Source organism: Salmo salar, chromosome 19, assembly GCF_965601325.2.
Source record: "Salmo salar chromosome 19, fSalSal1, whole genome shotgun sequence".
Lineage (NCBI taxonomy): Eukaryota > Metazoa > Chordata > Actinopteri > Salmoniformes > Salmonidae > Salmo > Salmo salar.
The window spans coordinates 27,522,640-27,594,728 of record NC_138309.1 but is presented as its reverse complement, the minus strand read 5'-3'; the positions used below and the strand labels follow the sequence as shown (position 1 = coordinate 27,594,728).

General features: G+C 42.8%; 1 protein-coding gene across 1 annotated transcript; it reads left to right on the top strand.

Moving 5' to 3' along the window:
- The first annotated feature begins 16,372 nt into the window (after positions 1-16,372).
- On the top strand, positions 16,373-30,628 carry LOC106578632 (5-hydroxytryptamine receptor 5A-like). The gene is made up of 2 exons (XM_014157642.1): positions 16,373-17,132; positions 29,907-30,628. Exons 1-2 carry the CDS (start codon positions 16,407-16,409, stop codon positions 30,234-30,236), a joined length of 1,056 nt encoding a protein of 351 aa, XP_014013117.1. The 5' UTR covers positions 16,373-16,406; the 3' UTR covers positions 30,237-30,628.
- The last annotated feature ends 41,461 nt before the right edge of the window (positions 30,629-72,089 follow it).

The window sequence follows — 72,089 nt, the reverse complement described above, 5'->3', positions numbered from 1 at the left end:
TATTCCGACCGGGAATCTCCTTTTCGGCAAACAGAGGAAAAAATCACAAAGACGGGGGCGGTCAGGTCACGCGCCTAAGCCCAGAGTACCTTGATCGGCCACTTGAGAAAGGCGATAATGTGTTTCAGCCTGGGGCTGGGATGACGACATTCAGGTTTTTCCCGGGCTCTGAGCGCCTATGGACGACGTAGGAAGTGTCACGTTAGAGCAGAGATCCTTAGTAAAAGAGAGATGGCAAAGAAGTTCCAGAAATGGTCAGACAGGCCACTTCCTGTAAAGGAATCTCTCAGGTTTTGACCTGCCATTTGAGTTCTGTTATACTCACAGACACCATTCAAACAGTTTTAGAAACTTTAGGGTGTTTTCTATCCATATATAATAAGTATATGCATATTCCAGTTACTGGGTAGGATTAGTAACCAGATTAAATCGGGTACGTTTTTTATCCAGCCGTGAAAATACTGCCCCCTAGCCATAAGAGGTTAACTCAGAACTGGAAGTCATCATCGGATACGATAGACTACCGTAACATATTGTTTATAAAAGTGATGCCTGTAAAAATGTCAAAATAATCATTTCTATATCCCCATATCACACACTCACAAACTGAAAACATAATGTATGTACAATTAATTGTTTAGAAATACAGTATGTCTCAAATATCCCTTTCATTTGGGATGCCGTTAACCTGTTAGGGCTAGGGGGCAGTATTGACACAGCCGGATAAAAAACGTACCCGGTTTAATCTGGTTACTACTCCTGCCCAGTAACTAGAATATGCATATAATTATTGGCTTTGGATAGAAAACACCCTAAAGTTTCTAAAACTGTTTGAATGGTGTCTGTGAGTATAACAGAACTCATATGGCAGGCCAAAACCTGAGAAGATTTCAAGCAGGAAGTGGCCTGTCTGAGAAGTAGTGTTTCATCTTGGCTCTTTTTATTGAAGACTCAGGATCTGTGCAATAACGTGACACTTCCTACGGCTTCCATAGGCTCTCAGAGCCCGGGAAAAAGTTGAACGATATCGAGGCAGCCTCTGGCTGAAACACATTATCGCGTTTGGCAAGTGGCCACTCAGAGTACTATGGGCTTAGGCGTGTGCCCGCATCGACCGAATGCTTTCTTTTCCTTTGTCTGTTTACCTAAACGCAGATTCCCGGTCGGAATATTATCGCGTTTTTATGAGAAAAATTGCATAAAAATTGATTTTAAACAGCGGTTGACATGCTTCGAGGTACGGTAATGGAATATTTAGAATTTTTTTGTCACGAATTGCGCCATGCTCGCCACCCTTATTTACCCTTTAGGATAGTGTCTTGAACGCACGAACAAAACGCCGCTGTTTGGATATAACGATGGATTATTTTGGACCAAACCAACATTTGTTATTGAAGTAGAAGTCCTGGGAATGCATTCTGACGAAGACAACAAAGGTAATACAATTTTTCTTATAGTAAATCTGACTTTGATGAGTGCTAAACTTGCTGGGTGTCTAAATAGCTAGCCCTGTGATGCCGGGCTATCTACTGAGAATATTGCAAAATGTGCTTTCACCGAAAAGCTATTTTAAAATCGGACATATCGAGTGCATAGAGGAGTTCTGTATCTATAATTCTTAAAATAATTGTTATGCATTTTGTGAACGTTTATCGTGAGTAATTTAGTAAATTCACCGGCAGTGTTCGGTAGGAATGCTAGTCACATGCTAGTCACATGCTAATGTAAAAAGCTGGTTTTTGATATAAATATGAACTTGATTGAACAAAACATGCATGTATTGTATAACATAATGTCCTAGGGTTGTCATCTGATGAAGATCATCAAAGGTTAGTGCTACATTTAGCTGTGGTTTGGGTTTATGTGACATTATATGCTAGCTTGAAAAATGGGTGTCTGATTATTTCTGGCTGGGTACTCTGCTGACATAATCTAATGTTTTGCTTTCGTTGTAAAGCCTTTTTGAAATCGGCCAGTGTGGTTAGATTAACGAGAGTCTTATCTTTAAAATGGTGTAAAATAGTCATATTTTTGAAAAATTGAAGTAATAGCATTTCTAAGGTATTTGAATAACGCGCCACAGGATTCAACTGGCTGTTGAGTAGGTGGGACGCAAGCGTCCCACCTAGCCCATAGAGGTTAATATCAGAAGTGACTTTTCGTAGCAGGTTAGGATAACTTTCACAGCAGGTGAAGATAATGAATATAGCAGGTTAGGAGAATTAGGTTAAGGTTAGGAAAATGATTAGCTAAAATCCAAAAATTCTCTTCAACTCGAATATGCAAGTTTTGACGTCACTTTGACATTAGCGGCATCCCTTCTAGACATGACCCATTTAGAATCGCTGTCACGTCCTGACCAGTATAAGGGGTTATTTGTTATTGTAGTTTGGTCAGGACGTGGCAGGGGGTATTTGTTCAGAGTGTTTCGGGGTTTGTTGGGCTATGTGTTTATGTAGAGTGGTGTTTGTTTAGAGTGTTCCGGGGTTTTTGGTTATTGTTCTGGTTTTGTATTTCTATGATTTTCTAGGTTGTGTATTTCTTTGTTGGCCGGGTATGGCTCTCAATCAGGAACATCTGTACATCGTTGTTGCTGATTGGGAGTCATACTTAGGTAGCCCTTTTTTCACCTGTGGTTTGTGGGCAGTTGTTTTTGCACTGCTGTGTGTGTAGCCTGCATTCCTGTGCGTTCGTTCGTTTTCTTGTTTTGTTTCGTTAAGTGTTTAATAAAAGTTAAAATGTCACGTCCTGACCAGCAGAGGGAGTAATTGTATTAGTTTTGGTCAGGGCGTGGCAGAGGTTTTTGTGTTTTGGTATGTGTGTCTACGTTCTGTCTAGCTTTGGTTTTCTATGTATAGTTAATTGGGGTGGGACTCCCAATTGAAGGCAGGTGTGTTGAGTTGCCTTTGATTGGGAGTCCTATATTTGTAGGGTGTGTTTGTCTGTGTGTTTGTGGGTAATTGTTTGTGAGCACTGCGTTTGTTAGCCTGCTACACTGTTGCCGTCGTGAGTAATGTTTATTGTTTTTTCCCTGTGGATGCTTTTCTCGTGTTTGATTAAAAAGATGAGTATCCACATTCCCGCTGCGCCTTGGTCTTCTCTCCACTACGACACATGTGACAGAATTACCCACCACCAAAGGACCAAGCAGCAGAGGAACGAGGAAGAAGGATGGACGTGGGCGGAGATGAGGATGAGCATTTCCAGGGCTATGGAGGAGTTAAGTGAGCTCGAGAGGCAGCCCCAATAATTTTTTTGGGGGGGGGGCACAAGGGCTGTTTGGCGGGGTGAGAACGGAGCCCCAGGCCAGCTCCCCACACTAGCCCTGAGGTGCGTCAGCCCAGTCTCACTCGGCCTGTTCCCGCTATACGCACTAGCATTGAGGTGCGTGTCTCCAGGCTGGCACGTCCAGTACCAGCCCCACGCATCAGGCGTCTAGTGCGTCAGCCCAGCCTCGCCAGTCAGGAGCTGCCAGAGCTGCCCGCCAGTCAAGAGTCGCCAGAGCTGCCCGCCAGTCAAGAGTCGCCAGAGCTGCCCGCCAGTCAAGAGTCGCCAGAGCTGCCCGCCAGTCAGGAGTCGCCAGAGCTGCCCGCCAGTCAGGAGTCGCCAGAGCTGCCCGCCAGTCAGGAGTCGCCAGAGCTGCCCGCCAGTCAGCAGCCGCCAGAGCTGCCCGCCAGTCAGGAGCCGCCAGAACGGCACGTCTGCCCGGAGATGCCAGAACGGCCCGTCTGCCCGGAGATGCCAGAGCGGCCCGACTTCCCGGAGCTGCCAGAGCGGCCCGACTTCCCGGAGCTGCCAGAGCGGCCCGACTTCCCGGAGCTGCCAGAGCGGCCCGACTGCCCGGAGCTGCCAGAGTGGCCCGACTGCCCGGAGCTGCCAGAGTGGCCCGACTGCCCGGAGCTGCCAGAGTGGCCCGACTGCCCGGGTCTGCCAGAGTGGCCCGACTGCCCGGGTCTGCCAGAGTGGCCCGACTGCACAGCCCAGCCCGAGTGGCCCGCCTGCCCTCCGGCCCAGCCCGAGTGGCCCGCCTGCCCTCCGGCCCAGCCCGAGTGGCCCGCCTGTCCTCCGGCCCAGCCCGAGCGGCCCGCCTGTCCTCCGGCCCAGCCAGAGTGGTCCGTCTGCCAGGGTCAGCCCAAGTGGCCCGTCTGCCCAGCGCAGCTATCGGCGCCACCGAAGTGGGCGACGCCGACAGTGGAGCGAGGTCCACGTCCCGCACCTGAGCCACCTCCAGGATAGGTGGGTTGGGGAGGGAGGGTGTAGCACAGTGCCGTCGTTGACGGCAGCCACCCTCCCTTCCCTCCCTTATTGTTTAGGGGGTATTGTTTATTGGTTTTGTTGGGGTATTGGGGATTTTTTGTGTTTTATTTTTTAAGGTGCATTCCGGGGTCTGCACCTTTAGGGTGGGGGGTACTGTCACGTCCTGACCAGCAGAGGGAGTAATTGTATTAGTTTTGGTCAGGGCGTGGCAGAGGTTTTTGTGTTTTGGTATGTGTGTCTACGTTCTGTCTAGCTTTGGTTTTCTATGTATAGTTAATTGGGGTGGGACTCCCAATTGAAGGCAGGTGTGTTGAGTTGCCTTTGATTGGGAGTCCTATATTAGTAGGGTGTGTTTGTCTGTGTGTTTGTGGGTAATTGTTTGTGAGCACTGCGTTTGTTAGCCTGCTACACTGTTGCCGTCGTGAGTAATGTTTATTGTTTTTTTCCCTGTGGATGCTTTTCTCGTGTTTGATTAAAAAGATGAGTATCCACATTCCCGCTGCGCCTTGGCCTTCTCTCCACTACGACACATGTGACATAAAATGAGCACTCAACCTGCTGCGCGTTGGTCCACTATATAAGACGACCGTTACAATCGCGGCAAAGTTGCTTCCTTTTTCAGTCACGTCTTTTGCCATGTTGGTGTGGGTCAAACAAAAACACCCTAATGATTGGTTAAAAAAATTGTACCTCCCACAATGCAGGTGATAGCTGCGTGGTGCAGTTGGTGAGAAGCAACTGCACCGACTTGAAGGCGACCAAGCATAGGTTATTCAAATTTGAGAATACAATTTACGTAAGCCTAGTATTTTTTATTTAAGTGTGATGTGTGAAGGCCTATACTCATTGAAGCGAATTACAACAATGTTGACTGGCAACACTTATTGAGCATACACGGGATGTTTTTTTTACTGTCGCTTTCTCTCGTTACTGTAGCCTATGCTATTTATTAAACTGTAGTATCAATCCACAATGAACTAGGATGAGAATATTCCATGCCGCCAGCCAAACTGGAGTTGATGACAACAGTAAAGACTGTCAATAACCTACAGAATTTGAGATGGGCACCATCCGAGCCAACTGGGGCAAGGAAACCTCTCAAGCCAGCTAGGTCGTGGAAGCCCGACGAACTGGCTAGGCACCCCCGGTTCCATCAGCGGCAGCTCAGAGCTGATGTCACCACCAACCGGAACGCCAGTACTCCCCGACGCTTGGTATGTAGGCTGCTGCATTCTGTCACATGGATGACGCTGGAGAGACGAAGCAGGTACGGGGAGTAAAACATTTAATATAGAACGGACATGGAACGAGACAGTAACAGCGTCAGCAAACAAGTAACACAGACAAAAAACAATCAATGCAGCAGCGGGGAACAGAGCAAGGGAACTGACAAATATAGGGGAGGTAATTAACAGGTGATGACTGAGTCCAGGAGAGTCCAATATCGCTGTTGACAAGGGAAGGCAGGAGTGCGTGATGCAGGGCAGCCTGGCGTCCTCAAACTCGAGGCAAAGAAGGGATAAGAACGTTGCCAGCCATTATGGCAATGGAACATTTAGAACGAACGACTGGGTCGCGTTCATAGATACAGACCAAAAAGACTGAACGACTGGGTCGCGTTTCCAGCAACCCTAGACCAGCAAGCTTGGGTTGCACCCTAGATTTGTGTCGGGACTTTATCTTGTGGAAGGATGAAATAGAATGAATAAATTCATCAAAATAACATTTTAAATGAAAATATGTCAATCATTATTTGAATATGTCTGTAAGCAATTCGATTCAGAATGTACAGTGGCTTGCGAAACTATTCACCCTTTGGCATTTTTCCTGATTTGTTGCCTAACAACCTGAAATTAAAAATTGATTTTTGATGGGTTTGTATCATTTGATTTACACAACATGCCGACCACTTTGAAGATTATTGTGAAACAGCAAAAAATAAGACAAAAAAACTGAAAACTTGAGCGTGCATACAATGAGGGGGAAAAAGTATTTGATCCCCTGCTGATTTTGTACGTTTGCCCACTGACAAAAAAATGATCAGTCTATAATTTTAATGGTAGGTTTATAAAGCACAGTGAGAGACAGAATAACAACAAAAAAATACAGAAAAACGCATGTCAAAAATGTTATAAATTGATTAGCATTTTAATGAGGGAAATAAGTATTTGACCTCTCTGCAAAACATGACTTAGTACTTGGTGGCAAAACCCTTGTTGGCAATCACAGTGGTCAGACGTTTCTTGTAGTTGGCCACCAGGTTTGCACACATCTCAGGATGGATTTTGTCCCACTCCTCTTTGCAAATCTTCTCCAAGTCATTAAGGTTTCGAGGCTGACGTTTGGCATCTCGAACCTTCAGCTCCCTCCACAGATTTTCTATGGGATTAAGGTCTGGAGACTGGCTAGGCCACTCCAGGACCTTAAATGTGCTTCTTCTTGAGCCACTCCTTTGTTGCCTTGGCCGTGTGTTTTGGGTCATTGTCATGCTGGAATACCCATCCACGACCCATTTTCAGTGCCCTGGCTGAGGGAAGGAGGTTCTCACCCAAGATTTGACGGTACATGGCCCCGTCCATCGTCCCTTTGATGTGGTGAAGTTGTCCTGTCCCCTTCGCAGAAAAACACCCCCAAAGCATAATGTTTCCACCTCCATGTTTGACGGTGGTGATGGTGTTCTTGGGGTCATAGGCAGCATTCCTCCTCCTCCAAACACGGCGAGTTGAGTTGAGCTCCATTTTGGTCTCATCTGACCACAATACTTTCACCCAGTTGTCCTCTGAATCATTCAGATGTTCATTGGCAAACTTCAGACGGGCATGTATATGTGCTTTCTTGAGCAGGGGGACCTTGCAGGCACTGCAGGATATCAGTCCTTCACGGCGTAGTGTGTTACCAATTGTTTTCTTGGTGACTATGGTCCCAGCTGCCTTGAGAACATTGACAAGATCCTCCCATGTAGTTCTGGCCTGATTCCTCACCGTTCTCATGATCATTGCAACTCCACGAGGTGAGATCTTGCATGGAGCCCCAGGCCGACGGAGATTGACAGTTCTTTTGTGTTTCTTCCATTTGCAAATAATCGCACCAACTGTTGTCACCTTCTCACCAAGCTGCTTGGCGATGGTCTTGTAGCCCATTTCAGCCTTGTGTAGGTCTACAATCTTGTCCCTGACATCCTTGGAGAGCTCTTTGGTCTTGGCCACGGTGGAGAGTCTGGAATCTGAATGATTGATTGCTTCTGTGGACAGGTCTTTTATACAGGTAACAAACTGAGATTAGGAGCACTCCCTTTAAGAGTGTGCTCCTAATCTCAGCTAGTTACCTGTATAAAAGACACCTGGGAGCCAGAAATCTTTCTGTTTGAGAGGGGGTCAAATACTTATTTCCCTCATTAAAATGCAAATAAATGTATAACATTTTTGACATGCGTTTTTCAGGATTTCTTTGTTGTTATTCTTTCTTTCACTGTTCAAATAAACCTACCATTAAAATTATAGACTGATAATGTCTTTGTCAGTGGGCAAACGTAGAAAATCAGCAGGGGATCAAATACTTTTTTCCCTAACTGTAACTATCTCCCCCCCCCCATGTTTCTATAAGCTTGGCACATCTAGCCACTGGGATTTTTGCCCATTCAAGGCAAAACTGCTCCAGCTCCTTCAAGTTGGATGGGTTCCGCTGGTGTACAGTAATCTTTAAATCATAACACAGATTCTCAATTGGATTGATTTAATGAGCCTAAGACCAAAAAAAATAAGAAACGATTGTGCGGTTATCCAATACATAAATACCAAAACCTGCCTGTTAGCCTACCTGGATATGACCATTGCTTGCCTCTGACCACGATTCCTGCCTTCTGTGAAGGTGAAATAAACACCTGCCGCTCTCTGCACGTGAATCTACACCTTTTTCTCCCTGAGCATTCATTACACAATTTGCACCACTTCTGTAGAATCACCCATATAGTATTACTCCCAAAGCAACTCTTAAATTATGGAACAGTAGCTAGGTTTCCACCCAATTGGAGACATATTTTAATGTGAATATTCAGTAATCCACATAATAACAATAAGTGCATTTTCCCACCATAAATTGTACTTTTCTTTGTTTTTAGAAGATGCCACATAAAACAGCACAGAGGACACAGACTTAGAAACAAAATAAAAAATGATCCTATACGATACCAGGAACATCTGCAAAAAGACAGGGAGAGATACAGGAAGAAAAAAATAGAAGGGAGAAGTGAAATCTATCTCTGAGCTTACAAGCGAGAACAAAGAAGCAAGTGAAGGCAATGGAAATGCAACCAATGGAATAGAAGGCAGACTTTAAAGAGAACAGTTGCAATTGCGACCGACCTATCAGGTAGACACTAGATGACTTGTAGCCAGAACATGAGGCCATCATACCTGCCCCTAACTTACCTGCTCCTGATGCACGCTCTGATACCCCTTCCCCATCATCTGCAACAGTAATGAGAAGTTGAATACTTGCTGTAAGGGAAAAGGTTGGAAGAGGTCGCTGAAATACATAGAGATCTTTGCATGACAAATGTCAAAGTTGATCAAGCGTATCGGAAAACTGAGAAATACAAAAAAAGGTAGGATCAACTGATGAAGAAAATGGAGAGACAATATTCCCCAAAGACAAAATAGAAAAGGAAGGGAACTCCGAAGAACTTGAGAAGGATTTTATTGTTTCGAAATGCCATCATTACAGAGTTAAAGCAAAAGTATCGAAAAATGCACGGTGTCAAGGATTTTCAGCGAAAGCAATGAGGGCAAATGAAAACAGGCCAACAAGTATTCAATACTCCAGGAAAAAGCAGTGTAATATAACTAGCACAGCCACAGAAGAGAAAATCACTAGATTCTATGAGCGTGATGTCAACAGTAGAGCAACAACAGGGAAAAAGGACACACGAAAAAAAAAGCAGAAGCACTTCTTGAATGGCACAATTCAAAACCTTTATCAGAATTTTAAGAGGGAATATTCAGAGATTAAAATGTCCTACTATGAATTCTGCAAAATATGTATTTTTTGGGTTATCAAGCCAACAGTCCAGAATAGGGATACATGCCTCTGCAAAACCCACACCAACCTCCAGTTCATGGCAGACAAACTACAGTATCAAAGTGATCAGCTGCTGCAACAATGAGAACCTAATTAAGTCTTTGTGCTGTGAGAACCTGAAGAAAGAGTGCATGAACACAGTGTTCCCTTTGCCAAGCAAAAGAGCTTAAAACATCTGACTTTGATGCTGGTGAGCAGACATGGTGGTTTGAGTGGAAAAACAAAGCTGAAGAGAGAGAAAAGGAAAAACAAAGGGGGAAACATGGATAAGTTCACTGTACATTTGACAGTTAAAGAAAAGGTGTGTGGCACATTGAGAGAATTAAATGAGAATCTGCGGAAAGAGATCATCGTGCAAATTGACCCCCCCACATTCTGAAATTGCATTTTTGTCCCCCCCAGTTTTATCATTGGAATGTGGTACAAAACGAGGCAACGGTGGGGTTTAGGACCATGCAGATGGGTAGGCTGTTTGGAGTGTTTATCCTACTGGATAAAACAAATTCTAATAATTATTTCCCCCTCACTTCTAAAACCAAAGTTGAGCCCCTGAGATAACTACCTGTGTAAATACACCAGTGAAATCCAGGCAGTTCACTTTGGTGATTTTCACAAGCAGGTGACCCTCCACACCTGTGTTGGGTATACCACAAATTATACAGTTTCACTTTGCTCACTGAGCTCTTCTATGCGGATGACCCCTCTGCAATCTGGGCTCATCTCTCAAAAACACTGGCCTACTTCCTTGAGCTCTGCCCATTGGCTAGTTTTGGAATCTTACTTTGTCTTAAATTAATGAAATGTTTAACAATGGTTGTTGTTCAAAATGTTTGCAAGAAAATATTGTTTTCATCCGTTTTTTGTTTTTTACATAGATGTCAATTCCACCACACCTTGTCATTTCCACCCCACCCATATCTTTTGAGGTAAATTAGTATATTATGTATAATTATATTAGGGAAATCATATGGTGGTTATCATAATCTCACAAAAAGGTTGGGTGGTATAATAAATACAGGTTTTCAGCTGTCACAAAGGCAAGTTTATACATTCAGGCGTAGTGTTGAATTATTAATTTCAGGAACACTTTAAAAAGCACTTAAATAAAAAAAAGTAACTAGGCAATTCAGTTAAGAACTTCTTATTTACAATGACGGCCTAGGAACAGTGGGTTAACTGCCTTGTTCAGGGGCAGAAAGAGAGATTTTATCTTGTCAGCTTGGGGATTTGATCTAGCAACCTTTCGGTTACTGGCCTAACACTCTAACCACTAGACTACCCGCCACCCCAGGAAATAGCATTCAATGCAAGTTAATGTACAAAGGTATAAAAAGTTTGATATAAATGAATTGTATGATATTTCATTTTCAACTAAAATTGATGTTTAATGACGTGATGTATATGATTTGAGGAACTCATACTCCTGCATAAGCCTTGTTAAAGCTTCAAAAGTTACAAACACTAAACTTTGTGTTCCATGTCGATCTTTTCATATGTCATGCATTTTTTGTGAGAAAGAATGTTGGCGTTTGTGCGTTGGAACTGAATACTTTTGTTCTTAGTCAGAATCACAGATGTAGTGCAGTACCTCAGCTGCTTATTAACTGGATATCACAATCAAGTATGAAAGTTGTAGGCAGATTACTTGTCAGTATAAATGAGCCTCTCGGCCAGCTTTCTACTGCTGTGAGCAAATTACCAAACAGCGTCTTTTATGACACACCAGAATAAAGTAGTGCTTTCACAGGGAATGTGCAAATCCAGTGAACAAAATCGGAACAATGATCTGAATTAAAGTATTCTCCTTCAATGCCCTTCACAGTTTCCTTTGCTTGTAGCTTCAACGCTTCAATTGATATGGTTGTGACCATTGTCACCATTGCGTTGGCGGTAGGGTTGCACATTTTGGGGAATATTCAGAGGTGGGAACTTTCCGTGGGAATTAACGGGAATATATGGGAATTAATGGGAATATTTGGGAATTAACGGAAATATATGCAAATTAATATTAATACCATTTAAATGTAGATGTTTTTTGCATTGGATATACTGTATTTACCATATCATATGGAGACAGAAACATAAACCTTTTACCTTATCATAAGTAATGATAATTGCAAATGATTAAAACCTTCCAACAGAAAAAAATAACAATTTGTTCTGAATTGAACAGAAACGGAATATTGAATGATCCCCAATGATCCATCGCATCAACCAAAAACGTTTTCAACATACATCCGTATAATGATTGTCGAGAAACTAAAGCTTTGGTTGTCTTCCTCTCAGGCGTCCATGACTTCTCCCTGGACCTCCTCAATGTACACTTTTTGAACATCAGACTCTGAGGCCTCATCTTCACTGTCACTTTCCAACCTTGTTGAGGATGGCTTGTTGTCAGGCTCAAAAGGCCTCAAATTTGCCAGGATGGCCTCCAGTTTTTCAACCCTTGTATTGGTCAGCCTGTTGTGTGCTTTGGTGTGTGTTCCCAAACAAGAACCAGTTGCGCTCTGAGGCGGCTGATGTTGGTGGGATTTGGATGATGATGGAGGCAACAGGGGAAAGAGCCTCAGATCCACAAAGTCCCTTCCACCAGGTGGCTGATGAGATGTTGGCACGACTGCCATATTGCAACTCCATCCCAAAGCCCTTGCTTGGAAGTGTACTTTGCCAGACTGCCAAGAACCTTGCCCTCATCCAGGCCAAGGTGATGAGACATGGTAGTGATGACACAATAGGCCTTGTTGATCTCTGTACCAGACAGGATGATCTTGCCAGCATACTTGTGGTCCAACATGTACGCTGCGGCATGTATGGTCTTCAGGTAGAAGTCTTCACGCTTTTTGATGTATTTCAGAACTGCAGTTTCCTCTGCTTGGAGCAACAGTGAAGTGGGCAGGTCAGTACGGATTTCTTCTCTTACATCTGCAAGCAGAGTCTGAACATCAGACAGGATGGCATTGTCTCCCTCAATCCGTGCAATGGCTACTGCTATAGGTTTCAGGAGTTTCAGACTGCTTACCGTCTCTCCCAAAATACATCATCCAGGAGGATCCTCTTGATGGGGCTGTCCATATCAGCAGACTGTGATATGGCCATTTCTTGGAGAGACTCTTTCCCCTCCGGGAGACTGTCAAACATCAATCAATCAATCAAATGTATTTTTATATAGCCCTTCGTACATCAGCTGATATCTCAAAGTGCTGTACAGAAACCCAGCCTAAAACCCCAAACAGCAAGCAAAGCATGTGAAAGAAGCACGGTGGCTAGGAAAAACTCCCTAGGAAAAACTCCCTAGAAAGGCCAAAAACCTAGGAAGAAACCTAGAAAGGAACCAGGCTATGAGGGGTGGCCAGTCCTCTTCTGGCTGTGCACGGTGGATATTATAACAGAACATGATCAAGATGTTAAAATGTTAAAATGTTCATAAATGACCAGCATGGTCAAATAATAATAATCATAGTAGTTGTCGAGGGTGCAACAAGCACGTCCGGTGAACAGGTCAGGGTTCCATAGCCGCAGGCAGAACAGTTGAAACTGGAGCAGCAGCACGGCCAGGTGGACTGGGGACAGCAAGGAGTCATCATACCAGGTAGTCCTGAGGCATGGTCCTAGGGCTCAGGTCCTCCGAGAGAAAGACAGAAAGAGAGAAAGAGAGAATTAGAGAGAGCATATTTAAATTCACACAGGACACCGGATAAGACAAGAGAAATACTCCAGATGTAACAGACTGACCCTAGCCCCCCGACACATAAACTACTGCAGCATAAATACTGGAGGCTGAGACAGGAGGGATCAGAAGACACTGTGACCCCATCCGATGATACCCCCGGACAGGGCCAAACAGGCAGGATATAACCCCACCCACTTTGCCAAAGCACAGCCCCCACACCACTAGAGGGATGTCTCCAACCACCAACTTACCGTCCTAAGACAAGGCCGAGTATAGCCCACAACGATCTCCGCCATGGCACAACCCAAGGGGGGGCGCCAACCCAGACAGGAAGACCACGTCAGTGACTCAACCCACTCAAGTGACGCACCCCTCCCATGGACGGCATGGAAGAACACCAGTAAGCCAGTGACTCAGCCCCTGTAAAAGGGTTAGAGGAAGAGAATCCCAGTGGAAAGAGGGGAACCGGCAAGGCAGAGACAGCAAGGGCGGTTCGTTGCTCCAGCCTTTCCGTTCACCTTCACACTCCTGGGCCAGACTATACTTAATCATAGGACCTACTGAAGAGATAAGTCTTCAGTAAAGACTTAAAGGTTGAGACTGAGTCTGCGTCTCTCACATTAGTAGGCAGACCATGCCATAAAAATTTAGCTCTATAGGAGAAAGCCCTACCTCCAGCCGTTTGCTTAGAAATTCTAGGGACAATTAGGAGGCCTGCGTCTTGTGACCGTAGCGTACGTGTAGGTATGTACACGTACGCTGAAGTTTATTTAGTGCTTTAGCCGGAAAGTATAGCATTGCAGTAGTCCAGCCTAGAAGTAACAAAAGCATGGATTAATTTTTCTGCGTCATTTTTGGACAGAAAGTTTCTGATTTTTTCAATGTTACGTAAATGGAAAAAAGCTGTCCTTCAAACAGTCTTGATATGTTCTTCAAAAGAGAGATCAGGGTCCAGAGTAACGCCGAGGTCCTTCACAGTTTTATTTGAGACGACTGTACAACCATCCAGATAAATTGTCAGATTCAACAGAAGATCTCTTTGTTTCTTGGGACCTAGAACAAGCATCTCTGTTTTGTCCGAGTTTAAAAGTAGAAAGTTTGCAGCCATCCACTTCTTTATGTCTGAAACACAGGCTTCTAGCGAGGGCAATTTTGGGGCTTCACCATGTTTCATTGAAATGTACAGCTGTGTGTCGTCCGCATAGCAGTGAAATTTAACATTATGTTTTCGAATGACATCCCCAAGAGGTAAAATATATAGTGAAAACAATAGTGGTCCTAAAACGGAACCTTGAGGAACACCGAAATTTACAATTGATTTGTCAGAGGACAAACCATTCACAGAGACAAACTGATATCTTTCCGACAGATAAGATCTAAACCAGGCCAGAACTTGTCCATGTAGACCAATTTGGGTTTCCAATCTCTCCAAAAGAATGTGGTGATCGATGGTATCAAAAGCGGCACTAAGATCTAGGAGCACGAGTGGGTGCTCCTAGATCTTGATGATGACAACACTAGCCCAACGGGTGTTGCTGGGCAGCTTCAATGTGGTGCTCTTATTCTTCTCACTTTGCTTGGTGAGGTAGATTGCTGCTATAACTTGATGAATCTTCACATACCTTCACATACCTACCTTTCTTGGCTCTCTTGTAGAGCGTATCCATTGTTTTCAGTGCCATGATGTCCTTGTGGAGCAGATTCAATGCATGAGCAGCACAACCAATGGGTGTGATGTGAGGGTAGGTCTCCTCCACTTTAGACCAAGCAGCCTTCATGTTCGCAGCATTGTCTGTCACCAGTGCAAATACCTTCTGTGGTCCAAGGTCATCTGCAATGTAGAGACCGGTGTGTCTGTTGTCCCTTGTGTCTGTGCTCTTGTAGAATACTGGTTGAGGGGTGGAGATGATGTAGTTAATTATTTCTTACTCATGAACATTCGACCACCCATCAGAGATGATCTGAATACAGTATACTTCCTCTATGATTTGCTTGACCTTCACTTGAACTCTGTTAAACTCTGCATCCAGCTAATGAGTAGATAAAGCATGTCTGGTTGGAGGGGTGTATGCTGGGCGAAGAACATTCAGAAATCTCTTCCAATACACATTGCCTGTGAGCATCAGAGGTGAACCAGTTGCATACACAACTCGAGCAAGACATTCATCAGCAGTTCTCTGACTACGTTCCTCCATTTAGTAAAAAAAAACTCTGATACCAGAAGGACCATGAGCTGCTGCTATCGATAAGTTGTCTGATTCATCATTTTCACCTAAATAGAAGTAGAGGGACTTTTGTCTGAGGTTGCTTGTTGTGAGCGCTGAGGGAACTTAATGCACTTGGCCAGATGATTCTGTATCTTTGTTGCATTCTTCACATATGATTTGGCACAGTATTTGCAAATTTACACAGCTTTTCCTTCTACATTAGCTGCAGTGAAATGTCTCCACACATCATAAAGCGCCCGTGATATTTTCCTGTAAAGATTAGATTTTTGGGGTAAAAAAACCCAAATACAATTCCATGTACAGATAAATAGTTAAGCAGTTAAACAACTCCTTTGTAAGATAAATGTTTTAAAATTAAACATGTTTGGAAACAGGTGAATTAACACTCCTCAGTTAGCAGGCTCAAGCAAGCTAAAACCCACATGGTAGCAAAAACGAACTAGCAGAAATTCTTAACAAGTTAGAAATGATTTAAACACACTTTCTGTAGGGTACTATTTACTAGTTAACAAAAAATGTATATCATATAAAATATATTCACCCCACCCGGTATTGTAATAAAAATGTACCAGAAAGCATGTAGTCCTTGGCTCAGACAGTGTAGTAGTGTGGGCTCAATACCATCTCATTAGTGTGCAAGATCTTGAGAATCAGCTGTACATGTGATGGAAGAGTGCACTGCACATATGATGGAAGAATGCACTGTGCATGCAGAGGATTGCAATTCCGTTGAATTGGGGATAATTTAACCAAGATATGCCACAAGACCTAGAATTGCCTTATGTGTATCCCACAAAAAAAGGTTCACTGTTATAAGCTAACTTTTTTTATGAATTTAAGCAAAATTCCCCAAATTCCCGGGCTTAACTTCCCATGGAAAATTTCCCCAAAAATTCTGGGAATTTCCCGGAAAGTTTCTGACCCTTTGTAACCCTAGTTGGCGTAGACTGCATTCACAGTAAACGCTGCATATGTCGGTTCAATCTGAAATTACCTTCAGATTTCTATCACGCAATTTGTAACTCTTCAGCGATACAGATTGAATAGAGTCCCTAATAAGCTTCTTCTTCTATCTCTCTCTACACTGCAGGATATCAGAAGCCTTCCCTGTGACAGACCTGTCTGACCATATTCAGCCAGCTGGGCTGTGTGACCACTGCTGAACACTGTTGAACATGACTGAGCCCAACATGAGCCTAGTGACCGCCAACATCAGCGGGGCCGGTAGCGACAACCTGGGGTATGGAGCAGGGAACTTCTACCGTCCGTTTTCGGTGTTCAGCGTGCTAACCCTCACCCTGCTTGCCATGCTGGTGGTGGCCACCTTTGTTTGGAACCTCCTGGTTCTCCTCACCATCCTGAGGGTGCGGACCTTCCACCGTGTGCCCCACAACCTGGTGGCTTCCATGGCCATTTCGGACGTGATGGTGGCTGCCCTGGTCATGCCGCTGAGCCTGGTACACGAGCTCAACGGGCGGCTGTGGAAGCTGGGCCGCGTGCTCTGCCAAGTGTGGATCTCCTTTGACGTGCTCTGCTGCACGGCCAGCATCTGGAACGTGACCGCCATCGCCCTGGACCGCTACTGGTCCATCACCAGACACTTGGAGTACACACTCAAGACTCGCAAGAGGATCTCCAATGTGATGATCGTACTCACCTGGCTGCTGTCCTCAGTCATCTCCCTGTCGCCACTGTTCGGCTGGGGGGAGACCTACTCAGAGGAGGGCATGGAGTGCCAGGTGAGCCAGGAACCCTCCTACACCATCTTCTCCACCTTCGGAGCATTCTACCTGCCGCTGTGCGTGGTGCTCTTCGTCTACTGGAAGATCTACAAGGCGGCCAAGTTCCGCATCGGCTCGCGCAAGACCAACACCATCACGCCTATGGCTGAGGTGATTGAGGTACTTTTGTTACCATAGTCTTACCCCGTGCCAGGGGGGTAAAACTGGTTAGAATTACATTTAAAAAAAAATCCAACCAGTTTTTGATTGTAATTATTTATTTTTCAACTAGTTTTGCCTGCTGGATGGTTGGTTGTTTCATGTGGGATCCACATGATGAACTACCACTAGGCTAGCATGGCATTAATAATCAGATGATTCCATTACCTTATTATTACTTTGACACACTCGTAAAGCTCCTCTGGCATTTTTGACAGACATTATCAACCCTGATCAGTGTTCAGATAAGGGTTGCACATTCAAACACGATCTGAATAATTATCTGAATATACCTCAGTTATATCAGTGTCATTATAGCTTTCTCATATCTGCTCCTGAGGTGCATATCACATTGTTATCGACTGATGAGGATATGCTGTTGCTCTCATATCGGTTGCTGGGCAATTAGTAGAAAACCATGTCATCACCACAATACATTATGAGCTGTGTTCTGATGGTGTTGTGATGGTGCTGCAGGATGTGTATCGTTCTCTAAAGCTTGTGTGTACTGTATCTCATACTCAACAGACCAATTCACATGGAGGCATGTACACATGCATGTTTGTACATAGGCCCACACACATGCACATCCACACACACAAATACGCACACGCACACACACACACACACACACACACACACACACACACACACACACACACACACACACACACACACACACACACACACACACACACACACAAATACACACACACACAGAGGGTGGGAGATAATGTGTTCCCCACACAGACAGACATTTAATCCATGGCGTTTAATCCAGGGAAGAAACAAGAAGCAGTGGCAAGTGAAGATGCGGCTGTTATTAATGGCAGTAGGCACAGTGGCCTATAAATACCCAGCATGTTCAACAAGGCTAGGGGTCACTGTACCGTCCTCACCACAGCGGCTCTCTCTAATCAGCAAGGCCCCTGGCATAGACCAGACACCCAGGTTGCGTCACAAATGGCACCATATCCTTATGAAGTGCATTACTTTTAACCAGGGCCCTATAGCCTCTGGTCAAAAGTAGTGACCTAAATAGGGAATGGGGTGCCATTTGGGATGCAGACCCACTCATCACACCCAAGCTTGTTCAAATGGAGCTGCCTCCATGTTGCCTCCACAAGGGTTGGGCTCAATTCAACATTTTTTTTTTATTCTAAATTCTGGAATTCAAGCATGAAGTGGAGAATTTACTTGGAATTTAATTGGAATTGCAGCAATCTGTAAAAATACATATCATTGGAATTGAATTGAAATGTAGACTGTCTGAATTGGAATTACATTTAAACTGTAAAAAAAATTGAATGGAATGGAATTGGAATATAATTAGAATTTAGACTGTTTGTATTGGAATTGAATTTGAATTGTAAAATAAAAACATCCTTGGATTGGAATTGGAATTTAGAATTGTAAAACTTCAATTGTATTATAATTGTGCAAGTTCCAGTTACTGGAGTTTATGTATTTAGCATTGAAATTGAATGCACATGTCGTTTTAAATCATTTCAACACACTATTGTGAACACATAATGTTTGATCAAATAATTATAACTATATACAGTACTGTATATGCATTACATTAAAATGTTTACTAATGAGGATGTGCAATATGTTTCCAATGTATTTATTTTGGTCCAATTAAAGGGATAGTTCACCCAAATTACATATTGGTTTCCTTACCCTTAAGCAGTCTATGAACTACAACATTGTAATTTTGTAATTTGGGTGGACTATCCCTTAAGGATGTAATTCTTTTTTGCTTCCATTTTAGCTTTGGAAAAATACATTTGAAATGGTTTCAGGGGGCTGATTAACACTTTCCAGCATGCTGTTTAGCAATTACATTTTTTAAATTATTCATTTGCAAAAAATGTTATCTACTCTGATCTGTTAGTAGTTGGATTTATTGCACCCGTGATTGAGATGATGGAGCCAGTTCATATAGCTTAGGTTGTCCTATCAATTTCATGCTCACTATCTTCTATAATCAGTCTGAATGGAAAAGGTGGGTGATGAATTATTCCAAATCTGGTAAATGTGCCATTTGGCTTGATATCAATTAAGCAATAATACATGAGAGGCCATGTGTTATGACATTTTTATCATGGCTGTGATGTGGTCATAGCCATGAGGTGAAACCGACTCAACTGTATTACAGCTTTTATACAACGGGTTACCAGCATTAAAATCAAGATTATATCCCAAACCATCCATTTTTTCAACAAGAAATGATGCTACATTCACTGAGACAGGATGTCAAGTGACATTTTAGGCATTCTCTGGTCGTTAGTTGTATTCGTATTGACTGCCATGTAAAGCAAAACTACCCAAGCGCTGGTTGATAGTTCCAGAACCTTGGTTTCTAGGGAGGCTGTACATGGTTCTGAAAACAGCGCATGTCTGGTCAACGCGTAGGAAAATTTAATAACGGATCAAAATATTGTATAGGGGCGCTGTCAATGGATCTGAAAACAGCACTGAAACATTGTTACAAAGACATTGATACAACAGATAAGAATAGAAACCACAATGACAATTATTTTCATATAGTCACAGCATCAACAGCTGTTTATGTATGATACTGAATTGCACATTTCCACGAGGCAGAGCTCATTCTTCTAGGTTTGTCACAACGTCGACTGAAGGTGGCGCCTCTCCTCGTTCGGGCGGCGCTCGGCGGTCGTCGTCGCCGGCCTACTAGCTGCCACCGATCCTCTTCTCATTTTCTTTTGGTGTGGTCTGGTTTATGTGTGCACCTGTATTGTGTTAGGTCATTAGTGGGGGGATTATTTAGTCTCTCTGTTTAGGTTTGGGGATTGGGCGGGAGTGTTTTTGTCTGGTTTGGTTAGGTTGGGGTTTTAGGCATTCCCTCTGCATTTTGTGTATTAAGGCTACGAGTTTTTCTGGGCTGCGCCCCTACTCGGTTTTTGGGCTCTTACTGTATTTGTATTTTTTGCTCTGCCTTACATGTTGTTGGCAGTTTGGACTGTTGCCTATTAAAACGTGTGTTCACGGACCTTGGTCTCCTGCGCCTGACTTCACCCCTCCTGCTGCTTTGAGTTCCTGACAGAATCCCGCACCACAATATGGAGTCAGCAGGAGTTGAAGCGCCAACCCCGTCCATGGAGGAACGGGTTGCCCAACACTCCACCATCCTCCATCGCCTGGGCACCGCCATGGACCAGGTGTTGGCGCGTTTGGAGAGCTGGGAGAGAAGCGCTCCCTCCTCCACTAATGCGGCTGCTCAACAGCCTGCGCCCCTACCAGCGCCGACGAAACCCAGCCCCAGTGGGGTTAAACTCGCGCCCCCGAGGGAGTACGATGGGATGGCCGCTGGGTGTAAGGGGTTCGTACTCCAGCTGGAGCTGTACCTAGCGACAGTTCGCCCCCCTCCCTCGGGAGAGGAGAGCGTCAGCGTCCTCGTCTCGTGTCTCACGGGTAGAGCCCTGGAATGGGCCAACGCCGTTTGGGACGGTCCGGACTCGGCTTCTTCACAAAACTGGATCTCAGGAGCGCGTACAATTTGGTGTGTATCCGAGAGGGGGATAAGTGGAAAACCGCATTTAGTACCACATCTGGTCATTATGAGTACCTCGTCATGCCGTATGGGTTGAAGAATGCTCCAGCCGTCTTCCAATCCTTTGTGGACGAGATTCTCCGGGACCTGCTCGGTCAGGGTGTGGTGGTGTACATCGATGACATTCTGATCTACTCCGCCACACGCGCCGCGCATGTGTCTCTAGTGCGCAAATTGCTTGGGCGAATGTTGGAGCGTGACCTGTACGTCAAGGCCGAGAAATGTGAGTTCTCCAAACAAGCCGTCTCTTTTCTGGGGTATCGCATTTCCACATCCGAGGTGGTGATGGAATGTGACCGGATTTCGGCCGTGCGTAATTGGTCGACTCCCACCACAGGGAAGGAGGTGCAGCGGTTCTTGGGGTTTGCCCATTACTACTGGAGGTTTATCCGGGGCTTTGGGCAGGTGGCGGCTCCCATTACCTCACTGATGAAGGGGGGGCCGGTGCGGTTGCGGTGGTCGGCGGAGGTGGACAGGGCTTTTAGTCGGCTGAAGGCTTTGTTTACCGATGCTCCAGTGCTGGCGCATCCAGATCCCTCTTTGCCATTCATAGTGGAGGTGGACCCGTCCGAGGCTGGGGTGGGAGCCATGCTGTCACAGCGCTCGGGCGCCCCCGAAGCTTCGCCCCTGTGCTTTCTTTTCTAAGAAGCTGAGTCCGGCGGGGCGTAACTATGATGTGGGGGACAGGGAGTTGCTGGCTGTGGTAAGGGCCCTGAAGGTGTGAAGACATTGGCTTGAGGGGGCGTGACACCCTTTTCTCATCTGGACTGATCACCGTATTCTGGAGTACATCTGGGCGGCGAGGAGACTGAACCCTCGTCAAGCCAGGTGGGCGATGTTCTTTACGAGATTCCAGTTCACGATCTCGTACATACCAGGTTCCCGGAACACTAAGGCTGACGCACTGTCTCGTCTCCACGACACCGAGGAACGGTCCACCGATCCCACTCCCATACTTCCAGCCTCCTACCTGGTGGGACCGGTGGTCTGGGAGGTGGATGTGGACATCGAGCGGGTGCTGCAGTCCGAACCTACTCCCCCTCAATGTCCCATGGGTCGGAAGTACGTCCCGCTCGTGGTGTCCACGATCGGTTGATTCGGTGGGCGCGCACGCTACCCTCCTCGGGTCATCCAGGGATTGAGCGGATGGTGTGGGGTCTTAGTGGGAAGGATTGGTGGCCCACATTGGTGAAGGACGTGAGGCTCTATGTCTCTTCCTGTTCGGTGTGCGCCTAGTGTAAGGCTCCTAGACACCTGCCTAGAGGGTAATTACAGCCCCTCCCCGTTCCACAGCGACCATGGTCCCCCCTGTCGGTGGATTTTCTCACCGACCTCCCTCCGTCTCAGGGGAACACCACGATCCTGGTCGTTGTGGATCGGTTCTCTAAGTCCTGCCGTCTGCTCCCTTTACCCGGTCTTCCTACGGCCCTACAGACCGCGGAGGCCCTGTTTACCCACGTCTTCTGGCACTACAGGGTGCCTGAGGACATCGTCTCTGAACGAGGCCCCCAGTTCACGTCCCGGGTGTGGCGGGCATTTATGGAGCGCCTGGGGGTTTCGGTCAGTTTGACCTCAGGTTTTCACCCCGAGAGTAAAGGGCAGGTAGAGAGAATTAACCAGGATGTAGGCAGGTTTCTGCTGTCCTATTGCCAGGACCGTCCAGGGGAGTGGGCGAGGTTCGTGCCATGGGCCTAGATGGCACAGAACGCTCTCCGCCACTCCTCTACTAACCTGTCGCCTTTTCAGTGTGTGTTGGGTTACCTGGTGCCCTGGCATCAGAGCCAGACTGAGGCCCCTGCGGTGGAGGACTGGGTCCAGCGCTCTAAGGAGAACTGGAATGCCGTTCAGGAATCCCTTGAACGGGGCAGGGGACGACAAAAGGAGAGCGCTGACCGCCGCCGCAGTGAGGCCCCCGTGTTCACCCCGGGGGAGAGAGTCTGGCTCTCAACCTGGAACCTGCCACTCCACCTGCCCTGCCGGAAGTTGGGTCCGCGGTTTGTGGGGCCATTTAAAGTCCTGAGGAGAATAAACGAGGTGTGTTACAGGTTACAGCTTCCTTCTTATTATCGTATTAACCCCTCGTTTCATGTGTCTCTCATCAAGCCGGTGGTAGCTGGTCCACTGCAGGATGCTGAGGTACAGGAGGTCCCTCCGCCCCCCCTGGACATCGGGGGGGGGGGCCCCGGCGTACACAGTCCGGTCCATCTTGGACTCCAGGCGCCGGGTAGGGGGCTTGCAGTACCTCGTGAACTGGGAGGGGTACGGTCCGGAGGAGAGGTGCTGGGTACCGGTGGAGGACATCTTGGACCCATCACTGATGCGGGAGTTCCACAGCCTCCATCCGGATCGCCCTGCGCCTTGCCCTCCGGGTCGTCCTCGAGGCCGGCGTCGGCGCGCGGCTTCCACGACTGAAGGTGGCGCCTCTCCTCGTTCGGGCGGTCTCGGCGGTCGTCGTCGCCGGCCTACTAGCTGCCACCGATTCTCTTTTCATTTTCTTTTGGTGAGGTCTGGTTTATGTGTGCACCTGTATTGTGTTAGATCGTTAGTGGGGGGGTTATTTAGTCTCTCTGTTTAGGTTTGGGGATTGGGCGGGAGTGTTTTTGTCTGGTTTGGTTAGGTTGGGGTTTTAGGCATTCCCTCTGCATTTTGTGTATTAAGGCTACGAGTTTTTCTGGGCTGCGCCCCTACTCGGTTTTCGGGCTCTTACTGTATTTGTATTTTTTGCCCTGCCTTACATGTTGTTGGCAGTTTGGACTGTTGCCTATTAAAACGTGTGTTCACGGACCTTGGTCTCCTGCGCCTGACTTCACCCCCCCTGCTGCTTTGAGTTCCTGACAAGGTTCTCATAAATGCAGCCACAACGATTCTTTCCGTCTCTTTCTATTGGATTTTTGTGGTTCTTGGTTTCTTCATTTTTGTCTTTTATCACGAATGAGTCTGGCTTCAGTTTGTGATTTCCTTCATTGCGTCTTTGGCAAAAGTGCAACTGCAAATCAAACCACACCTTATTCAGTAGGTGGCGTATAAACTCCAGAGAATATTATCATTCTCCTGTTTTGAAACAGTTACCAGATAAATTTTTATACCCTTTTCTGACAGCCATTCCAGAAAGCACTTCACTGCCCAGTTGGTTTTTCTTGATGTAGCTAGCTTGTTCACTTTGCTCCTTTTCTATGTTGTCTAGCCTTCCCTGTAGCTCAGTTGGTAGAGCATGGTGTTTGCAACGCCAGGGTTGTGGGTTCGATTCCCCGGGGGGCCAGCAAAAAAAAATGTATGAATTGTATGAAATGTATGCATTCACTACTGTAAGTCGCTCTGGATAAGAGCATCTGCTAATGACTAAAATGTAAATGTAAAAAATGTCTATACCAGTGCTAACATTACTGAGTTCTGCATGTCTAACGTTAAAGCTAGGCTCAGGTTGCTGGTCAACTAGTTCTTCTTCTTGTTTAATTTCTTTAATATCCTCCTCCTCTTCTTGTTGGCACCATTCATTAAACATTAGTGGATAAAACAAATCAAGAGTAACTTTAAAATCATCCATGACGAGTTACAGGTGCTAAGACTAGTAGTTGTAAAAGTAGTTGCGGTAGTGAACGTGGCCAAGTGTATGTTGTCTCATTTATCATGGGCAGGAGAGGCTCTAACAATGGGAATTCTAAACCACCCGTTGTGTAATTGGAATTAAACATCAGCCTGAAGGTCATCATAATTTCATAAAATGGCCTGATGTGGTGTGCAAATAAAATGATTTCTTATTGCTGTGGTATGGATATAACAGATAATCAAAGAGACCTGCTGGTATTTCAACACACTTATGAACACATCATTTTATGGAACCCTAGATAAAAGCTGAAAAAAGTGAATCCAATGACCTAGTCTTTCTCACTAATAAACACAATCATGGGTGAAAATTCTAACATCTGTCCAAATACACGCAAATATTTGCATATATCCCAGTGTGCCTTCAGAGTGAACTTCATAATTACCACTGTGTTTGCTTGTGATAGACATGATTGTTTCACTCAATTCCCCTTCACTAAGTGAGTGCCTAAGTTAACATTTCATCCATGAAATCAAACCCTTTATGACAATACATTACATATCATATTAGGCTGTACCTCAACAGCCTAGTTTTACCATAACACACTGGTCTGAAAGTCTAGGTTTGTAGGCCACATTGGGCAAGTCACATTATGCTGGTTTGCAAAGTGATATGTAATTCCCATTACACCTTCTCATAATGTGCCAAACCATTCAGAGACATTATTTTTAACAGCTTTAGCTTATTAATGATATTCAATAAGTGGATGAGTTTTTGGGGATAATGTTTTACATCTTTATGATTGTATGTTTTAATATGAAAACCATCTTATTGTCTTATTTTATATATTTAACATTTTAAGATAATTCCCTTAATTCCTGAGAGTTTTCAGAATTCAGAAGACATTTTGAGGTTTAACAGGAATCCCTCTTAGTTCGTTATTAGGTAAAGTTGGTCTTTGGAATCTGCCAGGAATTAAGGTAGTAGGGTTCAGTTTGGATTGAGTTGAAAGAAGGGAAGGAATTTAATTATGTGAATTGTTGTGGCAGAATATTGAATTAGGAATTGTATTTTTTTCTTGACTTAGTATTGATGGAATGTATAGGGAGAGGGAATTGAATTTAAATGTAATTTGTGGAAATGACCCAAACCCTGGCCTCTACTCTCTCTGGCTATATTCAATAAGCAAACAGCAGCATACACTTTTAAGTTCAGCAGGTTTGTTAAGAGAATTGTCTGCTACAAAACAGCTAGAATGTATTACGGCTATTTCACTGATTTGGAGATGGTTGAAAGTAGACTTCTTATAGACTAGTAGGTCATTGGAAAATGTCCATTAGCTTTCGTATGTTTTATTAAATTATACCGCATTCAAACAATATGAACTAATTGGCACCTAGCATGAATATGTATCACCATATACACCCTCAGTAAACACCCCCTCTAGTTTTCACTTAAATTAATTTGACAATCAACTATCACCCTCTAGAACTGTGGTATTTCAGCTGAATTAGTTTAGTCAATTCATTTTCTATGGAGAAATGTTAGGGTGTTTTATCTGTGGTATGATAGTTTGTATACATGGGTGTTTGGATCGAGGTCAGACCAGTTAACAGCGTGTACAAAAGGAGTCGTGAATATTAGGCGTGGAAACATCTGAACACAAGGAAGCACGCAGACCGCGATAGGAGCCCTAGTGGAAATTTCACACAGCATTAACACATTCTAACATGTTCCATGGCATAACTTGATAACCTGTTTCCAATACATTTGAAATGTATTTAGGAAGAACAAATGCTAGCTTTTCAGGGGTTTGTGAATACAAAGGCAGGTTGAATACTTTTGTACGTGGTACAATGAAATTTGTTACTGTGTAATTACTTGCAACACGTTTTTAACATGACCGTTTCCGGTAGGGTATCTCTGAGTGCACTTCAGGCGGGCTTACTTTCAACCCATGTTCAAACGCAATCCCCAACCCCCTAGTAGGCTCAGTGGAACCACTGTGTTCTAATAGGAAATTATATTGATATTTAGACTATTGCTAATTGGTATACAAAACGAATCATCTATGTTTAATCCAGTTGAGACTATCAGACAACATCGAACAGGGTTGTTATTGCTTATGTCTTGTGTATTACTTTCGTTTGCATGTCTTAAAGAGATTCTCCTGTACTTTTGGTTACTTTATAGCCAGTAGTTCTGAAAGTAGCACTCACAAGCTAAAAGTGGTCCCCAAAAATGGCATAATATGTCACATACAGTGCATTCGGAAAGTATTCAGACCCCTTGACTTTCTCAACATTTTGTTACGCTACAGCTTTATTCTAGAATTGTAAAAAATAAAAATAAATCCTAATCTACACATAATACGCCATAATGACAAAGCAAAAACAGGTTTTTAGAAGTACTAGCAAATGTATTAAAAAATCTAAACTGAAATATCACATTGACATAAGTATTCAGACCCTTTACTCAGTACTTTGTTGAAGCACATTGCAGCAATTACAGCCTTGTGTCTTCTTAGGTATGACGCTACAAGCTTGGCACACCTGTATTTGGGTGTTTCTCTCATTCTTCTTTTCAGATCCTCTCAAGCTCTGTCAGGTTGGGTGAGGTGCATTGCTGCACAGCTATTTTCAGGTCTCTCCAGAAATGTTCGATGTTCGATTCGGTTTGTTGATTTGTGCAATGGTTTTTAGAGCATTGAGCACTGTTTTCCCACAATGTACAAAACCATATGAGAAGAAGGAAAAATTAAACAGCTTTAGCTTATCAATGATATTCAATAATTGGATGAGTTTCTTGGGATAATGTTTTACATCTTTATGATTGTATGTTTTAATATGACAAGCATCTTATTGTATTTTTTTATATATTTAAAATTTTAAGCTAATTCCTGAGAGTTTTCAAAATTCAGGAGACATTTCGAGGTTTACCAGGAACATTCCCTCTTAGTTCATTAATAGGTAAAGTTGGTCTTTAGATTGGGTGTTCCGGGCTCTGGCTGGGACACACAAGGACATTCAGAGACTTGTCCCGAAGCCACTCCTGCGTTGTCTTGGCTGTGTACTTAGGGTCGTTGTCCTGTTGGAATGTTAACCTTCACCCCAGCCTGAGGTCCTGAACACACTGGAGCAGGTTTTCCTCAAGGATCGCTCTGTACTTTGCTCCGTTCATCTTTCCCTCGATCCTGACTAGTCTCCCAGTCCCTGCCACTGAAAAACATCCCCACAGCATGATGCCGCCACAACCATGCTTCACCGCAGGGATGGTACCAGGTTTCCTCCAGATGTGACACTTGGGATTCAGAGAATCTTGTTTCTCATGGTCTGAGAGTCTTTAGGTGCCTTTTGGCAAACTCCATGAAGGCTGTCGTGTGCCTTTAATTGAGGAGTGGCTTCTGTCTGGCCACTACCATAAAGGCATGATTGGTGGATGCTACAAAGTCTCATAGTACAGGGTCTGAATACTTATGTAAATAAGGTATTTCTGTTTTTTTTATATACATTTGCTAAATATCTAAAAACCATTATGGGGTATTGTGTGTAGACTGCTGAGGATTTTTTTTTAAATTTCATCCATTTCAGAATAAGACTGTAACGTAACAAAATGTGAAAAAAGTAAAGGGGTCTGAATACTTTCCGAAGGCACTGTATGTGCAGATATGTGCACCACGTTATTGCTCTCTCTTTCTCGCTCTTCTGTGTCCACTGAATTATTGGGCCCGCCCTGCAACCTCATTGGATAATGCTGGGCCGCTTGATAGCTGTCACTCAAATTTGAGGGACTGAAGCTCATTGGCTATAACTCAAATTACTCGGAGACTGGCCCACATGGGGGGAAATGTAGGGAAAATGTTGTGGCACATCTTCAAGAAAACAATTGCTTTCAAAACTAGGGATTTCGTGGGTAACTGAGGTAAAACAGTAATTCTCCTCATTCTCCAGCCCAATGTAGGATGTTTCAAAAATATTTTCTTTGTCGCCAAAGTACCCGAGCATGTCTTTAAATTCCACAAAAAATGTAGTTAAGTCACTTAGGGTCTGATAGTTAGCTACCTTTTTGTCTGAAAATTACATTTCACATTTCACCACTAAGAAAACCTTAATCTAATGACAGGAGTCAGGCTTTCATATATCACAGTCCCAGATATCTGTACTTAAAGTATTACATCCATATACACTGTCAAAGAGGCAATCTTGGATTCAAACAACAACAAAGTGGACACTTGTTTTGGTAAACAGCTGAGGGATGGGACTAGAGAAATGTAACCAATATCAAATTCATAGACAGATCTATCGATGCAAGGACTGCCATGAATGAGATAAAAAGTACATAATGTATCTTGTGTTTTGATGTGGTAAGACAGTTGAACTAAGTTTGTGAGCATTTATAAATTATATTCTTCAAGAATCAATGGCTATATTTCATCAAAGCACACAAATTGATCTAGCAATCCCAGATTGCCCTTCAAACTGCAAACCCTTTTTCCATAGTACCTCAGGGTTCAATATACACTACCCTTCAATTTTGCATCAGCAACTTCCCCCTAGACACTATGCTTTTAACCCCTATCCTCTGCTGCAAATGGAATGACTCTCTCCATTTGTCTCCCTGGCCTCCTGGCCCTTATTTATTTCTGTAAGAATGTACTTTTTCACACATACGTCAACTAACTCTGACTAAGCTCTTTATACATCTCTATACTTCAGTCTTAGAGCACCTGGTGTTGTTGTTGCTGCCAATAGGCTGCCAACCTACCTGCCACTCTAGTTTTAATAGACCAGGGACTGCGTCCCTATTTAGTGCACTACTTTTGACCATGGCCCTTTAGATGGCCATTTGGGACGCGCAACCCAGGTGTGATCTGCTGGGAGGAAAGTGTAGGTTTGTAAACAGCTTATGCATGATGACCTGCAGCGGTCAGGTGTAGAGACAAACACTATTTCATCAGGCTCCTTATAGCAGGGCGGGTGCCTGGAGAGGAGAAATGGGCGGAAAGATTGAAGGATGGTGTTTTCATTCCATTTATTCTGTGTGAGGCTGATGGCTTTTGATTTGATTTATTAGGATCCCCATTAGCGGACGCCAATGGCGACAGCTAGTCTTACTGGGCTCCGACATATAACGAAAACACGTTACACACAAAAGACTTTACATACAGACAACAAGCAGGTCACATGGGGAGAGGCGTTGTGCCATGAGGTGTTGCTTTATTTGTTTTTTGAAACCAGGTTTGCTGCTTGAATTCTGGCGGGTCTTGTAGTTTATGACCTGTAGCGTGGCTGATTGATTCATCAGACACTATTTTGCTTGTTTTTGATTGAGATGTTTATTGACTTGCCCACAAGGTTCAGCTAGCTGACTAGTTGCTCAATTAACGAATTTATTGGCTGGTTCTTTTACTGATGAGTATCAATTGGTTGACTGTTTGATTAACTAAGTGACTAATTGACTGAGAACAAAATAAGTTATGGCTTATGTAAAATGAACAAATGTAAAACTGAACGCCTGCAATTAACAACAGATTGATTGGTCGGTTCTTTAATTTCTTAATTGGTTGACTGATTGGATTGACTAACTGATTGGCTGACTGTTTGATTGACAGGTGGAGGCATCGCGGCAGCCCCAGATGGTGTTTACTGTGCGCCACGCTACGGTGACCTTTCAGATGGACGGCGACACGTGGCGCGAGCAGAAGGAGAAGAAGGCGGCGCTGATGGTGGGCATACTGATCGGCGTCTTTGTCCTCTGCTGGATCCCCTTCTTCCTCACAGAGCTCATCATCCCACTGTGCCACTGCGACATTCCGCCCATCTGGAAGAGCATCTTCCTGTGGCTGGGCTACTCCAACTCCTTCTTCAACCCGTTAATATACACAGCCTTCAACAAGAACTACAACAACGCCCTGAAGAACCTGTTCTCCCGCCAACACTGAGGCTGGGGATGAGGGCTGGAGGACGAGGGCTGGAGGACAAAACTGACCGTGTAAAATAACGGTTAAAGTCATCGGGTCCTATCGTCTCTGACCGCAGAACATTGGCCATCATTTTCGTTTCATTTGACACTGAGGCTGGGGCAGAGACTAAGGCTGAGTCCACAGGAGGTTGTTGGCACCTTAATTGGGGAGGACGAGCTTGTGGTTAATGGCTGGAGCAGAATAAGTGGAATGGTATCAAATACATCAAACAAATGGTTTCCACGTGTTTGATGCCCTTCCATTCGTGCCATTCCAGCCATTATTATGAGCCATCCTCCCCTCAGCAGCCTCCTGTGGCTGAGACTAAGGCTGGGGGTAAGGCTGAACCACACGAACAGCCACTCCACCAGGAGGCTAGCTCTATCAGAGCTAGAGAGCAAATCTGACAAACCAGCACAGGCTCTTTTAGCATCTCCTTTCCCAACTCTGCATCAACCAAGTTCTTGCGAATCAGCTTGTTGAAAGACTTTCAGAACTTTTATGATGTTTTTGCATCAAATCAAGTTTTATTTGTCACATGAGCTGAATACAACAGGTGTAGACTTCACCATTAAATGCTTACTTGCAATCCCTTAACCAACAATGCAGTTCAAGAAATAGTTAATAAAATATTTACTAAATATACTAAAGTAAAAATGTCAAAAAGCTATCAAAAAGTGAATTTACATAACAATAATGAGGCTATATACAAGGGGTACCGGTACTGAGCCAATGTGCGGGATGTAATTTGTAAGGTGACTATGCATAGATAATAAACAGCGAGTAGCAGCAGTGTAAAAACAAAGGGGGGGGGGGCTTTGGTTGTAGAAGCTGTTAAGGAGCCTTTTGGTCCTAGACTTCGCACCGCAGAACCGCTTGCCGTGTAGTAGCAGAGAGAACAGTCTATGACTTGGGTGACAGGAGGCTTTGACAATCTTTCTCTGACACCGCCTAGTATATAGGTCCTGGATGTCAGGAAGCTTGGCCCCAGTGATGTACTGGGCCGTACGCACTACCCTCTGTAGCGCCTTATGGTTGGATGCCGAGCAGTTGCCATACCAGTCAACCGGTCAAGATGCTCTCGATGGTGCAGCTGTACAACTTTTTGAGGATGTGGGACCCATTCCAAATCTTTTCAGTCTCCTGAGGGGAAAAGTTGTCGTGCCCTCTTCACAACTGTCTTGGTGTGTTTGGACCATGATAGTTTGTTGGTGATGTGGACACCAAGGAACTTAAAACTCTCAACCCGCTCCACTTCAGTCCCGTTGATGTTAATGTGGCCTATTCGGCCCTCCTATTCCTATAGTCCATGATCAGCTCCTTTGTCTTACTCACATTGAGAGAGAGGTTGTTGTCCTGGAACCACACCGCCAGGTCTCTGACCTCCTCCCTATAGGCTGTCTCATCATTGTCAGTGATCAGGACTACCACTGTTGTGTCGTCAGCAAAGTTAATGATGGTGTTGGAGTCGTGCTTGGCCACGCAGTTTTTTATTTTATACCTTTATTTAACTAGGCAAGTCAGTTAAGAACAAATTCTTATTTACAATGACAGCCTGGAAACAGTGGGTTAACTGCCTTGTTCAGGGGCAGAATGACAGATTTGTACCTTGTCAGCTCAGGGATTCGAACTTGCAACCTTTCGGTTACTAGCCCAACGCTCTAACCACAAAGCTACCGTGCCGCAGCGGTGGGTGAACAGAGAGTACAGCAGGGGACTATGCATGCACCCCAGAGGGGCCCCCCCTGTTGAGGATCAGTGTGGCAGATGTGTTGTTGCCTATCCTTACCACCTGGGTGTAGCCCATCAGGAAGTCCAGGATCTAATTGCAGACGGGGGTGTTTAGTCCCAGGGTTCTTAGCTCAGTGATGAGTTTTGAGGGCACTATGGTGTTGAACACTGAGCTGTAGTCAACGAACAGCATTCGCACGTAGGTGTTCCTTTTGTCCAGGTGGGAAAGGGCAGTGCGGAGTGCTATAGAGGTTGCGTCAACTGTGGATCTGTTGGGCCGGTATGTGAATTGTAGTGGGTCTAGGGTTTCTGGGATGATGGTGTTGATGTGAATCATGACCAGCCTTTTTACCTCATTCATGCTGTAGAAATGAGTTAAAACGGATTTAAATGTTCCTGCATTAAAGTCCCTGGCCATTAGGAGCGCCACTTCTGTGTGAGCATTCTCTTGTTTGCCAATGGCATTACATAGCTCATTGAGTGCGGTCTTCGTACCTACATCGGTTTGTGGTGGTAAATAGACATCTACAAAAACCACAATTGGTTAAGAGCCCGTTTAACAGCAGCCATCCCCTCCGACACCATTCTCCAGCCTTCATTGTTTTTTCGCAGGTATATAACCAACAAAACTGTGGACTACATTGTAAAAGTAACAATCTAGGGACTACATTACAATCCGTGGATTTAACAACCATCAATTCACTCTGAAGCTTTTTAACAACCATTGATTCACCACATGAATAAAAAAGATTGTTGTCCTCAAACTGAAGTTATCAAACATAACTGTGATCATCTTGCAATTGACTACACCATTTTGAGAAAGTACAAATTTAGATTGCTGTATCCAAATAAGATAATACTGTATCAAAATTAAATAAATGCATGAAAATTAAAAAGGGGTGTTCATAATCTTTACTCTCACTTGTTTGAGACTATTCACGGATTGCTTGTTTCAACACAATATTGTTTTGAACTTTCGCTTTGGACTGATGCCCGACTAAGCATTCTACTCAATGCATCATCAATGAGCGCTGATGAAGATTTCATAAAAAGTGCATTACAGTGACTTGGAAATGCAATGACATTCAGAAGGAGGCAAATAATTAGTAGGAAAACCCTTTGTCGTCATTTTGATGTCGCCAGATTGACTTTAGATGCAGTGTAACGTTAATTAGTTAACTAAGATTGAAGGGAGGACGCCAGATTTTAGCTAGCTAACGTAAGCATTGCTAGCTATGTTTGACAAATTTTGCTAGCTAATGACAACTGTCTAAAGTAACTTTGACAACTAGATATTGCTGGCAAAGTTGTTTCCTTCAAAATATTTGACTACTTTAGCAATGTATTTCTAGGCACCATAGTATAATTTAGACTAAACAGTATTTAGCCTCCATCCAGAATGACTGGATTTATCACGACTTTACAGCACCACTACTGCACAGCCGGTAGGTGGCTTGAGAACATTCATAACAATGGTATGACACGACCAAGTGACAGAGGTGCAACTTGTGAAAAGTAGTGAGTAAAAAAGGTTTCTTCATGTTATAGAGATATCTATTCTGGATCTTAATGGATTATTTGGAAACATAGGTTATTGATTTTGACAGTCATTGTACTCTGTTGTCTTTGATCCTATACTTCACCGATGAATTGGTCGAGCTAGGTTCATTTTAATAGGTGTGAGTGAGCCATTGTTGTTGGAGAGAGGGAAGCAAAAGTCTCAGGGCTCCACACATTGCCCCGGGATGGCTGATAATTCACGTACCACATCTCCTCTCCTGCTCCGCTCTGATCCCCAATTGAAAATGTAAAACATCTCTGTCAGCCGAGTGAGCCATCCCAGCTACAACAGATGCTCATAGTATGGGGTGGATAATATTAATATTAGCTGCATGGTGTGTGTGTGTGTGTGGGTGTTTATGTGTGCGTGCATCCGTGCATGCGCATGCATGCATGCATGCATGCGAGAGTGAGAGTGACAAAGAGAGGATTAAGGGGTTACCCACCATTGGCCCTTCCCTCCAACAACACTCCCTCACATTACTTCAAAGGGGATACAGGACTTCCTCCTTGGGTAAAGTGGAACGACGGCTGGGAGAGATGTCTGGGATGTCTAAATCCCGTACCTGGATATTTGTGTCCTCTACTACTCAGGCATTTCCTAACAGAACAGAAGACTATTAAAGATAGGGGATCCAGAGAGTTACTCTCTGATCGAGATCAAAGAAAATGTTCAGTAAAGGAAGAGAATGTGCCAAACTCTAAACAAGTCAATGATAATGATGGGCATGGTTTTGCAGACCAGCTTGACCACGTGTCAAACTCATTCCACAGAGGGGCAAGTGTCTGCGGGTTTTGCTCCTCCCTTGGACTTAATTGATGAATAAGGTCAGTGATTAGTAAGGAACCCCACTCACTTGGTTGTCTAGGTCTTCATTGAAAGGAAAAAACAAAAACCGTCAGACACTAGGCCCTCCGTGGAATGAGTTTGACACCTCTGAGCTAGACCATGCTGGACCAGCATACACTCTACAGCAAGAGTATTCAACTCTTACACTAAGCGGTCCAGAGCCTGCTTGTTTTCTGTTCTACTTGATAATTAATTGCACACCCCTGGTGTCCCAGGTCTAAATCTGTCCCTGATTAGAGGGGAACAATGGAAAAATGCATTGGAACTGGATTCGAGTTTGAAGGCTCTATTGTAAAAAATAAAATAAAGATAAAAAGTTATTGAGGGGTGAGATTGATATGTGTAAGCATATTTATTTTTTGCATATCTTTAATGCTGTGACGTTTTCCTTTTGTGCCATGAAATGTTGCACTGTTAAAAAGTTCCTGTAATTGTACTGTACACTAGAGACTAACGGTTGGAGTGAAAGTAAGGTAAGCAACTGATGGGTTTGGATTTCTAAACTTTAAATATTGGTAATCATTACTTATACTAGAGACATGAGGGGTGCCATAGTCTCTAGGGTCTACACCAGAAGTTAATGGTTAGCTGTAGTAGGAATGTATATGGTGGATGCAATTAATCTGGGAATGTACTGAGTGAAAGAAGAAAATGTACAAAATGTAGACACTGATAAGGATGGAGAGATCTGGATTAGTGAGGAAGGGGTTTGAAGTTAGGTCAGGTCACCTTAAAGGAGAAGGAACAGTTTGTGGAACAGTTTGTGGCCTGTATCACTTAACGTCCTGCCTAGTAATAAAGATGTAATGTTTAGAGAGAAGGAGGAGACTCCACCCAAATTGGGGTATATATACTACCACTGGTGGAACCATGTCTTTGTCTTATGCAGCTGTATTGACCCAATGGGTGAATAAACTTGGTTGGAGCTTTCATAGTGTCAGTCAATTTCTTACTCTGATATTTAGAACCTAACACAATAAGTTACTGAATTTTTACAGCTGAATGAAGGTGTTATTGCTGTTAAAGGACAGTATGCTGTTTACTTGAAACTATACCTCACTTGGGATTTAACTCACAACCTCTTGGTTCCTAATGAGCTGAATTTCCTGCTACACCATCAGGTCTGTGGGCATGACAGAGATTGACCACAGATTTAATGGCAAGAATGCAGTTCTGAACTTTTATAAAAGCTGCCATAATCAAGTCAATAATTGTCTGATTATCCGACAACACCAAAGTAAAAATAGCAGTGCTCAGGGACACTTGATGTAAAATGTGCATAAATTCCTTGGGGATTTGAACTTGCTGCTTTTGGGCAGGCAGGAGTGAATTAATGTTTCTGCAGTGCCACCAGGTACATCTTTATTACCAAGAACAGTCTTAAAAGTAGGGTAGGGTCACTGTTGTTCCCCGGGATAGAAAAAGGTCAAAGGTACACATAAGGTATCTTCAGAGGTACACATAGGAACTGAGATGATACTGGTCGGTTTCTTTTAGGATACATGTGCAGACAATCTAGTATAATGGTACATTTTTCTACCCAATATTTTTTATATAAGGTACAATCATCACTGTGCTTTGAAATGTAGGTGGGGGCAACGTACCGGTGGTGCTCATTTGCATATTTGGGGGCATTGTCTAATATGTGTATTTGTGCCAACCGTCAGTTGAAGTGTAGTACCAATTTAAGTGCTTGATGTTTATGTTATTAATGGTTGAGTATCCCTTTTAACATTGTTGGGTCTTCAATTGGTGTGTAAATAAAGAGCAGCACAGTTAAGATATTACTGTGCATGTCTCACTAACTTAATGGAAGTTAGTTGCCTGAATGTTGCATTACTGAATGGAGAACCAGCTGTCAGTAAGTAAAAGGCACAGTAACTTAATAGCCAGTAGTGATGGGAACTTGAGGCTTTAACCAAATTGCACTGAAAAATGGTTCAAAACTCAGTTTCATTATCTGTTCACAATGCACATTAGTGACATCTGCTGGTCAGCAATAAATAGCAGCATGTGATTATCAGATGGACGTTTTTCTCTCATTTGCACTGTTTTTGTCAAAACTCGTTGGCTGTAGTGGCCTATAATCAATAGGAATACCAGGTTTGCATCTTACATCATGCTTCCCTTTTTAGTCTTCAAGTTGACTATTTTTAAAAATGCAATCTATGGCATTATTTAGAATGCTATACTATACTAAATAAAACCAATTATTTAAACAACAGTGCATAAAGTGAAGTTTCACATTAAACAATTTTCAAAATACTGCACCTTCAACAGGATTCTCATACCCTCACATCCCTGAATATTCTACAGTTCCCTACTCTACCTGCTAAACTACTGGTTAGGATAAACTTTTCTTACAAAATCCTAACTATATATATGTAAGTACGGTGTCCAGTAGAGGTCAGTGTTTGAAATCAGCTTGGAAAGTACCGGAACCACAGAGAAATCAGTGGGATCTCGCATTTTCTCACATCATTGATGACGTACTTCTGATACAGTGATATACACTTAGGCACACTGCATTGAAGTTAGTTGCTTAGCCAGTAACTGCTAGTAACTCACGGGCAACTAACTGTCAATAAGTTATTGCAAAATGCAGAGTAACATACTTGCAACTAGCTGCCAGTAGCTCACTACCTTCAACTATTAAGCATACTTTGAGGTGAACACACTTAGGACTCAGCCTCACTTGGCCTCAACCTCTAGGTTGGCAGCAAACTGACCTTCCTGCCACACCATCAGGTCAGTGAGTGTGAAAGAGATCAACCACAGTAAGTTACTGTGAATTTTAAAATAACTACTTGCAGCATGCTACCGTAAATTACTGAAATGTAAACAAGAACTTCCCGGTGACCAATCGCCATAAATGTGCTGGAAAATACACAGTAACCCGTTAAAGATCCTGAAATGTCACTCTGATTCCCATGTAAAATTTACTTTTGAGTTTCTAAAATATCCCCCATAATATTTTTTGGGGGATAGAATTGCTCAACATTTTAGAAAAATTACTTTTTCTCTCATGACTAAATACCAGGAAGTTTGAAAAGACAGGCTAGGTGGATGGGGAGCTTGTATTGATGATCTTGACTGACAGCTCTTGGAAACACCTATGTCAAGAAATGTGGATGCACTGTGCAGCAGTAAAATCCTCTCAATCTAATTTGATGATACACACAGCAGCTCAAACAACATCGCAATTGCATCAATGACGTAATTTTTTTAATGCAGCTCCTGTTTGGAAAGTCTGTTGTGATGCTGTTCATAACAGCACTATGTCAACTGCGTCAGAGTATTGAACGACCCTTCCCCCTTTTGGTGGCTGAAGTTACTGGCTAGCTTGTTCTATCTAACACCAGACACAGATGAAAGGGGAGACATACAGTTGAAGTCGGAAGTTTACATACACTTAGGTTGGAGTCATTAAAACTTGTTTTTCAACCACTCCACAAATTTCTTGTTAACAAACTATAGTTTTGGCAAGTCGGTTAGGACATCTACTTTGTGCATGACACAAGTCATTTTTCCAACAATTGTTTACAGACAGATTATTTGACTTATAATTCACTGTATCACAATTCTAGTGGGTCATAAATGTACATACACGAAGTTGACTGTGCCTTTAAACAGCTTGGAAAATTCTAGAAAATTATGTCATGGCTTTAGAAGCTTCTGATAGGCTAATTGACACCATTTGAGTCAAGAGAGGTGTACCTGTGGAGTGATTTCAAGGCCTACCTTCAAACTCACTGCCTCTTTGCCTGACATCATGGGAAAATCAAAAGAAATCAGCCAAGACCTCAGAAAATAAATGAAGACCTTGACAAGTCTGGTTCATCCTTGGGAGCAATTTCCAAATGCCTGAAGGTACCACGTTCATCTGTACAAACAATAGTACACAAGTATAAACACCATGGGACCACGCAGCCGTCATACCGCTCAGGAAGGTACCGCTCCACAAACTGTTCCTTCTCCCTTAAGTTGACCTGACCTAACCTCAAACATCTTCCTCACTAATCCAGATCTCTCCATCCTTATCAGTGTCTGCCACATGTAATTATATTTCCTTCACTCAGTACATTCCAAGCATAATTGCATCCACCATATACATTCCTCCTACATATAGCCATTCACTTCTGGTGTAGACAATAGTACGCAAGTATAAAAACTATGGGACCACACAGCCGTCATACCGCTCAGGAAGGAGACGCGGTCTGTCTCCTAGAGATTAACGTACTTTGGTGCGAAAAGTGCAAATCAATCCCAGAACAACAGCAAAGGACATTGTGAAGATGCTGGAGGAAACGGGTACAAAATAATCTATATCCACAGTAAAACAAGTCATATATCGACATAACCTGAAAGGTCGCTCAGCAAGGAAGAAGCCACTGCTGCAAAACCGCCATAAAAAAAGCTTGTTTGCAACTGCAAGTGGGGACAAAGATCATTATTTTGGGGGGAATGTCCTCTGGTCTGATGAAACAAAAATAGAACTGTTTGGCCATAATGACCATCGTTATGTTTAGAGGAAAAAGGGGGACGCTTGCAAGCCGAAGAACACCATCCCAACCGTCAAGCACGGGGTGGCAGCATCATGTTTTGGGGGTGCTTTGCTGCAGGAGGGACTGGTGCACTTCACAAAATAGATGGCATCATGAGGTAGGAAAATTACGTGGCTATATTGAATCAACATCTCAAGACATCAGTAAGGAGATTAAAGCTTGGTCGCAAATGGGTCTTCCAAATGGACAATGACTCCAAGCATACTTCCAAAGTTGTGGCAAAATGTCGTATGGACAACGAAGTCAAGGTGTTGGAGTTGCCATCACAAAGCCCTGACCTCAACCCTACAGAAAATTTGTGGGCAGAACTAAAAAAACATGTGCGCGCATAGAGGCCTACAAACCTGACTCCTTTACACCAGCTCTGTCAGGAGGAATGGGCCAAAATTCACCCAACTTATTGTGGGAAGCTTGTGGAAGGCTATCCGAAACGTTTGACCCAAATTAAACAATTTAAAGGCAATGCTACCAAATACTATTTGAGTGTATGCAAACTTCTGACCAACAGGGAATGTGATGAAAGAAATAAAAGCTGAAATATATCATTCTCTCTACTATTATTCTGACATTTCACATTCTTAAAATAAAGTGGTGATCCTAACTGACCTAAAACAGGGACTTTTACTAGGATTAAATGTCAGGAATTGTGAAAAATGGAGTTTAAACGTATTTGGCTAAGGTGTATGTAAACTTCCAACTTCAACTATGTAGTAAGTATCTTTGCCATAGATGAATAGTGTAAACTTTTAATTATATTTGTTGACATCCTACAGTCAAATGTTGGCACCAGTTGAGTAACTATCTAGGTATATAAACTACAGCCCTCAGCAAACAAGCCTTCACTGATTTTGGTTACAAGGTGGTGCTTATTTAAATTAGGTTAGAGAATATCATGTTACTAAATCAAATCAAATTTATTTGTCACATACACATGGTTAGCAGATGTTAATGCGAGTATAGCGAAATGCTTGTGCTTCTAGTTCCGACCATGCAGTAATATCTAACAAGTAATATAACCTAACAATTTCACAACAACTACCTTATACACACAAGTGTAAAGGAATGAATACGAATATGTACATAAAAATATATGAATGAGTGATGCCCGAACGGCATAGGCAAGATGCAGTAGATGGTAATGAGTAATGTAGGGTATGTAAGCATTATATAAAGTGGCTAGTGATAAATTGATTACATACATTTTTCCATTATTAAAGTGGCTAGAGTTGAGTGAGTATGTTGGCAGCAGCCACTCAATGTAAGTGATGGCTGTCTGGGCTAGGGGGCAGTATTTTCATGGCCGGATGAAAAACGTACCCAATTTAAACAGGTTACTACTCTGGCCCAGAAACTAGAATATGCATATTATTAGTAGATTTGGATAGAAAACACTCTGAAGTTTCTAAAACTGTTTGAATGGTGTCTGTAGTATAACAGAACTCATATGGCAGGCAAAAACCTGAGAAAAATCCAAGCAGGAAGTGAAAAGTCTGAGAATTGTAGTTCTTCTTTTGATTCTCTATCGAAGCTACAGTGTTTGGGGGGTGACGTTGCACTTCCTAAGGCTTCCATTGGCTGTCTAAAGCCTTCAGAAAGGGGTTTGAGCATTTTCCTGTCACTGGGCAGATAATAGAAGCTCAGTTACTGAGTGGTCTGCCTGGCAACAAAGGGATTGGATATGCGCAGTCACGTGAGCACGCTGTTCCTTCTTTTTCTTCTTGAACGAATATGCTATTGTCCGGTTGGAATATTATAGCAATTTTACGTTAAAAATACCATAAAGATTGATTTTAAACAGCGTTTGACATGCTTCTAAGTACGGTAATTGAACATTTTGACTTTTCATCTCTCGTTCCACGCTCACGCTTTATGCCTTTGGATAAGTAATCTGTACGCACGAACAAAACGGAGGTATTTGTACATAAATATGGATTATTTCAAGCAAAAACAAAATTTCTTGTGGAATTAGCAGTCCTGGAAGTGCATTCTGAAGAAGATCAGCAAAGGTAAGAGAATATTTCTAATACTAATTCTGAGTTTAGGTTGCCCCGAACTTGGCGGGTGTCTGAATAGCTCGCCGTGATGGCTGAGCTATGTCCTCAGAATATTGAAAAATGTGCTTTCTCCGTAAGCTATTTTAAAATCTGACACAGCGGTTGCATCCAGGGGTAGTCTATCTACACTGCTCAAAAAAATAAAGTGAACACTTAAACAACACAATGTAACTCCAAGTCAATTACACTTCTGTGAAATCAAACTGTCCACTTAGGAAGCAACACTGATTGACAATAAATGTCACATGCTGTTGTACAAATGGAATAGACAACAGGTGGAAATTATAGGCAATTAGCAAGACACCCCCAATAAAGGAGTGGTTCTGCAGGTGGGGACCACAGACCACTTCTCAGTTCCTATGCTTCCTGGCTGATGTTTTGGTCACTTTTGAATGCTGGCGGTGCTTTCACTCTAGTGGTAGCATGAGACGGAGTCTACAAGCGTAGTGTCCAGAGCATGAAGGCGCTACCAGGAGACAGGCCAGTACATCAGGAGACGTGTGGCAGGACCCTTTGTCCAGGACCCTCCTACCAGCTGACTTGAGCGTGGCAAACCTGCTTAACCAAACTTGTATGTCATAGTCCTGGATGCATTCATTGTGAAGCTGTACTGTAACTACCTTGGATTCTGTTTCAGAAAGGGGGTATGTCCTGAATCTGTTAAAGGGCTGAATCTTTGCAATTTCTGAATTTTAACCAAAACTGTTATAGTAACTTAGAGGTTTTGGAACTGGCTTCAAATTATTCCTGTTCAGGTCAGACGGCACAAAGCCCATACTTCTCTGGAGAACTGCTCTGCTGAATTCCAGGTGGGTCATGGTTTCTGGTCTGGCAGTTGTTGTTGCTGCTGTTGCTGCTGCTCCTGCTGATCCCTGGCAATTGGGGTCTCCGTCCTTGGCAGCCTCCTCATTGGGCATTAGCGTCAGCCTCACTGCATTGTAGCAGGTCATCGCTCCTGGGTTCATCCCGGTCATCTTGTTCAGGTGGGGTTGGGAGATTTGTGGTTTTGGTTCTTGATGATGTCTAGTCTGGTCATTGGTCTGCTCTGATCCCGCAGGGGGAGGAAGGACAACCTCAGAGCGAGCACCTGGTCTCAGAGTATTTTGCATTGTTCTGTACATAAATCCGAGACACTCCATTTAGTATGATGTTACGTTTGGTATGTTACATAAGACAGATGGCTACTTAAGGCAAAAACGAAAAGTGGATGGCTGGGCGTATAATGCGAACATCTAGCAACCCAAATGTTGCAAGTTTGAATCTCATCATGGACAACTTTTGCATTTTATCTCATTTGCAACTTTTCAACTACTTACTAATCTTGAGCTACTTTGCAACTACTTATCATGTTATCTAACCTTTCCCCTAACCCTATCTCTAACCTTTTCTACTAACTCCTAAACTTAACCCTAACCCCTAGCCCAGCTAATGTTAGCCACCTAGCTAGAATTCGATACATATCATACATTTAGCAAATTCGTAACATATTGTACGTTCGGCAAATTCGAAACACATAATATGTATTGTAGGTAAAAATCTGTCGCTCTGCCCCTGAGCAAGGCAGTTAAAAATTTTAACACACTGTTCTCCGGGTGTTGAAGACATGGATGTTGATTAAGGCAGCCCCCCGCACCTCTCTGATTTAGAGGGGTAGAGTTAAAAGACACATTTCAGTTGCATACTTTCAGTTGGACAACTGACCCCCCTTTCCCTTAATTCGTAACATATCACACGAAATGGGTGATGGAAATCCACAAATTAACCTCTTGACGGTCGCCTAGGATAGGGGGCACTACAGCGATTTTTGAAAAAAATCGTGCCCATTTTAAACGGCCTCCTACTCAAACTCAGAAGCTAGGATATACATATAATTAATACTTGTGGATAGAAAACACCCTAAAGTTTCTAAAACTGTTTGAATGGTGTCTGTGAGTATAACAGAACTCATATGGCAGTCAAAACCCCAAGACCGATCGTAACAGGATGTGGAATTCTGAATTGCGGACTCAACTTCATCACTTTGCCTATTAATCACACCGTGAGCAATGGTTCATTGAGCACTTCCTATTGCTTCCACTAGATGTCCCCAGTCTTTACAAAGTGGTTTGAGTCTCCTACTGTGAAAACTGACTGAATGAGACGCTGTGGAAAGTGGTCACATGAGGAGGGCCATCACCATTATGACGCCGGTGCCCCTGGCTACCCTCCCCTTTCGAAACGTTTTGAAAGACAATGCAATCGTCCCCCTTGAATCTTATTGGAGCTCTGGTTGAAAAAGGCCCTAAAGATTTATGTTATACAACGTTTGACATGTTTGAACGAACCTAAATTAAAAAAAAATGCATTTTGTTGAGAGAGAAGTACCGCAGCCGACGGAAGTTTTGGAAAAGCCTTCAGAACGCGCTAACAAGAACAAGCTATTGGGACGTAAAGGATTAACTTTTTCGAACGAAAATACATTTGTTGTGGACCTGGGATTCCTGGAAGTGCTTTCTGAGGAAGATAATCAAAGGTAAGGGATTATTGACAATAGTATACAAGAGTAGATTTGATATGCGATTGTTCCAAGATGGCGCTGACCTGTAACGGTAGCCTATTTTTCTGAGTATCGCATCCCCTTTTATCGCAAAGTGTGATTACCCAGTAAAGTTATTTTTAAATCTGGCATTACAGGTGCTTTCAAGAGATGTTCATCTATAAATCTTAGAATGACAATATTACATTTTAAAAATGTTTTTGAATAGTAATTTAGTAAATTGTAGCGTTGTTTCACCGGATGCATTTGAGGGAAAATAGTTAGTCAACGTCACGCGCCGATGTAAAATGCTGTTTTTATATATAAATATGAACTTTATCGAACAAAAGAATGCATGTATTGTGTAACATGATGTCCTAGGAGTGTCATCTGATGAAGATTGTCAAAGGTTAGTGCTGCATTTAGCTGTTTTTTGGTTATTTGTGATGCATGTGGTTGGTCGGAAAATGGCTATGTGGCTACTTTTACGATATACTCCTCTAACATAATCTAATGTTTTGCTTTTGCTGTAAAGCCTTTTTGAAATCGGACAACGTGGTTCGATTCAGGAGAGGTGTATCTATAAAACGATATAAAATAGTCCTATACGGGACGGAGCCCGACCAGGGGTTAATACATACCATATGAAACGTCTCATATCATACTAAATGGAGTGTTCAGATTTACATACAGAATAATTCTGTGAGACCAGGTTACATGAACCGGAGGTCAATGGATGCACTCATCTGTGGTCTGCTTGCTCCAGGCGTAGATTGGTATCTTTAAAAGAGTTCCTTCCTCTGCGCCCTGGTTGTGTTCTCTGTGTCTGGTCTTTCCTTCTGTTTAACTGCTCTTGATGGTTTGCGATCGGCTGGTCCTGGTCTGGGTGCTGGTGGCCTGAGGAGGGCAAATTAACCTGTTAGGGCTAGGGGGCAGCATTTGCACGTCTGGATAAAAAAAATGTACCCGATTTAATCTGGTTACTAATCCTACCCAGTAACTAGAATATGCATATACTTATTATATATGGATAGAAAACACTCTAAAGTTTCTAAAACTGTTTGAATGGTGTCTGTGAGTATAACAGAACTCATTTGGCAGGCAAAACCCTGAGACATTTTCTGACAGGAAGTGGATACCTGATGTGTTGTATTACCTTTAAACCTATCCCATTGAAAAACACAGGGGCTGAGGAATATTTTGGCACTTCCTATTGCTTCCACTAGATGTCACCAGCCTTTACAAAGTGTTTTGAGTCTTCTGGAGGGAGATCTGACCGAACAAGAGCCATGGAACGATGATGTCCCATTAGACACCTGGCGCGCGAGTTCATGTTGGGTACCCTCGTTCCAATACGTTATAAAAGACTATGCATTCGTCCACCTTGAATATTATTCATGTTCTGGTTAAAAAAGGCCCTAATGATTTATGCTATACAACGTTTGACATGTTTGAACGAACGGAAATATATTTTTTCCCCTCGTTCATGACGAGAAGTCCGGCTGGCTTAGATCATGTGCTAACAAGACGGAGATTTTTGGACATAAATGATGAGCTTTTTTGAACAAAACTACATTCGTTATGGACCTGTGATACCTGGAAGTGACATCTGATGAAGAGAATCAAAGGTAATGGATTATTTACATAGTATTTTCGATTTTAGATCTCCCCAACATGACGTCTAGTCTGTATCGCAACGCGTATTTTTCTGGGCGCAGTGCTCAGATTATTGCAAAGTGTGATTTCCCAGTAAGGTTATTTTTAAATCTGGCAAGTTGATTGCGTTCAAGAGATGTAAATCTATAATTCTTTAAATGACAATATAATATTTTACCAATGTTTTCTCATTTTAATTATTTAATTTGTGACGCTGACTTGACTGCCGGTTATTGGAGGGAAACGATTTCCTCAACATCAATGCCATAGTAAAACGCTGTTTTTGGATATAAATATGAACTTGATAGAACTAAAAATGCATGCATTGTCTAACATAATGTCCTAGGAGTGTCATCTGATGGAGATTGTAAAAGGTTAGTGCATCATTTTAGCTGGTTTTATGGTTTTGGTGACCCTGTCTTTGACTTGACAAAACATTACACACAACTCTTGTAAATGTACTGTCCTAACATACTCTAAATTTATGCTTTCGCCGTAAAACCTTTTTGAAATCGTAAAACGTGGTTAGATTAAGGAGATGTTTATCTTTCAAATGGTGTAAAATAGTTGTATTTTTGAAAAATTTGAATTTTGACATTTATTTGGATTCAAATTTGCCGCTCTTGAAATGCACCTGCTGTTGATGGAGTGCACCACGGGTGGCACGCTAGCGTCCCACCTAGCCCATAGAGGTTAAGAAAAAAAGAAGCAGGGGAGGAGGACGGCAGGCCAGGGTGTAGAGGGAGCAAGGCCTGCAGTCTGTCGTCTCCTCCTCAGGCAGCTGTTCCGGTGCTGGTTCTGGATGCTAGGGGGTGGGTCTGGGGTTGTCCGTGGTCAAGCCACTGTTACCTTTCCTTCTTCCACAATCCTTCAGGAGTCGGAGTGGTCCATGGACTAGGCGAACAGCACCAGCCGCGGTCAAGACAATGTTATTAGCGCTGTCCCCTAGCCCGTCGAAAGAAAATAAAAAACAGAATGAAGAGGGTAGAGAGAGGGACACAACCCCAGACAATCTCCACCACACAGGTTTGTGCGTAATGAAGCAAAACGTTACAAAGATTGTAGGAGTGGACAAATGAGGTGCTCAACCTTCATCTTCTTCTTTAAATTTGTTTTGGCAGATCGCAACCAACTGAAAGGTGCATACACCGCGAGTGTGAGGACGTCATGGCCTTCCCATTCATCCTTTTCTCTTATCTATCCCTGCGTTGCTGTACCAACCAACCCTACACCCATTAAAAAAACCTTACCACTATTCCACTATATTGTACACCCAAGTACTTCTCTGCAGCTGCCACCACAAAAAAAATTATGTGATTTACATTCCATTTCTGCAGTACAGTTGATAAACATTGCTATGAACAACCTTACTGAAGCACATGTTATTCCTATCACTCTCTATTGGCTTATGACTCCTCACAGGGATCCTCTCAGGATCCTTCGCTCTGTACCCATATTCCTCTCTTACTCTTCACTGCTTCAGGATATGACACCTTCCTTACTACTCTGATCCTGGCAACCTCAACCTGCCTTTCTCTCAATGGACACTTCTGATCTCCAGCATCATGGGTACGCCTACAGTTAAAACTCACAAATGTTTCCACCGATACTACACATTCATTTGTCTCATGCCCTCTTTCACACTTCTAACTTATCCTGCTTCTGACTACCAAAGACTTGTGGGAGTTCTGAACATCATCTCATGTGGGAAAACGTCACACTTCCGCTGTCACGGATGTCGTATGAACGAGACCAAGGCGCAGCGTGTGTATCGTTCCACATATTTATTTATCTGTGAAACTATGCAAGACATACAATAAACTATAAACAAAGAAACAACAAACCGTGACGAAGAGGTGCAACATACACTAACTCAAAATAATCTCCCACAAACACAGGTGGGAAAAACAACTCCTTAAATATGATCCCCAATTAGAGACAACGATGACCAGTTTCCTCTAATTGGGAATCATACCAAAACCCCAACATAGAAAAAAGGAACTATAACATAACATAGTAAATGAACCAGATAAACCACCTAGTCACGTCCTGACCATCTCTACCATAGAAAATAAGACCACTCTATGGTCAGGATGTAACATCCACATTATTGTGCTGCTGGGCCGTGCTCTCTGGATCAGAGACGGCTGTTGTGGCCTGCACGCAGCCAGCGTCTCAGCAACCCTCTTTTTAGGTGAGTTCTGTGGATCTGGCCTCGCAATCAGCTTCTAGACACGGCAGAGGCCTGATCATTACGGCTATTGTGATAGCATGTTCAATGGAGAGGCATATAGCTGTACCTGGGGCAAAGACTTTGTGTTTTCCTGGGGGAAAAGTTCAGGATATCACCAGGTTGCTTCCAGAGGCTGTGCTTCAGTCACCGGGGGATGATACTGTCATGGTTCATGTGGGGTCAAATGACATTATGAAGGGCAGCTCAGAACAGCTGAAGATGGATTTTATAGAACTGATTGGGTCACTACTTGACACCAACAAACACCCCTTAATATCTGGCCCTCTGCCCTCCCTAAATCGTGGCATTGAATGGTTCATCAAACTTTTAGTCCTCCATAACTGGCTACGAGACTATTGCAGCTCTGTGGGTGTAACATTTATTGACAATTTTGATATCTGGAAACAAAGCTTGTATTATAAGGAGGATGGAATCCACCCAAATCATTTGGGTTCATGGATCCTTTCACAGTATTATAAGGCTGCGTTGAGACAATGACTTATCAATGACCCAAGCCCAGCTCATTTAATCCCTACAATTGTGTCGCTGAGTTGTGATAATGCATCAGCAAATGTACATTATGGGCATTGGAAGACACAATGTAAGTAACCTAATTTATGTCCTTCTTACTGCCCTGAATGCCTCTGCTGATCCTACAGCTATTGCATGCAGTAATCATATGTGACTCATTACAGGAAACTTGGCTTATGTGACAAGTCACGACTTCACAGGAGAGTCATTTGAAAATGTATTTGTATTTTTTTATCAAAACATGTTTTTGGCAGAAATGCCTTCTGGAACATTTTAACTTTCATGTGCCTTAATAAAAAACTTGTATGCCATCTGTAAATACGAATAAAGTTGTTAAATTACGAGCCTAGTTGGTTTAGCCAAAGAAAAAGTAAGGAACCTTCCCGCTAGCCATGATTGGCTGAGATAATGAATGGGCTTGCCATGCTGTAAGGGTGCGTGCTGGTGGCAGGGAAGTCAGGCGCAGGAGAATCGAACTTGGTGTAAAACGGAGCAGTTTAACCTGTTTGGGCTAGGGGGCAGTATTGAGAATTTTGGAAAAAAGATGTGCCCATTTTTAACTGCCTCCTACACCAACTCAGAAGCTAGAATATGCATATTATTGTTCAGGTTTGGATAGAAAACACCCTAAAGTTTCTAAAACTGTTTGAATGGTGTCTGTGAGTATAACAGAACTCCTATGGCAGGCAAAAACCTGACAAGGTTTCATGCAGGAAGTGGCCTGTCTGACAAGGAGTCGTGCGTCTTGCATCTGTTTATTGAAGAGTAAGGATCTTAGCTGTAACGTGACAATTCCCAGGGCTCCAATAGGCTCTCAGAACCCGGGAAAAACCTGAACGATGACGAGGCAGCCTCTGGCTGAAACAGATTATCGCCTTATCCAAGTGGCCGATCAGAGGACCATTGAATGAGGCGCGTGCACGATTCGCCCCCGTGGAGAAATTTCATTCGGCTGTTTAGCTTATTGCAGATTCCCGGTCGGAATATTATTGCTTTTCTACGAGATAAATGGCATAAAAATTGGTTTTAAACAGCGGTTGACATGCTTCGAAGTACGGTAATGGAATATTTAGACATTTTTTGTCACGCCATGCGCCATGCGCACGACCGTTATTTACCATTCGTATAGTGTCTAGAACGCACGAACAAAACAGAGGATATTTGGATATAACGATGGATTATTTGGGACCAAACCTACATTTGTTATTGAAGTAGAAGTCCTGGGAGTGCATTCTGACGAAGAACAGGAAAGGTAAGAACATTTTTCTTATAGGAAATAGGATTTTGGTGAAGGCTAATCTTGCCGGGTGTCTAAATAGCTAGCCGTGATGGCTGGGCTATGTACTTAGAATATTGCAAAATGTGCTTCATCCGAAAAGCTATTTTAAAATCGGACATATCGAGTGCATAGAGGAGTAATGTATCTATAATTGTTAAAATAATTGTTATGCTTTTTGTGAACGTTTATCGTGAGTAATTTAGCAAACTGTTAGTAAATTCCCCGGAAGTTTGCGGGGGGTATGCTTTTTCTGAACGTCACATGCTAATGTAAAAAGCTGTTTTTTGATATAAATATGAACTTGATTGAACAGACATGCATGTATTGTATAACATAATGTCCTAGGTGTGTCATCTGATGAAGATCATAAAAGGTTAGTGCTGCATTTAGCTGTGGTTTGGGTTTTTGTGACATTATATGCTAGCTTGAAAAATGGGTGTCTGATTATTTCTGGCTGGGCACTCTCCTGACATAATCTAATGTTTTGCTTTCGTTGTAAAGCCTTTTTGAAATCGGACAGTGTGGTTAGATTAAGGAGAGTCTTGTCTTTAAATAGCTGTAAAGTAGTCATATGTTTGAGAAATTGAAGTAATAGTATTTCAAACGATTCAAAAATCGCGCCACTGAATTCAGGTGGCTGTTACGTAGGTGGGACGAATTCGTCCCGCCTTGCCCATAGAGGTTAATAAGTGCTCAAAAACTCAGAAAACCAAAATATACAAAATAATATAAGTGGGTACAAAACCCATCGCACACCAGAACATATCTAGCACATAGCTTACAAACAAACAATCACCGACAAAGACAATGAGGGGGAACAGAGGGTTAACCTGTTAGGGCTAGGGGGCAGTATTGACACGGCCGGATAAAAAAGTACCCGATTTAATCTGGTTACTACTCCTGCCCAGTAACTAGAATATGCATATAATTATTGGCTTTGGATAGAAAACACCCTAAGGTTTCTAAAACTGTTTGAATGGTGTCTGTGAGTATAACAGAACTCATATGGCAGGCAAAGACCTGAGAGGATTCTATATGGGAAGTGGCCTGTCTGACAAGTTGTTGTTCATCTTGGCTCTTTTTATTGAAGACTGAGGATCTTTGCTCTAACGTGACACTTCCTACGGCTCCCATAGGCTCTCAGAGCCCGGGGAAAAAGCTGAACGATATCGAGGCAGCCTCTGGCTGAAACACATTATCGCTTTTGGCAAGTGGCCGATCAGAGTACTATGGGCTTAGGCGCGTGCCCGAGTCGACCCCATGCTTTATTTTCTTTCGTCTGTTTACCTAAATGCAGATTCCCGGTCGGAATATTATCGCTTTTTTACGAGAAAAATTGCATAAAAATTGATTTTAAACAGCGGTTGACATGCTTCGAAGTACGGTAATGGAATATTTCTAATTTCTTTGTCACGAAATGCGCCATGCTCGTAACCCTTATTTACCCTTTCGGATAGTGTCTTGAACGCACGAACAAAACGCCGCTATTTGGATATAACTATGGATTATTTGGGACCAAACTAACATTTGTTATTGAAGTAGAAGTCCTGGGAGTGCATTCTGACGAAGAACAGCAAAGGTAATAACATTTTTCTTATAGTAAATCTGACTTTGGTGAGTGCTAAACTTGCTGGGTGTCTAAATAGCTAGCCCTGGGATGCCGGGCTATCTACTTAGAATATTGCAAAATGTGCTTTCACCTAAAAGCTATTTTAAAATCGGACATATCGAGTGCATAGAGGAGTTCTGTATCTATATTTCTGAAAATAACTGTTATGCTTTTTGTGAACGTTTATCGTGAGTAATTTAGTGAATTCACCGGAAGTTTGCGGGGGGTATGCTAGTTCTGAACGTCACATGCTAATGTAAAAAGCTGGTTTTTTATATAAATATGAACTTGATTGAACAAAACATGCATGTATTGTATAACATAATGTCCTAAGTGTGTCATCTGATGAAGATCATCAAAGGTTAGTGCTGCATTTAGCTGTCTTCTGGGTTTTTGTGACATTATATGCTAGCTTGAAAAATGGGTGTCTGATTATTTCTGGCTTGGTACTCTGCTGACATAATCTAATGTTTTGCTTTCGTTGTAAAGCCTTTTTGAAATCGGACAGTGTGGTTAGATTAACGAGAGTTTTGTCTTTAAAATGGTGTAAAATAGTCATATGTTTGAAAAATTTAAGTTTTTGCATTTTTGAGGTATTTGAATAACGCGCCACGGGATTACACTGGCTGTTGAGTAGAGGTTAAATACACAACTTGTAATGAATGGGATTGGAACCAGGTGTGATACAAGACAAGACAAAACCAAAGGAAAATGAAAAGACGATCAGCGATGGCTGGCTAGAAGGTCGGCGACCTCCCACTCAATCAGCGCACTGTCCGACCGATCCCAGGATGACCAGAGGAGGGTGACGTGTGGGCCCAATAGATCAACCGGTCACGGGTTAGGGAGGGTTTGGCCGGCAGGGATATCCTTGTCTCATTGCGCACTAGCGACTCCTGTGGCAGGCCGGGCGCAGTGCACGCTGACCAGGTCGCTAGGTGTACGGTGTTTCCTCCGACACATTGGTGCGGCTGGCTTCTGGGTTGGATGCGCGCTGTGTTAAGAAGCAGTGTGGCTTGGCTTGGTTGGGTTGTGTTTCGGAGGATGCATGGCTCTTGACCTTCGCCACTCCCGAGTCTGTACGGGAGTTGTATCAATGAGACAAGACAGTAACTACTAACAATTGGATACCATGAAATTGAGGGTAAAAAAATATATTATAAAAGAGAGCTGCTACCCCCAATTTTGTGGTATCCAATTGTTAGTAGTTACTGTCTTGTCTCATCGATACAACTCCCGCACCAATGTGTCGGAGGAAACACCGTACACCTAGAGACCTGGTCAGCTAGGTGTACAAGGCAAGAACAGTTTACACCTGAAGCATGAGGACTTGCAGCGAGTTGTGAACTTTATCAACAACTATGCAGAGGATAATCCAATAGTATTACCAGGATGCCACCCAGGACACAACCACTTTGGTGGAAAGCTGCTGCCATCCCGCGACAAAAGCAGCGGTGTGGCGTCTCTACAAGGAATTGATGACAACACCTGGTATGTAAAGCATAAACAACAGGTTTTGATTATTTAATTTACCTCCAACATGATTAACAGTACTTTTATTGATCTCACATTATTTCTGTATTTTCCACAGGTACATGTAGTCGGCTGTCTTCCTTCAGGAATGTGTGGAGAAAATTGTTGCCCCACATCTCAAGCACTAAGCCCCGGACAGACCTGTGCTGGCAGTGCCTGATCACAGGCCACACCAAATCTGCCCCCGACTGGTGCTTCCGCCTCATCAAGCAGCGCTTCAGAAAGACCAGAGGGAACACTCTCACCGCGATTGCTAGTGTTGTGAAGGACAGCACTCTGACGAGTCAACATCCCACAGCTGGATGGACTGGAGGATGGTACGGTGCTGGTGGAAAGCTATGACTGGCAACAACACCTGACTCTGTACTTCAGGCCGCTTGCACAGATCAAGCAGAAACACCACTGCAGGTGAACATAATTTTCATCGCATTTTATGAGGTTATTCTTCTCATCTAAACTTGGGAGGTGAATTGATGTTACGCAAGGTTGTAAAGTCTTTTCAATTTTGTTTGTTATTTCTTGTTTTACAGCTTTGATGCTCTGGAGCCTGGTGTTGTTGTCGCCAAGGATCATTCGGACTCAGTCAGGACCAGGTTTCAGCTGCTGCACAACGCTGACATCCTTCCTTCCATGTACAAGCACCACCTGGACTGGACACAGCTAGACAAACTTATCTTTTTCAAAAGATCAGGGAGTTTTCTGACGAAGAGGCTATGGACATCACATGCCCTGCACCAAAGTCAAGGGAAGGACAGAAAAAGGCTCTCTGAATATAGACTCCATACATAAGGGACGATGGCATTACCCGTATGGTTGATGAGGATCTCCATATTGCATATTGCAAATGTACGGTCCCTTACTAGACGCCCGCGAGTGTTATTAAAATAGGCCGACGGCCTCAGGTTGTGCCCCAGGGCCGGATCTTCCGGGAACTCATCAAATAAAGTATTTCTGACATTTGGTTTCCGTTTTATAAAATTCCACCAAATGGCGACTGGCTGCTTATTGCAAATGGACAAAACATCACCAAATGGACATGGCCATTTCTCCTAAACAGAAAAGACTTTGAACTCGAAACTCTGTGAGCATAGGTTTGGCCAAATGGGCTTTTAGCCCAGAAACAAGATGGTGTCGAGGCCTCAATGCTTTTTGAGTTAACGCCCATTTTCTGGGATTAAAGGTCAAAAAAGGTAATACAGCGCTAATTTGACCACTTCACATCAAAATACATAAACTTACGGTGTAAGGACAAAAAACCCAGCCATTTATCTATTGTACTTTAAGAGAAATAATTCAATGTCCTTTTGGTGATGGTTAAAGAAATGTTGTTTTTCCAAAAAAGTTATAGATCTAGTTGCGGCGTGTTCAGATGAATCCGTTAAGGTGGGTTTCAGAGCTCTACGTGATTTATGTGATTTTATGTGATTTTCTGAACTCACATACACACATACACACAGTCAATGGGGAGTGACACGGTGTGAGGCTTACAGACACATAGAGCCTGCAATAGTTATCTGCATTCAAACTATCAAAGAACCATCAGACCTAGAGCTCTGAAACTTTATATACGTGTTTTGGAGATTAAGTTGATAGTGCATGGTGAGTTGTGTGGCTCTAGAAGGTTCTCAAGCCGAGAAACAGCCTCAGCCATTTACAATGACTTCAATTCATTTTGAACATTTTCCCCAAAATCTTTAAAAAAACAATTCTCATTGCACCAAATTCTTACTTCCTATAACTTTCTATGATCAAACATGACAAATAGACCTTCTAGGTTGATTCAGGGCTTAATATAGTGATATATGGTCTTCCCTGTGGCTCAGTTGGTAGAGCATGGTGTTTGCAATGCCAGCATGGTGTGTGCAACGCCAGGGTTGTGGGTTTGATTCCCACGGGGGGGCTGTACAAAAAAAAATGCATGCAATGTATGTATTCGCTACTGTAAGTCGCTCTGGATAAGAGCGTCTGCTAAATGACTAAAATGTAAATATATATCATTTGGTCAGTATAAATGCCATTTGGACATTTCTTATGCCATTTGGACATAGTTCACTGACTTTTGGGTTCGATAGCCGACTTCTTATGATCATATATGGCAAATGGACATAACATCCTGATTTGGTACTTTCAGTACTTATGTATGGCATTTGGACATTTCTTATGCCGTTTGGCCATGGTTCATTGACTTTTGGGTCCTACGAAGCCGACTTCCTATGATCATATATTGCAAATGGACAAAACATAGGCCTTATGGACTCACTTAGATAATACCTAGCAAGACATGGTTATAACATCTACAGAAAAGACAGAAATGCCAAAGGTGGAGGTGTGGCTGTTAATATTCAGAACCACATGCCTGTAAAGCTGAGAGAGGATCTCATGTTAAACACTGTTGAAGTAATATGGCTACAGAGGAATCTGCCTCACCTAAAGCCCATTCTGGTGGGAAGCTGCTATAGAAACCAAGTGCTAACAGTCATTATGCTTGATAATGCATGTGATTTTAAATATTGACTGGCTTTCATCAGTCTGCCCACTCAAGAGAAAGCTTTGAACTCTAACCAGTGCCTGCAACCTGGTTCAGGTTATCAAATCAACCTACCTGGGTAGTTACAGACAGGACATGAATGAAATCATCAACATGTATTGATCATATCTTTACTAATTCTGCAGAAATTTGTTTGATAGCAGTATCCAAATCCATCAAATGTAGTGATTACAATATATTAACCATATCTGGGAAAACCAAAGTTCCAAAGACCGAGCCTAATGTAGTGTATAAGAGCTCATACAATAAGTTTTGTAACGATTCCTATGTTGTTGATGTAAATAATATTTGTTGGTCCGTGGTGTGTAATGAGGAGCAACCAGACGCTGCACTTGACACATTTATGAAATTCCTCATCCCAGTTACTAATAAGCATGCACCCGTTAAGAAAATTACTGTAAAAACTGTTAAATCCCAGTTGATTGATGAGGAATTGAAAAACTGTATGGTTGAGAGGGATGAGACAAAAAAAATGCAAATAGGTCTGGCTGTACAACCAATTGGCAAATGTACTGCAAATTGACAAATCATGTGACTAAACTGAATAAAAAGAAGAAGAAACTACTACATTTACATTTACATTTACGTCATTTAGCAGACGCTCTTATCCAGAGCGACTTACAAATTGGTGCATTCCCCTTATGATATCCAGTGGATCAACCACTTTACAATAGTACATCTATATCTTTTTGGGGGGAGGGGGGTAGAAGGATTACTTTATCCTATACCAGGTATTCCTTAATTAAAGAGGTGGGGTTTCAGGTGTCTACGGAAGGTGGTGATTGACTCCGTTGTCCTGGCATCGTGAGGGAGCTTGTTCCACCATTGGGGTGCCAGAGCAGCGAACAGTTTTGACTGGGCTGAGTGGGAACTGTGCTTCCGCAGAGGTAGGGGGGCCAGCAGGCCAGAGGTGGATGAACGCAGTGCCCTTGTTTGGGTGTAGGGCCTGATCAGAGCCTGAAGGTACGGAGGTGCCGTTCCCCTCACAGCTCCGTAGGCAAGCACCATGGTCTTGTAGCAGATGCGAGCTTCAACTGGAAGCCAGTGGAGTGTGCGGAGGAGCGGGGTGACGTGAGAGAACTTGGGAAGGTTGAACACCAGACGGGCTGCGGCGTTCTGGATGAGTTGTCTATGAAACAAAGATAAATGACATAAAGAATTATAGTAAATAGCTTTGGAGCACCTTGTATGGCATGGCTGTTGATAGATGAGGAATCAAATGCAGGAAAACAGCGATTCGGTGTATTGGCTTTAATAGGCTTCCAAACCAAACGACAGCCAACCCAAACGGTGCACAGAGCGCACTACAAAGCAAAGTGCCCCAAACACACGGGACAAAACACAGCTTGCGCAAACATACTGAAAAATGTGCAACAAACCGCGTGTAATCACGCACAGCATACAATGGAAAAATAGTCCCGCACACAGAGCAGGCGGGCCTGCTGGCTAATAAAGCCAGCTAATTAGCCCAACTAAGAACAGGTGCACCTAATAACGAAAAGGGGGGAAAACAAAAAGGAATCAGTGGCAGCTAGTAGGCCGGTGACGACGACCGCCGAGCGCCACCCGAGCAGGAGGGGGAGCCACCTTCGGTAGGAGTCGTGACACACCTTAAATTACATTTTGGGCAAAAAGGCAAACTCTGCTCCATCATTCATTGAATCAGATCGCTCATTCATCACAAAACCCACTGATATTGCCAACTACTTTGTTATTTTCATTGGCAAGATTTGCAAACTAGCAAAAATTGTTTTTGTCTATCAACAATGACAAGCCACTGGGGTCTGACAACTTGGATGGAATATTACTGAGGACAATAGCGGATGATATGGCACTCCGATTTGTCATAACTTTGAGTTAATCCTACTAGAAAGTGTGTGCCCTCAGGCCTGGAGGGAAGCAAATGTTATTCCCCTACCTAAGGATAGTAAAGCCCCCTTTACTGGCTCAAATAGCTGAATAATTAGCTTGTTAACAACCCTTTGTAAACTTTTAGAAAAAATGGTGTTTGATCAGATACAATGCTATTTTACATTAAATAAATTGACAACAGACTTTCAGTACGCTTATAGGGAAGCACATTCAACAAACACAGCACTTACACAAATGACTGATGATTGGCTGAGAGAAATGTATGATAAAAAGATTGTGGGGGATGTTTTGTTAGACTTCAGTGCGGCTTTTGACATTATCGATAATAGTCTGCTGCTGGAAAAACGTATATGATATGGCTTTACACCCCTTGCTATATTGTGGATAAAGAGTTACCTGTCTAACAGAACACATAGGGTGTTCTTTAATGGAAGCCTCTCCAAAAAAATCCAGGTAGAATCAGGAATTCCCCAGGGCAACTGTCTAGCCCCCTTACTTTTTTCAATCTTTACTGGCCTTGAGTAAAGCCAGTGTGTCTATGTATGTGGATGACTCAACACTATACATGTCAGCTAGCACAGCGACTGAAACACTTAACAAAGAGCTGCAGTTAGTTTCAGAATGGGTGACAAGGAATAAGTTAGTCTTACATATTTCATAAACCAAAAGCAATGTATTTGGGACAAATCATTCACTAAACCCTAAACCTCAACTATATCTTGTAATGAATAATGTGGTAATTGAGCAAGTTGAGGAGACTAAACTGCTTGGAGTAGCCCTGGATTGCAAACTGTCATGGTCAAAACATATTGATACGACAGTAGCTAGGATGGGGAGAAGTATGTCCATAATAAAGCGCTGCTCTGCATTCTTAACAACACTATCAACAAGGCAGGTCCTACAGGCCCTTTTTTTGTTGCACCTGGACTACTGTTCAGTCATATGGTCAGGTGCCACAAAGAGGGACTTAGGAAAATTGCAACTGGCTCAGAACAGGACAGCACGGCTGGCCTTTGGATGTACACACAGAGCTAACATTAATAATATGCATTGTATTTGTGAGAGGTATTGACATGTTGAATGCACCAAGCTGTCTGTTTGAACTACTGGCACACAGCTCGGACATCCATGCATACCCCACAAGACATGCCACCAGAGGTCTCGTCACAGTCCCTAAGTCCAGAACAGACTATGGGAAGCTGCATAGTACTACATAGAGCCATGACTACATGGAACTTTATTAAACTTAAAACCTGTTAGGGCTAGGGGGCAGCATTTGCACGTCTGGATAAAAAAATGTACCCGATTTAATCTGGTTACTAATCCTACCCAGTAACTAGAATATGCATATACTTATTATATATGGATAGAAAACACTCTAAAGTTTCTAAAACTGTTTGAATGGTGTCTGTGAGTATAACAGAACTCATTTGGCAGGCAAAACCCTGAGACATTTTCTGACAGGAAGTGGATACCTGATGTGTTGTATTACCTTTAAACCTATCCCATTGAAAAACACAGGGGCTGAGGAATATTTTGGCACTTCCTATTGCTTCCACTAGATGTCACCAGCCTTTACAAAGTGTTTTGAGTCTTCTGGAGGGAGATCTGACCGAACAAGAGCCATGGAACGATGATGTCCCATTAGACACCTGGCGCGCGAGTTCATGTTGGGTACCCTCGTTCCAATACGTTATAAAAGAGTATGCATTCGTCCACCTTGAATATTATTCATGTTCTGGTTAAAAAAGGCCCTAATGATTTATGCTATACAACGTTTGACATGTTTGAACGAACGGAAATATATTTTTTCCCCTCGTTCATGACGAGAAGTCCGGCTGGCTTAGATCATGTGCTAACAAGACGGAGATTTTTGGACATAAATGATGAGCTTTTTTGAACAAAACTACATTCGTTATGGACCTGTGATACCTGGAAGTGACATCTGATGAAGAGAATCAAAGGTAATGGATTATTTACATAGTATTTTCGATTTTAGATCTCCCCAACATGACGTCTAGTCTGTATCGCAACGCGTATTTTTCTGGGCGCAGTGCTCAGATTATTGCAAAGTGTGATTTCCCAGTAAGGTTATTTTTAAATCTGGCAAGTTGATTGCGTTCAAGAGATGTAAATCTATAATTCTTTAAATGACAATATAATATTTTACCAATGTTTTCTAATTTTAATTATTTAATTTGTGACGCTGACTTGACTGCCGGTTATTGGAGGGAAACGATTTCCTCAACATCAATGCCATAGTAAAACGCTGTTTTTGGATATAAATATGAACTTGATAGAACTAAAAATGCATGCATTGTCTAACATAATGTCCTAGGAGTGTCATCTGATGGAGATTGTAAAAGGTTAGTGCATCATTTTAGCTGGTTTTATGGTTTTGGTGACCCTGTCTTTGACTTGACAAAACATTACACACAACTCTTGTAAATGTACTGTCCTAACATACTCTAAATTTATGCTTTCGCCGTAAAACCTTTTTGAAATCGTAAAACGTGGTTAGATTAAGGAGATGTTTATCTTTCAAAGGGTGTAAAATAGTTGTATGTTTGAACAATTTGAATTTTGACATTTATTTGGATTCAAATTTGCCGCTCTTGAAATGCACCTGCTGTTGATGGAGTGCACCACGGGTGGCACGCTAGCGTCCCACCTAGCCCATAGAGGATAAAGTAACTCATGCAAGCAGTAACATTTTATTTAAAAAACAGATAAAAATAGACCTTATGGAACAGTGGGGACTGTGAAGCAACACACATATAGGCAAAGACATATGCATACAAACACACGATAACATACACACAATACACACACGTACACATGGGTTTTGTGATGTGGATATCTGGTAGTAGAGTAGGGGCTTGAGGACACACACTTAATATGTTGTGAAATCTGTTGTGAATGTAATGTTTAAAAAATGTAGAACTGCCTTAATTTTGCTGTACCCCAGGAAGAGTAGCTGGTTGAGAGAATGCCAAGAGTGTGCAAAGCTGTCATCAAGGCAAAGGGTAGCTACTTTGAAGAATCTAAAATATAAAATATATTTTGATTTGTTTAATTAACACTTTTTTGGTTACTACATGATTCCATATGTGTTATTTCATAGTTTTGATGTCTTCACTATTATTCTACAATGTAGAAAATAGTCAAAATAAAGAAAAACCCTGGAATGAGTAGGTGTGTCCAAACTTTTCACTGGTACTGTGGGTTTTATACAGTTGGGTTTTATACCAGGTCATAGCACTATCTTTGCTACAGCCCTAGTTATAAATGATTTGGTTAACTGTATGGATGAAAGGCAGCATTGTGCTGCCCTCTTCATTGACCTGTCAAAGGCTTTCGATACTGTTGATCACACACTGAGCTTTCTTAAGGGCAACAATTTTAGTACTCATCAATGTATTGTCTACCAGAAAGATGGTTGGCCCTCTTCGATGTCATGTAGGTTGATGCATTGCAATGTTTTCATTTATAAAGCCCTTTTACAAAAAGTCACACTAACATCATTACTAAACTTTGGACATACGAGTTAACACACCCGGGCTCAGGGATGGCTAACTTTGGAAATTCCTTGGGCATCTACTGAGTTAGGTAAATCAGCTTTTAGTTTTCTATCACGTTATTTGTGGAACCATGTTTTTCTATGCATTTTGTATTTACAGTTGAAGTCGGAAGTTTACATACACTAAGGTTGGAGTCATTAAAACTCGTTTTTCAACCACTCCACACATTTCTTGTTAACAAACTATAGTTTTGGCAAGTCGGTTAGGACATCTACTTTGTGCATGACACAAGTAATTTTACCAACAATTGTTCAAAGACAGATTATTTCACTTAAAATTGACTGTATCACAATTCCAGTGGATCAGAAGTTTACTAAGATGACTGTGCCTTTAAACAGCTTGGAAAACTCCAGAAAATGATATCATGGCTTTAGAAGCTTCTGATAGGCTAATGGACATAATTTGAGTCAATTGGAGGTGTACCTGTGGATGCATTTCAAGGCCTACCTTCAAACTCACTGCCTCTTGCTTGACATCATGGGAAAATCTAAAGAAATCAGCCAAGACCGCAGAAAACAAATTGTAGACCTCCACATGTCTGGTTCATCCTTTCCAAACGCCTGAAGGTGCCACGTTCATCTGTACAAACAAAAGTATAAACACCATGGGGACCACGCTGCAATCATACCGCTCAGGAAGGAAACGCGTTCTGTCTCCTAGAGATGAACGTACTTTGGTGCGAAAAGTGCAAATCAATCCCAGAACAACAACGAAGGACCTTGTGAAGATGCTGGAGGAAACAGGTACAAAAGTATCTATAGCCACAGTAAAACGAGTCCTATATCGACATAACCTGAAAGGCCGCTAAGCAAGGAAGAAGCCACTGCTCCAAAACCGCCATAAGAAAGCCAGACTACGGTTTGCAACTGCACATAGGGACAAAGATCGTACTTTTTGGAGAAATGTTGTCTAGTCTGATGAAACGAAAATAGAACTGCTTGGCCATAATGACCATCGTTGTGTTTGGAGGAAAAAGGGGGATGCTTGCAAGCCGAAGAACACCATCCAAACCGTGAAGCACGGGGGTGGCAGCATCATGTTGTGGGGGTGCTTTGCTGCAGGAGGGACTGGTGCACTTCACAAAAAGATGGCATCATGAGGTAGGAAAATAATGTAGATATATTGAAGCAACATCTCAAGACATCAGTCAGGAAGTTAAAGCTTGGTCGCAAATGGGTCTTCTAAATGGACAATGACCCCAAGCATACTTCCAAAGTTGTGGCAAAATGGCTTAAGGACAACAAAGTCAAGGTACTGGAGTGGCCATCACAAAGCCCTGACCTCAATCCCATAGAAAACTTGTGGGCAGAACTGAAAAAGCGTGTGCGAGCATGGAGGCCTACAAACCTGACTCAGTTACACCAGCTCTGTCAGGAGGAATGGGCCAAAATTCACCCATCTTTATGTGGGAAGCTTGTGGAAGGCTACCCGAAACGTTTGACCCATGTTAAACAATTTAAAGGCAATGCTAATATTTACTAGAATTAAATGTCAGGAAAAACTGAGTTTAAATGTATTTGGTTAAGGTGTATGTAAACTTCCGACTTCAACTGTATATTTGTATTTTCTGTATTTTAGGTAATTCAGGTTAAATAAATAATAAATAAATAAATTAAATCCCAGTAAATACCAACCTGTGACAGTTCACAGCAGAGAGCAAACTACAAAATATTGAATGCAGGTATATTTGCGGTGTGAGTGACCTGAAATAACCTTTAGTTTCCAGTTTTGGGTTCTGTTCAGCTCTTTTGTAGATATCCTGTTCTGCTCCAGGTCATGTTTTGGAATCACTGAAACGGTGGAGACACTACAATATTCTGTAATAAGTGAAAATATATTGTGAGACGTGATCCGCAGTACAGTACTCCTCCTACACACAGGTTGCATCCCAAATGGCACCCTATTACCTATTTTCTGCACTACCTTTGACCAGGGCCTTTAGAGCTCTGGTCAAAAGTAATGCACAAAATAGGAAATATGGTGCCATTTGGAATGCAACCACATTCTGCAGGGAGTCTTAGATATCTCACCATATTGAAACTTAGAACCCATCGCTGTCATTCAGGAGTGACTACTGGATAATGACTAGCTACCATCCCCCCCATTAACTCTCTAGTGTTTTCTTTTTTTTACATTTTACCTCCAGTTTTGTTCGGCATTCTGTATGACTGCCATTCTCCATAATGATACCCACCAAACCATGAGTATTAATGCATGTGTAGTGTACCTCAAAGATCTTCAGCCGATGCCACCACTGTGTTTGCGAATCAGGTAAACCTGGCTGTGTGACAAGTATTTCCCCTGGAAATGGTAGAGAACCACATTGGAAAGTAAACATGATACGCATTGCTGATTCTGAATGGACAGACAATCGGAAAGATGTTCCCACTGTGTGGGTTATTTCAAGAGCAGAGAAAATCAGGCTCGAACCAATCAGTGTACACATTGTTTGAACTGGGCAATTAGGAGCAGTAGGATGAGAGGTCTGACATCTGCCCGACCCCAAGAGGACTTTCTCTGCATCTCAAACTTCACCCTAATTCCTATATATCACTAGATCCCCTGACCACTAGATCTGCATGCATGTCATGGTCAGGGAGACAGACAAGACTGTCCGTAGTCAAGGATATCTCTGTAATCACTCTGATGCCAGAACATGTACACACCTTGTTCAGATTTTTTAATTTGATAAATCCCCTGTTCTCTCTCTCTCTCATTCACTTTCTCTCTCTCTTTCTTTCTCTCTCTCTCTCTCTATCTCTCTGTGCTGTCTATCATGCTACCCTTGTTATGACCCTGGAAGCATGAACCATCCTTCTTTTTAATAACTTTAGTCTACTTTAGTGGAACCGGGCTTGTCAGTGTTAAATCTTTTTACTAATAATTGGAGGCATGGGCAGGCATGGCAGGAGTCATGATATATCTAAAGTGTCTTCCAATTTTATTTATACAGCCAAGGTCACCAAGATAATGTAAAAAAAATTCTGGTTATCCTGAGATTTAGTGTTTGGTGTCATTGAAGAGATATATGAGGTTGACTAGAGTACTTGTGCAAGAAAGAATTGACCATCCTTTTTCTTTCTCATCCGTGGAGTAAAATATGGAATACAAGGGAGTACACTGACAAAGGCTGCATCTCAATTACTGTTCAGTGACATACAGTATACTGCATTTGCATTTTAATATATTGCATAATTGAAATGAAAATGGTGATTAAATGTCATTGATATGAAGCAGAATTCTTCAAAGGCATTGATAGTTCAAAAGCAATTTAAGATCAAAGGAAATATGTTACATGCCCTCGCCAGCTAGCCCTAATTATACTATCAAACCCAAGAGTTTCATTCCAAAATGCTTTATCCATTTTCAGAAGTGTTGGTAAATTAGCTTTTATTCTTGAAAACAATTACGAGAGATTTGTTTCACTCTCTAATCATGGCATGGGGTTGTTTAATGACATACATTTATTTGTTTAAAATCTATTACCTGATGTTTTCATTTCAGAGGGACAAATATGAATGTATTTTTTTTCAAAATGCTATACTGTATATCCGCCTCACTCTCAGACAAAATAAGAAGTACTGCTAGGATTTACACAGTAACCTTTCTTATTTATTTAACTAGGCATGTCAGTTAAGAACAAATTCTTATTTACAATGACGGCCTAGGAACAGTGGGTTAACTGCTTTGTTCAGAGGCAGAACGACAGATTTTTACTTTGTCAGCTCGGGGACTCGATCGAGCAACCTTTCAGTTTCTGGTCAAACGCTCTAACCACTAGGCTACCTATCGCCCCAAAATGTTGCATTTGTAAGAAAGAAATTTACAAATGATACATTGGTGACATCAATTATAATACAATTATTTAAATAAATGCTTGAATAATAATAATATGAGATATGTGTGTAAAACATTTACATTTTAAATTTTTTCATTTTTAGCAGATGCTCTTGTCCAGAGCGACTTACAGTAAGAGCATTCATCTTAAGATACAGTGCATTCAGAAAGTATTCAGACCGATTACAGCCTCGAGTCTTCTTGGGTATGACGCAACAAGCTTGGCACACCTGTATTTGGGGAGTTTCTCCCATTCTTCCTTGCAGATTCTCTCATGTTCTGTCAGGTTGGAGGGGGAGCGTCGCTGCACAGCTATTTTCAGGTCTCTCCAGAGATGTTGAATCAGGTTCAAGTCCGGGCTCTGGCTGGCCCACTCAAGAACATTCAGAGACTTGTCCTGAAGCCACTCCTGCATTGTATTGGCTGTGTGCTTAAGGTCATTGTCCTGTTGGAAGGTGAACCTTCGCCCCAGTCTGACGTCTTGAGCACTCTGGAGCAGGTTTTCATCAAGTATCTCTCTGTACTTTTCTCTGTTCATCTTTTCCTCCATCCTGACCAGTCTCCCAGTCCCTGCCGCTGAAAACATCCCCACAACATGATGCTCCCATCACCATGCTTCACCATAGGGATGGTGCCAGGTTTCCTCCAGACGTGATGCTTGGCATTCAGGCCAAAGAGTTCAATCTTGGTTTCATCAGACCAAATAATCTTGTTTTTGGTCTGAGTCCTTTAGGTGCCTTTTGACAAACTCCAAGCAGGCTGTTATCTGCCTTTTACTGAGGAGTGGCTTCTGTCTGGCCACTACCATAAAGGCCTGATTGGTGGATGCTGCAGAAATGGTTGTCCTTCTAGAAGGTTCTCCCATCTCTACAGAGGAACTCTGGAGCTCTTTCAGAGTAACCATCGGGCTCTTGGTTTCCACCCTCACCAAGGCCCTTCTCCCCCAAATGCTCAGTTTGGCCGGGTGGCCAGCTCTAGGAAGTTTTGGTGGTTCCAAACTACTTCCATTTAAGAATGATGGAGTCCACTGTGTTCTTGGGGACCTTCAATATTGTAGACATTTTTTGGTGTCCTTCCTCAGATCTGTGCCTCAACACAATCCTGTCTCGGAGCTCTACGGACAATTCCTTCGACCTCATGGCTTGGTTTTTGCTCTGACATGCACAGTCAACTGTGGGACCTTTATATACAGATGTGTGCCTTTCCAAATCATGTTCAATCAATTGAATTTACCACAGGTGGACTCCCATCAAGTTGTAGAAACATGACGAGGGTGAGCAATGGAAATTCAATTTCGAGTCTCATAACAAAGGGTTTGAATACTTATGTAAATAAGGTATTTCAGGTCATTATTTTTAATATGTTTAACACATTTGGCATGATGAGGTGTTGTGTATAGATTGATGATTGAAAAAAAATGATTTAATCAATTTTAGAATAAGGCTGTAACGTAACAGAACGTGGAAATGGTCAAGGGTTCTGAATACTTTTCCGAATGCACTGTGGCTGAATGAGACAGCCACATATCAGAGTAAAATATACAGGATACGAACATTACATTCAAGCTAAATAACGGCTATATAGCATTTATTTAAAAAAATTAAATGCACACATTAAGGTGCTCATAAGCAATCATTTCTGATGAAAAAAGAACAAATGTGAAACATTTGTGGATATAGCATTTTGGAAATAAACTCTTCAAATGTATTCATATCAATTGAGTGCTGCTGCTAGTATGTAATTTGACTTGAGACTGTGTACATGTGTGACTATATATATATATTTTTTTAGAAGGGCATGGTGATTCTGGAGAAGGGCATGGTGATTAAAAAAAAGGTGATTGTGAAGTGGTTGCAGCAGGGTAATATCTCAGTAGGGACTAGCATGCTGTGTCTCTTCCTCTTTCTCTCTTTTCCCCTCTTTCTTTTCCAATGTTTTTCTATTCCATGCTAAACATCCAACATTTGAATAAATCAGTGAGCCCGAAGGCTTATTTATCAAGTAGGCCACTTTGATGTCTGATGATGCGCACCTCTTGATGTTTCACCATCGAATACATTATGGACTGTTGAAGTGAAAGATTTTAGTCTAAATTCTCCTGAAGATATGAAAGCATTTGAATATGAAAGTTCTGAGCAATTAACCCCTTTTTTTTTTTTTTTTTACAAATTGACCGGTTCATTTGTGTTCCTTTCTTGTTTGAGTACACACAAACAATTTACAGTATAACAACAAAAGCTTAGTCTTTACACTGAAATAGGTTCTGATGTAGTGTTTTGAAAATGTCTCACTAGCGTGATCTCAGTTGTCACTAAGTTAGATTCATTTGATGTGTGTGTGTGTGTCTCGTTGGTATGCAGAGATTCATTTTGAGCAGGGAGTACATGATTTTGATTGATGTGTTTCATTTTGCAAGATGTCTGTGGGTTTGGGGAAATTGTTTTGTGTTTTGAGTTTTGAGTACCTGAGATGTAGTTTCAGGAAATGTGTGTGAACAATTGGGAAAAAACTGTAGTTGTATTCTGTGTTGTTACAGCATTCAAGCCACATAGGCTAATGCATAGTTCATTTAATGTTTTTTCATATTTTCGAAACCGAAATCAAAAACCATAAATTTTTTTATAATGAACCGAAACCGAACCAACTTCAAAAAACACTAATCACTCAGCACTAGAATATGAATAGGATCCATTGAATTTTATAAAGCCATGCGTTGATTGCATTGCCTGTGGATGCTGAAATGCTAAAATGAATGTGGATAGAGAGACACAAGTGGTCCTGAAGCTGAGGTAGATAGATAATGACGTCACAGATGTGATTGGGCAAGCTGCTATACAGCCAGGGAACTCTGTCCACTGGCTAGACCATAGAAATATAATATGATTCTAGTTTTTGGGGCTTGACATATAAAATACCTCAGAGTACCTCTAAAACTTGGCAGACATGTGTCACGTCCTGACCAGTAAAAGGGGTTATTTGTTATTGTAGTTTGGTCAGGGCGTGGCAGGGGGTGTTTGTTTTGTGTGTTTCAGGGTTTTTGGTTTATGTTCTATGTTATCTAGTTCTATGTGTTTATCTAGGTTTTCTATTTCTATGTTGGGTTTTTGGTAATGTAACACCCTGGCCATAGAGAGGGGTTTTTGTTCTTTATTTTTGGTTAGGCCAGGGTGTTACATGGCGTTCTGTTCATTTTTCTATGGTTTTGTATTTCTTTGTTTTGGGCCGTGTGTGGCTCCCAATCAGGCACAGCTGTCGTTCGTTGTTGCTGATTGGGTGTCACACATAAGGAGCCTGTTTTTCCTTTGGGTTTTGTGGGGGATTGTTTCTGTTTCGTGTTTGCACCTGACAGTACTGTTTGGCTATCGGTTTTCTTGTTTTTGTATAGTGTTCACGTTGTTTAATACATTCCTGAAGATGAACACTAACTCCGCTGCACCTTGGTCTACTCTCTCTTCAGACAGCCGTTACAGGTAATGACCTCCAATTAGAGGTTGTCGTTGTCTCTAATTGGAGGCCATATTTAGTTGGGTTAGTTTTCTCTTGTGTTTGTGGGTGGTTGTTTCCGGTATAGTCTGTGCACCTTATTGGACTGTTTTCGTCGTTTGTTTTGTTTAACCTGTTGGGGCTAGGGGGCAGTATTGAGAATTTTGAAAAAAATATGTGCCCATTTTTAACTGCCTCCTACACCAACTCAGAAGCTAGAATATGCATATTATTGTTCAGGTTTCGATAGAAAACACTCTGAATTTTCTAAAACTGTTTGAATGGTGTCTGTAAGTATAACAGAACTCCTATGGCAGTCAAAACCCTGAGACAAATTCTGACAGGAAGTGAATACCTGATGTGTTGAATTACCTTTAAGCCTATGCCATTGAAACACACAGGGGCTTATTAATCTTTGAGCACTTCCTATGGCTTCCACTAGATGTCACCAGTCTTTAGAAAGTGGTTTGAGTCTTCTACTGTGAGAACTGAACGAACAAGAACGGTGGTGGAACGGTGGTGGCCGATTAGACTCTGGCGCGCGAGTTCATGTTGGGTACTCTTGTTCCAATACGTTTTAAAAGAGAATGCAATCGTCCGCCTTGAATATTATTCATGTTCTAGTTGAAAAAGGCACTAACGATTTATGCTATACAACGTTTGACATGTTTGAACGAACGTAAATATTTTTTTCCCCCTCGTTTATGAAGACAAGTCCGGCGGGCATAGATCATGTGCTAACAACACGGAGCTTTTTGGACATAAATTATGAGCTTTTTCGAACAAAACTACATTTGTTATGGACCTGGGATTCCTGGAAGTGACATCTGATGAAGAGAATCAAAGGTAATGGATTATTTACATAGTATTTTCGATTTTAGATCTCTCCAACATGGCGGTTAGTCTGTATCGCAAAGCGTATTTTTCTGGGCGCAGTGCTCAGATTATTGCAAAGTGTGATTTCCCAGTAAGGTTATTTTTAAATCTGGCAATCCGGTTGCGTTCAAGAGATGTAAATCTATAATTCTTTGAATGACAATATATTATTTTACCAATGTTTTCGAATAGTAATTATTTAAATTGTTGTGCTGATTGACTGGCGGTTATTGGAGGGAAACGATTTCCTCAACATCAACGCCATAGTAAAACGCTGTTTTTGGATATAAATATGAACTTGATAGAACAAAAAATGCATGTATTGTCTAACATAATGTCCTAGGAGTGTCATCTGATGGAGATTGTCAAAGGTTAGTGCATAATTTTAGCTGGTTTTCTGCTTTTGGTGACGCCTGTCTTTGAATTGACAAAACATTACACACAGCTATTGTCAATGTACTCTCTTAACATAATCTAACTTTATGCTTTCGCCGTAAAGCCTTTTTGAAATCGGACAACGTGGTTAAATTAAGGAGATGTTTATCTTTCAAAGGGTGTAAGATAGTTGTATGTTTGAGAAATTTGAATTATGACATTTAATTGTTTTCAAATTTGGCGCTCTTGATATTTCACCTGTTGTTGATAGGGTGTACCAGGGGTGGGACGCTTGCGTCCCACATAGCCCATAGAGGTTAAGTGTTTTTCCTTCAATAAAGAAGAAGATAATAAATATACCCGCTACATTTTAGTCCACTCCTTACGACGCCTGTTACAGAACCACCCACCAATAGAGGACCAAGCAGCGGAAGAAGGAGCAGCAGGATAAATATTTGGAGTCGTGGACATGGGAGGAAATATTAGATGGAAAGGGACCCTGGAGGAAGGCTGGGGAGTACCGGCGACCGAAGGAGGAACTGGAGGCAGCAAAGGCAGAACGACGGAGGTATGAGGCATTATATCCTCCATTTCAGGAGGAGAGGAGGCAGCCCCATAACATTTTTGGGGGAGGCACACGGGGAGTTGGGGTAGGTCAGGCAATAGACCTGAACCAACTCCTCGTGCTTATTATGGGGAGCGTTTGGCGTGGAGAGCACCGTGCTATGCGGAAGTGCGCACGGTCTCGCCCATCCGCAAGCACAGTCCGGTGCGGTCGATACCAGCCCCCCGCAAGTGCCGTGCTAGAGTGGGCATCCAGCCAGGAAGGAGTATGCCTGCTCAGCATATCTGGCCACCAGTGCGTCTCCTAGGTCCAGGCTACCCTGCGCCTGCTCTACGCACGGCAGCCATCATTCCTCAGCACAGCCCAGTTCGCCCTGTGCCAGCACTCTGACCATGCAGGGCTACAGTGACAACTCAGCCAGGATGGGTTGTGCAGGCTGTGCGCTCCAGACCTCCAGTGTGTCTTCAAGACCCAGTATATCCTGTTCCTGCTTCTCGCACTAGCCCTGTGGTGCGTGTCACAGCACATAGAGTCTCCAGCGACGCTCCTCAGCCCGAGGTCTCCAGCGACGCTCCTCAGCCAGAGGTCTCCAGCGATGCTCCTCAGCCCGAGGTCTCCAGCGATGCTCCTCAGCCCGAGGTCTCCAGCGATGCTCCTCAGCCCGAGGTCTCCAGCGATGCTCCTCAGCCCGAGGTCTCCAGCGACGCACCTCAGCCCGAGGTCTCCAGCGACGCAGCTCAGCCCGAGGTCTCCAGCGACGCACCTCAGCCCGAGGTCTCCAGCAACGCACCTCAGCCCAGAGCCTTCAGCAGTGGTCTACAGCCTTCAGCGGGGGTGGGCAGGTTAGAATGGGGACTAAGGCCAGAGCCAGAGCCACCTCCGTAGTTGGAGGATTGGGGGGAAGGGATGTAGCACGGGAGCCGTCGTTGACAGTGGCCACCCTCCCTTCCCTCCCTTTAAGTTTGGGGTTAATTTTTGTGGGGTTTTTGTTTTGAGGTGCATTTGGGGTCTGCACCTTTGGGGGGGGTACTGTCACGTCCTGACCAGTAAAAGGGGTTATTTGTTATTGTAGTTTGGTCAGGGCGTGGCAGGGGGTGTTTGTTTTGTGTGTTTCGGGGTTTTTGGTTTATGTTCTATTTTATCTAGTTCTATGTGTTTATCTAGGTTTTCTATTTCTATGTTAGGTTTTTGGTAATGACCTCCAATTAGAGGAAGCTGGTTGTCGTTGTCTCTAATTGGAGGCCATATTTAGTTGGGTTAGTTTTCTCTTGTGTTTATTGGACTGTTTTCGTTGTTTGTTTTGTTTAAGTGTTTTTCCTTCAATAAAGACGAAGATGATAAATATACCCGCTGCATTTTGGTCCACTCCTTACGACGCCTGTTACAACATAAAGAAGAAAAAAGAAACTGTTTGAAAATGTAATCGCTCAACTAATCCATAAAGAAAGCAACATTGTGCTATATCGTATTAATATATTCAGCCAATTACATACATATTCAGCCAATTCTTTGCCGCTGTTGTGGATTGATGAACATCTGTGGTACAGAAATTAAATAGGGAGTCACGCTTGGACTTAGAGGCTACTTTTATTTCCAGCAGGTCTGGACACAAACATGGTCAAACATGGTCAACATGTCCAGTATCATTAAAGAAGTGTAAGTTTACTCAGAAATGTACACTGAGTGTACAAAACATTAAGAACACCTTCCTAATATTGAGTTGCACCTCCTTCTTCCCTCAGAACAGCGTCAAATCATCAGGGAATTGACTCTACAAGGTGTCAAAAGCGTTCCACAGGGATGCTGGCCCATGTTGACTCCAATGCTTCCCACACTTGTGTCAAGCCGGCTAGATGTCCTTTGGGTGGTGGACCATTCTTGGTACACACGGGAAACTGTTGAGTGTGACAAACCCAACAGTGTTGCAGTTCTTGACACACTCACACTGGTACGGCTGGCATCTACTACCATACTACCAAGACACTTAAATCTTGTCTTGCCCATTCCAAATCAAATCCAATCAAAATGTTATTGGTCACATACACGTGTTTAGCAGATGTTATTGCAGGTGCAGCAAAATGCTTGTGCTTCTACTTCTGACAGTGCAGCAATGTGTGACTTGAAGCAGGTGGGGACAGCAGACTGGGATAGGGAGAGATTGAATATGTCCGTAAACAGTCCAGCCAGCTGGTCTGCGGATGCTCTGAGGATGCGGCTAGGGGAGGGTTAACACGCTTAAATGTCTTACTCACCACGGAGAAGGAGAGCCCACAGTCTTTGGTAGACATCGAGGGCACTGTGTTATCCTCAAAGCGGGCAATTTATTAAGCTACAGATGATATAGGTTATGATGAACTTTACAGGGTGGTGAAAGTGCAAGGTGACGAGCTTGGTGATCCTTTCCAATAAATATAGAGAGCAGGAGGTTGGTGGCACCTTAACTGTGGAGTAATGATTGGAGCGGAATCAGTGGAATGGTATCAGATACATCAAACCCATGGTTTGCATGAGTTTGATGCCATTCGATTGGCTCCATTCCAGCCATTATTATTAGCCGTCCTCCCCTCAGCAGCCTCTAC

Bases quoted from the DNA above. Each gene is read 5' to 3' on its own strand.
- LOC106578632 (XM_014157642.1), top strand. From the start codon at position 16,407: ATGACTGAGCCCAACATGAGCCTAGTGACCGCCAACATCAGCGGGGCC. The intron at 17,133-29,906 runs GTACTTTTGTTA...TTTGATTGACAG, and splicing joins CTATGGCTGAGGTGATTGAG to GTGGAGGCATCGCGGCAGCC.